The sequence below is a fragment of the Gossypium hirsutum genome, chromosome A13, assembly GCF_007990345.1.
Source record: "Gossypium hirsutum isolate 1008001.06 chromosome A13, Gossypium_hirsutum_v2.1, whole genome shotgun sequence".
NCBI classification, from domain to species: Eukaryota; Viridiplantae; Streptophyta; class Magnoliopsida; order Malvales; family Malvaceae; genus Gossypium; species Gossypium hirsutum.
Window position 1 is genome coordinate 35,849,443 of NC_053436.1, and position 72,089 is coordinate 35,921,531.

Below are 72,089 nucleotides of genomic sequence, written 5' to 3' on the forward strand. Positions count from 1 at the left end.
TTATAGTACTAGAAAACCTAGTCTATTCCTAATTAAATTCTAAAAGATAAATACAAATAAATAAAGATAATTAAAGATAAATGAAAATAAATCCTAAAATTAAATTTAAATAAAAATCCTTAATAATTATCCTAATATAATTGAAATTAAAATAGAGTCTTGTGCTATAAAATCTATTCTTTTGCATATTTGTCCTTGGGTCTTCCATGTTTACATTTTCGGCACCACCTTTTCTCCTACTTCGCATATTGGCCCAATTCATCTTTAATTTCACGCTTTTCTCCCTTAAATTTACTTTTGCTTTTACTTTAGTCCCTAAAAGAGAAAAGACCATAAACAGCCCAAATTAGTAGGATCATACTCAAAATAAACATGCAATTAGCACATAAAAAGTGACGTTCTAGAGTATTATCAAATTACCGATCAGATTCCTAGCATTTAGCAAAAATGTTTCCTATGCATACTCCAGGACTCAAATACAGGACCAGACAGAATACAGAAACTTAATCAGTGAACCAACGAGCTCATTCTTAACACATGTTTGCACTGAATTAAAATTAAGTCGATGGCTGAGGAATAAAGGTTAGTTTAACTTAAAATAATGATACTTTCAAAAACGAAAACATGACTCAAACTCCTGACATGGAACACATACGTAGGAATCATAGTCATAGAAATAGAGACTTAATTATGACGGAATTCAACGGTTAGAAATTCAAATTTTTGATGCGTTACAGCTGTAGCTTAATCTAGCTATCTTAGGGAGTAATTCATAAAATTGTTAAATGTTTTGATTTATGCCATCGATGAATTTATGATATTTTTGAAGTTTGATGATTAATTTATAAGCTTGATAGTTAAATAGGATTATTCTGTAAAGTATTTTTAGTTGGTATTATAGTTACATGAAATTCTTGTAAAAAATGATAAATATGGGCTATATAGAGATTATATAAAAGTCAGGTAACATTGATTTGGTTAAATTGTAATAGATTTGAAAGTTTTAGGTTTGTAGACTAAATTGATTAAAAGATAAAAGTTTGGGGTAAAAGTGTAAAATGTTGATTAAGAGTCAAATATGCGAATTTAAGTGCTTTAAGATATTGGATTTGGTTAATTGAATTAAATTATTATATTTAGATTAATAAACAGATTAGCCGTTTGATAATCCCAGGAAAGGAAAAGTCGTTGGATAGTCTTCGTCGAAGTATTGGTAACTATTGCGTTTTGGTAAATTCATATTAGATGTTATTATGCTTATTAATGTTGAAAGCATAGATGTATATATATATGTGTGTATATATATATATTTGTATTTGTATTTGTATATGTGTATAATAAATATGGTTGATTAAGGTAAGTTGCAAATGTGATCAAAGACTTGAATGGAAAAATATGGCTTTTGTATTTGTTTGAATTGAAACATGCTATGCTATGGAGAGTTGGTATACAATTAATCTTGGTATATGGTTAATGTCATGCAAAGTTTACCTTATACATGTTAAAGATCGTTTGAACTTAGTGAATAGCTAGGATACAAATGACATGTCATTAAGGCATTCCAGGCACTAGTTGCCGATGATTATAGTTCCAGGTTCTATGTCCCAATGTTACAGTTCCAGGCACTCTGTGCCAGTGTTTATAGTTTTAGGTACTAATGTACTGGTGGTGGATGCCAACCCATAGCTTGAAATCCTACATGTGTTACGGATTCTTTGAAGCTTGTGTAAGCAGCATCGTGTATTGGTTAATGTCTCATTTGTCAGATTGTGTGAGTATTACTCTTTGGCATATCTAAAGTCAATTTACTATAGTCCTCCAGGAAAATAGTTAATTATTGAAATGGAAATGAAATAAGACGAATTGTGTATAACTTGGTATGTGTATCTTGGAATGTTATGTTTTGATGATTTGATTTATCCAGGCCTAACCATTTGACATGGTAGAAATTATGGAACAAGACAACAGAATGTAATTTTTATGTTATATATGAATTGTAAACATAAATTGACAGGTATGTAATGTTTTGTTTTAAAAACTTACTAAGCTTTACGTAAGCTTACTTTATTCAATTTTCTTCTTTGTAGATTGTCGAACTCTTGCTGTCGATTGAAACATCATTGGAGATCGCACTATCTAGCAACTTTATCGGTAGCTTTTGTTTATTTTGTCCCGTTTATAAATGGCATGTAAATAAGGTTTTGGTATGTTTATGTTAATAGGTATCTTGGTGATGATTTGTGCTATTTGAGATGTAAATATGTATATGGTGCTCTGGTGACTTGAATTGGCAGCATATCATTTGATAGCTAACTTGGATAATTGTTGTTGATATGGCCATTTTGTTTTGGTATTTATCAAAATTTGGTTGGATTATGTTAGCCTTTGGAAACTTGGTAAGAATGGATGAATTTTAGCATTTGATGTTTGTGGTTTAGTTAATGTATAAACAATCTTGATAAGTTAGTTATGTTTTAGTTTGGATGGTTAATGGTTATACTTGAATTGTGGTGCCAATGAGGGAATATTGGTTAAACATTTAGGTTGGATTTGATGTGTATATATATGTTACATGTTTGTCTATATGCATCCTTAAGCTAGGTTTTGAGATATGTATGAAGTGATCTTCCCAACTTGATATTTTTTTAGTGAAAGTATTGATATAATGGACTGAAGTATCTATAACAAACCATATGAATAGTTTCAAAATTGACATAATACAAATTTAGTATCGATAATTTTCTAATTTGTAATGATATTGTGGATATAATATCGATACTTTGATTTGGCAGAATGCTAAAATGATATCGATAAATATTTTCGCATCGATACTTGTTACTAAATATTGATACTTATTTACTTAGTATCAATACTAGTCCAAAGTTTTAAAAGTTTTATAATTTAATTCATTTATTCGAACTCGGATCAAATTTTATAGTAGTTTGAAGCTTGATGTTGTTTTATTTTCATTGTTAATGATTAATGTTTGTATAATTATGTATAGTTGATGGTTAAGTTGAACAAGTTTATCCTGATTTGTTTGTAGCATCTCGTAACTCGGGTCTGGTGACCAAACCAGGTATGAGATGTTACACAAGGTTTTTAATTTCCGGTTTCAATCATGTATGATCAATATATGCATCACAAGTACATGTGACATTCTTTCCTAAACTATATGGCATGCTGATCTCATGTATGCATGACATGCTATGGCAATTTTATAATGTTCACATTCAATTATTCACAATAGTCAATCAAACAATTTTGATTCTCCACAGTTTTTCTTTTAAGGGAAAAACCAAAAAAGTGAATGCAAATCGTGCACCAGGGAGGACTGAATATCAAATTGTAAGCTGGATAAATTTTAGGACGAACTTTATTAAGAAGTAACTATTTCCTTATAATTAAATCCTTAAAATCTCAAAATAAAAGTTTATTTTCTGCAAACTCAAACTCTAAGGATCTTCATAACTACAATATGTTCCACCTTGAGGCGAAGCCTCTAAAAGTACCCCTACCTATATGCATGACTCCCTACTAACGTTGATTCTTGTTCTACCAATATCTAGATTGATCCCACCTCGAGTTCCTTATCCAACGAGTTCTACAATCATAAGCTAAAACATTTGTAAGTTCAAATGAACTTAATGAGTTTCTTCGCTACTACCATGCATAGCTCACCCCTTTTTAGCTGGGGTATTAAATTAAAAGAAATTAAAATAATTTAACTCCCTGATTTACTCAGGCTTTCGGGTCGTGCGTGAATTGGCAGGCTCTCAAATGTTTTCAGCCTTTCCTTATTAGTGGTTCGATTGCTAGTACCATAAGAACTTGGTAGAGCTTATATCTTGTCCATAGGGTTTTAATGGTTTCTACATATTATGTTATCTTGACGGATTCTCACTTTACCAACATACTTTTGGGAATGAATCATTGTTTCCTATTACCCCAATACTAAGTTCTTAAATCTTGAATCTTATTGGGATGTACCCTTATCGTCCTCATTGGGATGGAGTTCATCTAAACACTCTATTCTCAATAGAGCTCTCAATACACTACTCTCCTCTTTTCTGAATTTCTTATATTACCCTTCTTTATCCTAACCTACACTCGAGTTACACTGTTGTTTGGATTACTCATTGGTAACTCGCATTTTTCGCTATACCTTTCCTTTAAGGTGAAACACATCCATCTATAGAGGATCCTTATGGACGTCGGCTTCTATCAAATGGTTATCTCAACAACTATACAAGTTTGTGGTTTCTCTTGTGTAAGGGTTTCCTTTTTGGAACTAGCTTCGTGGTACGATAGAACTTCCTTTTAGATTAATAGTCTTGACAAACATATATGTCACTTGGTATCCCTTATTAGTACCATACTCTCGCATACCAAATTTATTGAATGCCTTCTGGCGGACCTTAATGGTGGATCCTCATTGGCGATCCTTGGATACATCTATTGCTTGTCATTACCCCAATCTTTACTGGCACGTCATTTCCCTTGTCTAAATCTTGCTCAGTTGCCACCCATATGCCCTTTCAGCTTTTCTGATTGTTGTTTTGGCCAATTGTTTCCTTTTATACTTCATTTTCCTTATTCGATAGATTTCCCAATAATCTGCTGGCTTATTATTTTTTTGTCATTAGTTAATTTTTTTTCTTCCAACCCTTTTTCCTGGATTGTGTGTCTTCCTACGATTTCTATCATAGAGATCTATTATGTGTTCTTTGTTCCAACAAACTACCTTGTATCCATAGTTTTAATGGACTATCCTGTGTTTATTGTCCCAACAGACTACCTCGTGCTTACTGTCTTGGTGGACTACCCCGTGTTTACTGTCCCGATGGACTTTATTGGTCGTCATTGTTAAACAATGGTTTTACACCTTAAACCTCTTGGAGGCGTCACCTTGAAGGACTTACCGTCGTAGCAGTGTCGCCCCATAGAGCTTGCTGATCGCCGTCATGGTGTTGCTCTATGGAACCTTATAACTATCGACATTGATTTATTGCATATCTACCTTGATGCTCGAACACCGAAGTGTCTCTCCCAGCATAAGGCCTGAAGCTTCGCACATCATGATTTGCTCCCAGCAATCTTGGATGGTAGAATATTAACGAAATTCCAATTTCTCTATTCCTTCACCTATTCCTCTATTTCTCCACTCCTCACCTTGATGCTCGAACATTACAGTGTCCCTCCAAAAGGCCTAGAGCTTCGCATATCACGGGTGCACTCAACATCACCATACGGCGGTCTCTAATGGAATCACCCTTTTCTCATTCCTAACTTCGTCTAACCTATCAATAGTTCCTTTTCACATTCTACTATTATAAACAAGCAACACATGCATTTCATAGATGAAATTCCAAGAAATCATAGTTAATTCATACCTACTTAACTAAAGTGGTGGATATGCATGTACCTATACAATCTGAAACATACTTAACATTTCAAGAATGGAGTGTAGAAACTAACCTGATGACTCTTGATGTGTGCTCGTAATCATGAATTTGATTACAAGACGTTGAGTTGCCCGATCGTCTAATGTTGTATCGTTTCGAAATAGACTTTAAGGTGAAAATGGGATTAATGATTATTGATTTGATGGAAAGGACGGAAATGGTATTGGATAAATAACAAACAAGTCTTTGAAGAAGAAGAAGACTGTGACCCACTATTTAGCAAAATAGGAACCATCAGTATGTTAGAATGCCACACTTCAGAACAAAAAAAGAAAGAAAGAAAGAAAGTGATAAGTTTAAAAGTAAAAGGTTTGACGCCACAAGGAGAACCTTGATAAGTCCAAGTAAGTTTTTTCAAGAACAATGAGATAGAATTCTCGTAATAACTCAAAAATATTCATTCATCATAGTCTCCTAAACATTATCCTCTTACAAACTATTTATAGGAAGTATTGTGACTATTCCAATGCCTATGTAAGACCTTTCATCTTCAACAATTAAGTAAGGTTATTTCAAGCATTAATTTTGTTTTAAACTTATGTAGGGAAGCCAATGAGTCATGTCTCTTCATTGAAATCTGATGTAGTTGAAAAGGCATGCCAATTCTCAATGTAGACTTAATGTATCCTTAATGTGTTTAATTGATGTCTTTTCAGCTCCTTTGAAACCAAATTATAAAAGCTTGTGTAACATCCTCTTAAATGGCATTATGATGAAGGTTTAAGATTCCAAAAACGTTCAGACTTGAAGAGGCTCCTTTAGTCCATTAAACTACCTCCATAATGTTCTTTAAAAAGCTATAAACCGTCCAACTTAAAGAGTCTTTAGTCATATGAAAAGTCACCTGCAAAAATAGATAATTAAGCATTAAAAAATAATTTAAAACACTCATAAAAATAATATATTTAATAATACTCGTGCACACAAATTAATTGAACATGCAATTTAAATCACCTTATTTAAAATAAAAATAAGACACTCTAATTTATGCATTAAAAAATAACGGCCAAATTAAATAACATACTTATATAAACAAACTCAAACATATTTAGCAACTAAGATGCTTAAATGCATGGTTTAAAATGCAAATTAAATGAACAAATGAGTTACTCAATGCATGAATTAATTTAATGATGCAAATTTTAACTAACATGAGAGTTACATAATTCATGTCATAATTTATGATGCAAACTTAACTAACACAAGAGTTACATAATGCATGATTTTATTAAATGCAGAACACATAGTGCATGTCACAATTAAAAGATGTAGATTAATAATGGAAGACATTATTGCATATAATAAACAAGACATAATTAAAAGCTGTAGAATTAATTAAACTAAACTAACAACCACATGCAAAACATTGCTTGTACTTGGGACGTTATTTTTGGTCCAATAAGAGTTGGACATCTGATGTTCAGCCTAAACTTGCTGAATCAGGCCCATAATCGCCTCTTTAAACCTGATGATAATTTCAATTGGATCCTCTTTTGAAACGGGTAACTTGGGAGTTTGTTCCACTTAATGAACTCAAATGCACTTCAATCGTTCCCGTGCATGTATCAACTCTTACCTCCCAAGCTTAACTTTTTTAAATGTTAGAGCTTCAATTCTCTTGGCAGCTAAGCATTATAGCCAAAATCATGAGTTAAGTTCAGAATTTTTCTGTTTAAAACATGGTTTTCCATAAACATGCAGAACCCTTTAAAGGTTTTGTAAATTCTTAGCTTACGATCACTAAAGGACTTAAAGCCTTACTAGTTCATTAGATTTCCTCCTTTTCAGACTTAAATCTCTAAATCATCGCCCCATGCAGAGCTTTCATATCTCTCATTTTCCCAATTATTTATAACTCTTTTCGCTCAACTATAAACCCGGTGGTAATCATTTTGTCTCCCACTAAAGAATCTGCTGGTTCTAATGAAACCAAACCAGACTTAGATCTCAACCCTGTCCAAGTTCAGTTAATGGTTTATATGCATGAATTATTCGTATTTGAGTGTTCAGTGATTTTAATTTGAATATTATTGATAGTAGTTGTTCCGGCAACAAATATAGCATCCTGTAGCTTAGACTCGACGATCAGGTCGGGTACCAAGATATTACATGTCATTTTTCAGCTCCCAGAATTTAGCCTATATGCCACTTAAGTATCTATAATACATTCAATTCCGATACTTTCTCTGTATCATAATAAATAATACTAGTGTTGTTTAAACCAAACTGATCCGTTGAATTGAGAACCAATACAAATTGGTTAAACCAACTAAAAATCGATTGAACCGACTAAAAAAACAATTGAATTGGATTTTTGAATTTTTAATAATTCTAATCAAATTAATTAGACTTGTACTCGTAAATTTAGTTCGCGTGATTACTATAACCACGTGAATTATGACTTCAACCATTTTGAGACGTTACAACTTTAGATCCAAATATCAAACACAAACCTTGATTTCATGATCCAACTAAGGATTAGTTCTCCAATGCTATTGCAGTTGAAAAATAATTTCAAACGTGCTTTTTGTTAAGTAACCCTGAAAAATGTAGTAAAAAAATACGGTGAAAATGAATAATTTGTTAATTTTTAATACTTTCTATTGGTGCCAAAAATTATTATTGAAGGTCAAAATATCCTTTTTAGTGATACCTTAAATATTTTAAAATTTTAAAATATAATAATAAATGATATTTAAATAATTTAATATAATAATATCTAAAATATAAATTAATCTAATTTTTATATTTTTTTAAATAGTTACTATAAATATTGATATTTTAATAATTTTTACTTCCAAATGTGAGGCAAAAATACTCAAATCTCAGTTTTTGCCTTTAAACAATTTTTTAACAATAGTTTTGACTCCACAAGTGTTCTTTGCTGCTTTTGCAGTGAAAAAACACTTTTGGCTTCGCCACCAAAACGAAGAATACACCTTAAATTTCAAGTTTCCACAGCAATGCAGTGCAAATAATCATCCCTGCAACCAACAAAAATCCTGCCTCCAATAATCACAGGTGATGAAAACACATCCCCTTCCAGCTTAAGCGTTGCAAATTTCTGCACCAAATATTTTTTTCGATGATCTCCGGTCCCTTCGTCCAAGTTGATTCGAAACAAAAATATGCCTCCAGAGCTAGTACAAACACAAACCAATCTGCAAGATAAATCATACGAATTTGTTTAAGAAGAACTGTTTGCATTATAGCATTCAAGCAGTTTGTTTACCTGTCAACTGAAATGGAGGGATCATTTGAAACCAACTGTAAGTTCTCATCAACATATGCAGATGCGGTGATTGGATCTCCAACATTCACTTCCCAGAGCAGTTCACCTTTCTCCTGAAGAGAACAAAAGATATAGTCTCAACAGAAGTAAAAGAGAATGGTATACTTCAACTCAGAACGGCTTTTGGATGAAACTTCAGACTTTTAGGGTTTTGCATGGTTCACTTAAATGTTAAGATTAATGGCTTTGTGGAAAAACAAAGTACTAGAATATGTGAATCAATTCAATTGGGATGGAGCACTAATTATCATTTGATTGGCACGACCAAGTAATTTTCAGGCACTTTAGCTGGCAGTCTGGCATGAACTTGAATTTTCAAGTCATAGCAGAAAAGCATAAAAGAATGACCACTAAATCGTGGTGAAAACATATTTCTTCTATATACACTTATACCAATTCAAGTCTCCTCCTTACCATTTCAAAGGAATACACACTTCCATTTCGGGAACAGATTAGCACCTGTAGGACAAGTAGACAGAATCTCAGTCAACCATAAATATCCCATAGGATCACAAAATAAGATAAAATATAGAGAAAGTTTGAGCGTTAAAACAAAGTGAATTAAAATCTCAACACTCAATTACCGTCAAGCCAAAGAAATTGTGGCGATAATTCACCATCTAGACTCTTAATAAGTAATAAATTTTTACCAGGTTTAATCTTAAAACTGAAAGAGATGCATTACTTGAGAAGGAAGCGCAGAAGATATGCAAGCTCCAGCAAATATTGGACCACCAGTTTTCCACTGTACGAGAAAATAGGATAATCAGCATGAAGATGACAAAAACAGAAAAGAAAAATCACTGTGCAAGAGAAAAGTCCATATTACAGATATATATTGGGAACAGGCCTTGGAATATTTTCTTAAGGGAGCAAAAATAATGGGCAAACTAATTAGTCCAAACATTTTATTTTAAATTCTTAACAAATATGATGAATTTTAAGCACATACCTTCCAAACAATGCATCCGCTAGAATCCAATGCAACAACATGACCATCCACCAAGCAACAAATGACTACAAAAAGACAAATAATAGATTATTTAGGAGCAGCATACAGAAATAAAGATACAATAGGGGGATCCGGATACTGATGGGAAAGATAGAGAAAAATGTACCATATCCATGTGGTGAACTGACAGAAAGTGACCCAAATACTGGCACCTCAAGTTCATGTAACCACAAAGTACAAAAGGGCATTTCCTGTAATTAGAGCATAGAACATCCAAAAAGGGAAGAGTTTCACCTTGCTGGGTTTGAACATGAAGGAAATAACCACTGATAAATTCCACTAAGAAAGACCTTCAGACATACCATGTCCAGGAACATAGTTATTTAGACAAAAGTTGAAGCTAATATCTATGTTACTCAAACTCAGGTATGAGTATTGGATATAGGTACGTGTCAGACAAGGGTATGTCTAAGATTTCTAAGGTAGTTTTTAGGAATTTGGATTTTAGAATTTGGTTTGGATTTCAAAAATAGTGTAAATTGATAGTAAACTATTTAGAAATGTATCATTCATGATAATTTCTCAAATCATGTATTGTCAGAGGCTTATTTAGTAATGAAATAGAATTTCTAAAGAGATCTTTTCTTTGACAAATCATGTTTTTATACCTTCCAAATATATATTATATTAAATTCCAACTAATTTGTCCATAATATATACATTTCATTCTTATCATTTACATAATAATGAAATCCAAATTCAAATTTGAAAAATTCATGTTCCCAAATGGAGCATAAGGTTTTTTTTTTTTTCCATGTATTCAGACAGTCCCATACCCATATTCAAAAATATTCCAGATACGGATGCCGGACATAGGAACTTCAAGAAAAATGAAGACTCGTAGAAATATAGGCAAATACACATTGTAAGAATGTAACGTTTTATTCCAAATAACAATGTCAAAAATAGTTGTACCTTAATTGATATAGCTGTCACACGGCCACTAGTAGATGCTGCATAAAGTGCACCATGTGTCTATTGAAACATAAACCACAAAGTACATCAAGTGATGATAAACAACTCGGCTAGAGTGATTTACTTGAAAGCTATTCATAACATGTACAACCATAGGTAAGGAGAAGAAAATGCAATCTATCATACTTCAGATTCTATTAGTCACACATAACAGTTAGACTAGTAATCCAAATTCTATTTGATTTTGGTACAAGCTCTGTACATGATGATTATCCATTTGAAAACAGCCAACAAGCTACTTAGACCAGCACACTGCTAACACCTCCCAGCCATGTTAGTTTTACCTTCAAAGAACCTCTCTAGATGGCTGAATACGGGATAATTCCAACAATAAGCTTTATGCCCTTAGTGCTCTGTGTTTTCCATGAGACAACACATGAATGTTTTAATGCCTAAGATCATAGACAACTAGAATCTTGCACAACCCTTTATTAAATAACCATAGCCCAATTATTCAGTCCTAGCCTAGGAGCTTTTAGCTGATTTACTTTGAAGTTAGAATCAGAGCTGAATTTGAATATAGCCTGGCATCTTACTTGGAATCAAACATGTCCTGTATTGGTTGTTTAGTTTGTTTCAGGGCTCTATGCTGTCCATCGTCACTCCAAGCCAATAATAAATTCCCAAAAGAAACCTATAATCTAAGATCAAATCCCCAATATTCATTAGAAAACTTATGATACAATCTATTTTCTACTCAGTAAAATTACTCAGAGATTAAACAGACATGTCAGAAACCAACAGGATGATATACAAAGAAATAAAACAAGGATGCAATGCAAGGCACAAAGATCGAGAAATAAGAAAAGAAATTAAAAAAAAAAAGTGTTTGAGCACAGAAAGTACATTGAGCTGTTAGAAAGAATTCAATATATACTTGAAAACAGTTCCATCAGACAAATTAGATTAAAGGTTCAGTACATACTTGAAAGAAAAATCTCACCTCATCAATTGCAGGTGACCCAAAAATGCTACCACCACAAGGAAGCGTATATACACAGCACTTATTTCTATAATCAAGAGCATATAAGTTATGGTCATGTGATCCACACCTGCATATAATTCTTCCAGAGATTAGATCATGTAAATAGGTCATCAAAACTTGAAGAGGGAAGGAGGGGGTATTGACTTAATTTGGAAATGTAAAATGATAAAGAATTTCCAATAATTGACATGTTGATGGTAATGACAAAAAAGATATGTTCGTAGTGTCGGCTATAATAGTTATCAATACAATAATGCATAACGCAATGCATCAGAAATCAGAATAACTGATAATCATGTGCCAGTAGTGATAACTTTGTAGCCATTACCGAACATAGAGGGCCAGCAATCCAATAAAATGATTCATTGAACCGGGTTTCATGAAGTTCTACCACTGGAAGTAGCAAGCAACATGCATTCCATCTAACTACAGAATGGAACATGGATTATTGACTTTTAAACTGATTTTAGAATACATATGATAAACATGGCATCTTACTATAAAAGCAAACCTGTCACTCAACCCTATACAAGCAACAACCTATAACAATCTCTCTTTTATGTTTAAAGCTGAAGAGAAAGGAACTTCTTACAACTACCTTCCAATTATTTACATATGGCAAGAACCCAAGTCCCAGCTATATATTTTGTCTACGACCCCAACCATGATAATCATCCTAGAAAAATGGTACTTTTTCCTAACAAATCACTATATTATTAATCTAAGTAGATGCTGACATCCAAAATTTTCAGAAACATAGCTTCTTCACATCATCTAGAATTATTAGGAAAAATACATGCGCATCATATGCAAAATAACAAGGACATCCAAGTTTTAGATCATCACAAAATCCATATTGATCACGAAGATCAATTCTTAAACAAATCAGGGCTCCTTACTAACCGTCACCGCCAACAACAACAAATGGATATAGTACTAGCAACAAGCCCTTTAAATACTTGCAACCAAATCAAAATATGACCAAGTTGTCACCCATTAGCAAAGAGAACATTATAAAATCCAAGTATCAAAACCACAAAAAAATTAAATAAATATTTCATGCTTCCCAGAAGTTGGTTGACAATCTGAATGCAGACACTGATGTCGGTAAATACTGTTACCAATCCAGCTCAATTTCATGATCAAAAAAACATGGTACAGATCCATGCTCATCTGATGCAAAGGAGAACCACAATCTTGAAAATGAGCTTAAGAAACATTGAGCAATTATAAGAAATAGAACAAAAACAGCAGCATGAAGATAAAAACATTCATGAACGGAGAAACTCTTACCAGATCAATCCCCTATGTGCATGCACAATTGGCTGGCATTTCACCTACAAACATTCACAACAGAAAAGTTCAACATGAATAATAGCATCAAGCAAGGAAATAAAATGTTCACTGCAAAGTAGAAAGATTACCAGGAAATGTTTTACAAGGGACCCTATAAAGACAGTATTGATTCTTAGGGATGAAATGTGAGATTAACATTTCAATAAGAAGGCAGGCAGGTGAGAGAGGGAAAAACAGAGAAGCAAAAATACTGCAGCTGTAATTAAATGTTTATGTTATTTTTAATCAAATCCTATGGAGAAATGATGGAAGTTAAAACACTCCATATTGCTAAAAAGTACTTATCACCACCATATATATATGCTCATTAATGCAAAAGGCATTTCAAATCAACAAGACTTAACATCAAAGCCTCACTTAATAGTGAATCTTCACTTCTGGAGATTATTAAGGATGATAATCATCTAAGCCTCACTTCTCGAATTTTTGACATCCAAACAAACGGGATTATTAAGGAATAAACCATCAAGTCTCATTTAACTTACCTAATCAGCACAATCTGAGTTATGGCCTTGGTTTGTGTTATGAATGGAAAGAATCAATAGAATCAAGGCAAGAATCAAGGATGCAATCAAGATCTCACAAATTAAGGCAACAATATAAAATAATAAAGGGATTAGAATCCCTATTACCTAAATTAGTAAGCCTAGCTTTGTTATTTGAACAGCAAAATGAAATGAAAGTGTAAGAAAAAAATTATTAAAGTTTGAGATAGGCAGCTCTCTCTATTTAGCTCCAGCCTCCAAGGTTGGTAGCCCACTTTGAATAGCAGTCTCTCTTTACAATTCTCTCACCATAGGTTCTCATAGAAAACCCAAGCCAAATCGTCCTGTGACTAGATCCCTATCTAAGGCTTATAACAATTTGGCCTCAGAGCCAGGTTCCAGGGAAGACCCAAGCAACCAAATGAATCAAATTATGAAGATGATAAAGCTCATGTTGGGAAGCGTTGCCTTGACCGATAACAGGCTGCACTTGCTTTGTTGACCGTTCAAATTGATAGTCTATCCCAAAGTCAGGAAGTGCTGTCAGGCCAAAGGCTTGAACAAGAAACAGTAACAGCAAGGTGCCAATGGTTGCACAACCAGAATATTAGGGGGACAATCAAACAGCAGCTTTGTTCCTAGCGTTGTTATTCAAACAGCAAAATGGAATGGAAAGAGTAAGTAGAAAACTATTCAAGTTTGAGAGAGGAAGCTCTCGCTCTTTGAGATCCAAGGTTGGTATCCCCTTTTGAAGTGCTCCAGTAAAGTCCATCCAACCCTGAATACTCCACAGAAGTCTTCCCATTTTGAGCTTGAAAATCAAAAGAATACACCAACAAGGTCTTGCATAATTGCATCTAATATTTCAAGAGCCAACAAGATAGCATTGACATATTCCTTTACCATCTATTGAATCCCGGTGTCGTTAAAAAATTAAATTGGCTAAAGTTTGAAGCCAATGAATAAGAAACCTTAGAAAATTTCCACGAATGTAAAAAACAGTACAGTAAAAGAACATATTATAAAGTCATATCTACAATATAACCAAATGCATTTCATTCTTCTTTTCAGAACAATATATTCTTGGATAAGTAAAAATAAACAAAAATTTAAATGAAAACTGAAAACATTAAATGTCTCAAACAGGATACCAAATAGACCTAAAAGCTAACAGATTAATCTGCTCAACACTCTAAAATGCTTAGAAAACTTATTTCCTGATCAATGCACACCTATCTCTAACACAAGAAAACTTTGTACAACATGGTAAAGCTTTTTAAACCACATACCTCGCCAGATGTATGGAAAGTCCAACAGATGTTGCCGTTTAAAAGCTCAAGAAAATATATGTTCCCATCATAGCAACCTACAACCACCTATTGACATAAAGTATCCAGGAAATAGAAACAATAGTTACTTGCTTGGCTGCAAAAGGAATCTATATAGTGAAGGCAACAGAGAAGAAATGATGAACACCTGAGAGAAGTCCGCTACAATTGCTGCAGAACCTTCAACTCGTCCTTGCAGTCTGGTTTCCCACTGGATAAAACCACTAAACCAGATTAAGTAGTAATAAACTGGTCGAGATAGAACACGAAAAGAGCATAAGGAAAAATGTATATTTCATGCATAATCAAATTCCTCTAGACTTTAACTGCATCACCCTAATGATTAAATTTCTTCCCCATCTCTTAGTCATCAGGCAAATTTTACTGCAAAGATATCAGATAGGTTGCCAATAAAGAAGATGGGACATGAGATAAATCAACCAGTGCTAGATGATGAATAATATTGTTGTTAGCCTCAATTCAGAATTAGATAGTCTGCTTTATCATCGCTAAAAAATTGGCAATATAAGATATATGTAATTTTGTATATGGTTAGACAAAACATATATAAAAATTAGGAAATAACAATAGCCTATGTTACTGGGACCGGCATATGAGAGTTGGAAATGGGCATGTGTCCAACATGAAAATGTTTAATTTTTCCTAACCTTTTGCCATATATTTGGAGGGTCCTTGAAAGGTCATATTCCATACCTCTGGTTGAATATGCTGTACATGGCTACTTAATTTAAGTAGTCAGAGCAACATGGTGTAACAGGCCAAAGTTTGAATTATGGAACATTGGGGCTTGTAGCCATTGGAGCTTGCGAGAATTGGCTGGAAAGTTGTTAAGTCAGGCTTGTTGGAATTCCTAAGATTAAGGACAGAAAACTTACCTTATTACTAGGAGTTCCCTTGTAAATAGAAACTAATCTCAGTCACTGATTCTTAGGAAGTTACTGTTTTTTAGGGATTGTTTTCCTTGTTTGTGTGAATTCCTCTCTTTATAGGTGTAAACTAATTAGCAGAATCAATAATAATCTTTTTCTAAGTTTCTTCATGGTATCAAGAGCTTTAGGATTCATTCGATTCCTGCTCATTCGTCTCTAATCTCCCTTCCTAAAAATCCCTCTGGTTTAGTCCTCCTCCCATGGGTGACTTCAATGAAACTCTGTCTGAAACTAAAACTTCACAAATAACTCAGAATGTCAATTAGGGAATCACTCAAGGTGAACTTAATTCCTCCCTTATAATCACCAATCATCGGCTAGATGAGAAGAACTTCTTGCAATGGTCTCAATTGGTCCTTATGGTGACTCGTGGTCGTGGCAAATTAGGCTACATCAATGGAGAAATTCCACGACCAACCATAGCTGACCCGACTTATGCCACTTGGGAACTCAACAACTCGATTGTAATGGCTTGGCTAGTTAATTCGATGGAAGGCCATATAAGCTGCACCTACCTCTTTTTCAAAACTGCAAAAGACATGTGGGATGCAGTCAAAGAAAACTACTCGGATCTTGAAAACGCTTGAGATCAAGCGTAAGTTAAAGGATATCCGACAAGGGACACTCGAAGTAACTCACTACTACAACAATTTGAAAATTTTGTGGCAGGAACTGGATATGTACTATGAGGCAGATTGGGGTGAAGGCTTGGAACACACCAAGTTTATGACTCACCTCAACAATGAACGTCTTTATGAGTTTCTAGCAGGGCTGAACCGTGAGTTAGATGAGGTCCGTGGCCAAATTCTGGGCAGATCACCTCTACCAACCATCGGTGAAGCATTTGCAGAAGTTAGAAGAGAACAAAAGCGCCGTCTTGTCATGATGGGAGACTCAAAGGAACCTAAACATGTGACAACTCTTGGCAATCGGTCTACTGAGACCTCTGCCCTCATCTCCAGAGGTCCATAGCCACAAAAACCACGTGCTAGAAATGATTCTGGATCAACCAGGCCATGGTGTAACCACTGCAACCGTGTTGGTCATACAAAGGAAAAGTGCTTCAAACTCCATGGCTATCTTGAAAAAAAACAGAAGGATAATAAGACTGCCCTGTTATCCTCCACTGCTGCAGATGATGTTCTCGATGTTCGCCTAACCAAAACCCAACTTGAGACTCTCCATAAGATACTTGGTACTTCCACTGCTCATGGATCTCTAGCCACCCAAGGTATTGCCCTCAATATTGCCTTTGAATCAAATAATCAATCATCTTGGATACTCGATTCGGGTGCCTCCGATCACATGACAGGTAACTCCACTTTGTTTCACACCTACACCCCTTTTCATGACAAGTCCCGAATCAGCATAACTGATGGTTCTTACTCACTTGTGGCTGGAGTAGGAGAAGTACAAATAACAGAGAATTTTTCTCTCGATAAAGTCCTACATGTCCCAAACTTGTCCTGCAATTTACTTTCAATCAGTAAACTTACTAAGGATGAAAAACTTCTTGCTGAATTTTCTGCAATTGGTTGTGTGATACAGGAAAATTAATCGGGGAGGATGATTGGCATTGCTAAAGTTGATGATGGACTATATGTTTGGAATAAAGACAGCACACAAGGAGGATTGGCTCTATCCACTTCAAAAGAGGACACGATTATGTTATGGCACCGTAGGTTAGGGCATCCAAACTTTTTGTATTTGAAGAAACATCTTCCGCTGTCATTTCGAAATAAAAGTATTAATTCCTTGAAGTGTGAAATTTGCCAATTATCCAAACATACCCGTGTGCCATACCCATTAAAACCTATCCAGTCCCAACCATTTTCATTAATCCACAGTGACCTATGGGGAGCCAGCCGAGTGAAGAATATTATAGGGGCTAGGTGGTTTATAACATTCATTGATGATCACACTAGGGTATGTTGGGTCTATCTCCTCAAAGAAAAATCTGAAACACCCAAAGTATTCCAAAATTTTCACTCAATGGTTCAAACCCAGTTCAACTCTACCATACATACTCTCCACACTGACAATGGGAGAGAATACTTTAAATCTGTCCTAAGCCCATACCTTTCTGACCAAGGCATCATACACCAAAAAGCTCTTGTCCTGACACTCCTCAACAAAACGGGATCTCCGAGAGAAAAAATCGACATCTCCTTGCTGTAGCTCGAGCCATAATGTTCACCATGAATGTTCCAAAATACTTGTGGGGAGAGGCTGTCCTCACTGCCTGCTATCTCATAAATCGAATGCCATCAAAGGTCATCAATTTCCAAACACCTCTAAATACCCTTCTAAAGTCTTTTCCTTTATTTCGTGTTCCTAATCTTCCAGCCAAAATATTCGGTTGCAAAGTTTTTGTCCATAACCATCAACCAAATCAATCCAAACTTGATCCTCGAGCCCACACCTGCATCTTCATTGGATATTCCCCCACACAAAAAGGCTATAAGTGTTACTCACCAACCTTACGCCGAATGTTTGTCTCTCGGGATGTTACCTTCTTTGAAAATAAACCATACTTTGCAGCATCTCATCTTCAGGGGGAGACTTTCAATGAAGATGAGACCCTTAATACTCTCCTCATTATACCTCATGATCCTACTACTACTATCACAAACAAGCCTAACAACCAAGGTGCTATGGGAATCCCAGATTTAGAGACTGTTTCCCCTGTGCAGCAAGAAATTAGCCCGATCCTTCCCAATAACAATCCCACCACCGAAGTACAACAGCCCCCTGATCAAGGAAAACAACAAAAACAGGTTCCCGAAATACAGGTTTACACTCGACGGAATCGTTCTCCTGAAACTGATACAGCAGTGCCAATTGCATCCCCAACCGAGGACTATTCTGAAACAGAAGTCTCACCTCTGTCACCATCCATCTATCTTCCAATTGCAGTTCGAAAGGGCACAAGAAGCTGCACTCATCACCCTATTTCTCGGTTTGTATCCTATGGAAATTTATCTAAGTCTTACAAAGTTTTTGTGACTGATGTTGATTTTGTAAAAACTCCAAAAAATATAGAAGAGGCTCTTGAATCAGCAGAGTGGAGACAAGCTGTGATGGAAGAAATGAAGGCCCTCAAAAACAATGAAACATGGAAAGTCTCGGATCTACCTAAGGGAAAAAAACAGTAGGATGCAAATGGATCTTCACTATGAAATTTAAACCCGATGGCCGTATTGACCGATACAAGGCTCGACTTGTGGCTAAGGGCTTCACTCAAACTTATGGTCTTGACTACGACGAGACGTTTGCACCGGTTGCCAAGCTAAACACCATTTGAGTCCTCCTATCTCTTGCTGCCAACCTTGATTGGCACTTGACTCAATTGGATGTAAAAACTGCTTTCCTCAACAGAGAATTAAGTGAGGAAGTGTACATGGATTTCCCACCCGAGTTTGAAGAAAGCAAGGGTCAAGTGTGTAAGTTGAAGAAGTCCTTGTATGGGCTGAAACAATCTCCACGGGCATGGTTCAGCCGATTTGCAAAAGCTATGACCAGCAGAAATTACATTCAAGGGCAGGCAGACCATACCATGTTCTACAAGCACTCAAAAAAGGGAAAATGCTGCATCCTCATCGTTTATGTGGACGATATAATATTAACAGGAGATGACTCAAGCGAAATTGTGAGGTTGAAAGAATTCCTTGGTATAGAGTTCGAGCTTAAAGACTTGGGGAATCTTAAATGCTTTCTTGGTATGGAGGTAGCAAGGTCCCAAACAGGTATTTCCATCTCCCAAAGGAAATATGTTCTTGATCTACTGTCAGAAGTTGGTTTGATGGGCTGCAAACCAGCCGAAACTCCTATGGAATTTAACCTTAAATTGGGAACTGATGAGGATGGAGAAGAAATCGACAGGGGGAGATATCAACGACTAGTAGGAAGACTCATCTACCTATCTCACATCCGTCCAGACATAGCCTTTAGTGTAAGTGTTATCAGTCAGTACATGCATGCCCCGAGGGAGAAGCACCTGGAAGCTGCATATATTGACTGATAACACTTACACTGAAGGCTATGTCTGGACGGGTGTGAGATAGGTAGATGAGTCTTCCTACTAGTCGTCGATATCTCCCCCTGACGATTTCTTCTCCATCCTCATCAGTTCCCAATTTAAGGTTAAATTCCATAGGAGTTTCCTTGTAAATAGAAACTAATCTCAGTCACTGATTCTTAGGAAGTTACTGCATGTTAGGGATTGTTTTCCTTGTTTGTGTGAATTCCTCTCTTTATAAGTGTAAACTAATTAGCAGAATGAATAATAATCTTTTTCTAAGTTTCTTCAAGGTTGAGTCTAGAGCGGTCAATATGGAGTGTCATTTTGTTAATTTGGTAGTTTTACTTTATTCTTTTTGATATAATTAGTTGCTATAATTACTTGTTTCTGGATTCCAAGGGACTAGGAAGGGAGGTCACTTTTATGTCTAAGAGCTGACCTCAGAATAATTATGAATGAATTAACATTGGATTCCTTGTCTCTCTCTTCTTCCATTATACATGTGATGCAAAAATCGAAACTTCAGGCCACGAACTATATTTAGTCCATAAAAAAATGATTCGTTATCCTTTAACTTTCAAGAGCATTTTGATGATGAATAAAACCAGCAGCAGCAGAAGTCAAGCATGAAGCTCTTGGTACTAAGGAAACCAAATATCCAATAAGAGAGAGACAACAATTTTAGCCAAATAAATCTCAATAATTGTTTACAGTAATGAGCTTCCAATGAGAGAGAGAGAGAACAATTTTTAGCCAAATAAAACCAGCTAACTGTTAGTGAACTGAAGCACCAAGTTGATGAAATAAAACACAGAGACATACAAAAAGAATGTTGAAGTTGAGCATGTACATTCATATTTCATATATCCAATTTACATATATAGTCCATTCATCACTTCCACGTTTCTAATTTTCAGTTTTAACAAGACGTTCATATGGTTAAATGGCCACATGTAAACTTAAACAATTATTTTCATTAACCAGAATGACCACAGCAAAATCATATACATTAATTTTTCTGAAAAAGAAATATGCTAATTGCATATATCTACATCTAGAGCTGAAATGAAATACTGTAACAGCAAAAATAAATTCAACTTGGTCTTAATTAGTTGATGCTAATAACAAAGAATCAACTATGAAATGAAGTCAAAAAGATGTTCAACTGAGTGAATAAAGCTTAATTCATTAGTTTTCTCTAAGGGATTAAGGTGAGATCCATACCTTTTGGCATTAATGCAGAGGAACTTGTATGAGTGCGATCCAACAAATAAATAAATATCAGAATCATTGAACACAACAAGTGGTGAGGCATCAACACAGGCCTCCATATTAACTTTCCACAGTTCTTGCATATATCCTGTTCTAGTTCTTGAAACTTCCACTAACTGAGCTTGCCAGGAACCATTGACCACCTGTCCACCTTCATGCATAACCTTGTTGCAGCGACTAAATGAAAATGAGTTGCGCATTGGTGCAGAGTTCCATGGATATCCACAGAACAAATCAATGGGCTCCAGAACATAATATTTATTTAAATCCACCTTCAAACGTTTAGACTGACCAGCTTGATCATCATTCCTTTCATGAGGCATCAATGACAAATGTCCTTGTAGCTTTGAGCCAAGTGGATCAGGAGTTTCAGATTCAGGAAAAGAATATTGATTCACCTTGTCTGGTTCCATTGTTGATTCTGGGATATCATTGACTCCAAATTTTGTATTATTTAATACATTTTTCTCTAGGAGGGAAATTACGAGCTTAGCTGGAGTTGAAAAGGTATACAGCAATCTCATATCAATCCCAAGATTATGAGAAACATGTGCTGCAGTGATGGAGTTACCACCTATCATAAAGAAATCATCATCATCTGAAACATCTTCCACCATTAAAGCGTCACAAATAGCCTGCAGTATATTCATAAATATAAGCTTAATTCTTCTCAACACATCACATTGAATAAAAGCCAAAAGTATTTCCAAGCATTCTATATTACTTTCTTAATCCATGCATCATAACTAGTAAGACTTCAAGTTTCATCATATTTTTCTTTTGAAATCATTAACTCCTTCACCCAATATTAGTTCTTTACCTCCCCCCCCCTTAAAAAAAAAAAAGAAGAAACAAGGTGTATGCTTAGTCTAAATCATTAAATTAATCTCCATATGAAAATTTGCAATTGAATCTCTCCATTGGATTGCCGCTATAGTTTCAATACCGCCATGGTGCAACCTTCCAATAATTCCTCCAGATATGGTAACTAAAAGAAGAAACTAAGGACATCATGGTGTCACACAAAAAAAGGAAAAAAAAAAAAAAAGACGGAGAATAAAAACAGAGGAAACCTTTTTTATAATTTGCATGAGATTGCTAGCCCCAATGTCACCTATCTCATCTTTAACATGACTGATGGAGAATATTGAGTCTGTCAACTGTGCATAGTCTACTTTTCCACTGGCAGACACTGGCAATGATTCCAAAAAAACAAACCTACTAGGAACCATCACTGAAGGAAATTTATTGATCATCGAGTTTCTGATGGATGTTTTAACTATTTCAGCAGACTTTACCTTCTCTCCTAATGATATGAATGCTACAATGAATTCATTGTCTCCCTGGTCCTTTTGAGAAATAACAGAAGCATCAACAACATCATTATGCCCCCTTAATGTATCTTCTAACTCTTCTAAAGCAATGCGTTGGCCATTAACTTTTATGGTACGGTCCTTTCTCCCCAGGAAAACCAAGTCACCACTTGATAACAGGTGAGCAAAATCACCAGTCCTAAAATATATCTGACCTCCACACTCCACCGTAGAACACTTGCAAATTGAATTCTGGTGCAACTTTGCATTGTTCAAAGGTATAATAGCATTTTCAAAAAGGTAACCAGTAGAAACACATACACCTCTAATGCATATTTCTCCAACATTAGAATTACCGGTTTCACCAATAAGTACAGTACTGCATTTAGAAATAGGCAAACCAATTGGAACACTTGTTAATTTCTCCATCTCCAAAATCGAAGGCAACCCCTTGCAGTCAAAATATAAACAATCTCCAGATACCTTAAATCACAAGTTCAGATGTTAGCAAACGAATAAAAATGCTGCAGAAGTAGTTACTATGATGATAATAATGAATAGGGGACAATAAACATAGTTCCTTAAGGATTGACCTTAATTACAAACGACACTAGTATGATAAATCTACCATAACATCTATGCTAGCTTTTTGTCTGAATGCATTCAAAGCAATTTTCTTTCTAGATGATCCTTCTAGAAGAGTGGGATTAGAATAGAAATTCTTTTCTGGTTACTGCCTTCTCTATTTCTATTTGAGAATCCTTTGGAAAAGCATTATGTCAAACCAAAGTTATAGTTTAATAGCTATTTTGCTTCAATCTATCTTATTATGAAAAAAATGAAGATTTAATCATGTTTAGAAATACCATTTTCTACCTTTACCAATGGATCTTTTCCTCATTCAATTGGAAAAGCAGAGATGAGCATATCTATAGTTGTTTATCTAATAAAATTATTTGTAAAAGTGATAATAGCACTAATAAAGATTACATACGAGTGCATGAAAAGTGAAAACCCAAAGGTCCCGTGAAACTTATTCAAGAGCCTATAAACTCAGGGGATACTGGTATATCTAATATTAACACTAAAAAATTATGAAAAACAAGATGGTATAAGGGGGAGCCTGGGTGGAAATCTTTAGAGATCCATGAAACTCAAAAGTAATTTCATCTAAATTGTAAAATAAAAAATTTAAACTCATAGAAATAAAATTCAGCACCAAAGAACAAGAAAAATAAAATACAAGTCAACATTCTTTGAAGGCTACAAGCATGGCAAGCAAGACTAGTACTCAAAGTCTTTCTTCTCACTATGGTCTGCTTCATCCATGTTTCTCTTTCTTATAAATGCCACATAACAAAATTTGAAGCGAATAGACAAATAAGAAGAGAAGTAAATTCATAAAATAACTTCTTTGCTTGATGAGTTGGTGTCCGAAAAAGAAAAGACAAAAAAAAAACACTCTCTTCAGCGGTTTGTCTTGGTTGAGAAGAGAGCACGTAGAGAAGAAAACATTGATGAAGACTGGTTTTAGCAATATGATAATTTCCTAATTTCCATAAACAATGTTTACATTTTTAGGCTAGGGTGTAGTTTCCTATAGCTAATGTCCTCTATAATTTTATAGCTAAATATTGAGGATCTCTATGTAATTATAGTGACAGGACCAGTTCATTCTTATAATTTGTTATTATTAGCACGTCAATTTAGGTGGAAAAATAAGTGATAAAGGGAAAAGATAAAAAGAATACCCAAGGGGTCTTTGGCAACCTACAAAAGAGGAAATAGAACGATCTTCTCCCTCAATAATTAAAGTACAATTAAATGTAACAAATTCATAGAGACAGAGATTGAAAGACCATGAAGATGCATGCAGGATTTAAGTAGAAGATTAAAATTATCAATTCCTCAAAAACTTCTAGAGACAGACATCAAGAATTAATCCGTTATAGTAGAAATAACCTAAAATGAAAAAAGTACCTCTGTGCTCCCATACAAATTCAGAATAGAGGTTTTGGGTAACAAATTGGAAAGCACGTTCCATAAGGATAAGGGTAGGACTTCACCACTTAGAACTAACAACTTCAGAGAACTTGAAATACGAATATCATGTTGACTTTGCATGGCAGGAAGGATCATCCTCATAAGTGATGGAACAGCTGTGAGTCTACTAATGCTGTATGCCTACAACAGCAGTGCAAAATACTATTAGCAAATAAGCTGAAAAATCACTAACATTTTGATTGGCTAACAAGGAGGTAAATGGAAACATTTACATATCACATCCAGAGCCGAGTAGAGCAGTCATTCAGTAAAGGACATCTTACATGAAAAAGTTTCTTAAAGCAGAAACTCCTCAAGATTCACATCCAAACCCTGTGAATATTATTCCAGGTTTCTCTGTTCTAACAAAATTTGATTCAAAATATTCACTGGGGACCCAGAAGAAGCTGTCCATTTTCTTCTTGACATGATTTTCTAGATCACATTCTCAGGGTAATTTTTTTTCTGGATTATGTCTCTAGTTACTCCATACATTCCATATTCTCTCAATTTTCTATCAATCTCATTCTTCACTTTCATGCACATATTTCATGTAGTAAATCTTTTAATGAGTTTATATTTATAAGAAAATATATACAAGAATTCAAGCATAACTTAAGATCATTCAATTTCACCAAATCATAAATGCCTGTAACAAGCTATTGACAGCTGACAGCTCAAATAAATAGATTTCAACCACCCTGCCTATTCGTTTCAAGCTATAGGCAGCTGAATGCATTACAAGTCCTAAGTTGTGAAAACGATAACAAATTTGCAGCCAAGACCAGAATTAAATTGCCATGTTAGACTTCTAAATAATCATTGACCATAACAAAAACAAACAGCAAAAGTTTTAATCATTCAATTCTGACTTAATAACTTTTTGCTGTATTTCAAGAAGTGCAGCCTAAACAATGTGAATTCAACTATTAACTTGAGAAAACAAGGAGGACAATAAGTAATGTATGAAAAGATTACCTGGAGAAAATCAATGATAGAAAAAACATTTTGTTTTAACTCAGTGAAAGGAGGTATGACCAGCGTACAAGCAGTAAGAGCAGCAATAAGAAATTCTTGCAGATGATCAACAAAGCTTATTGATGTCTTGAATAACAAAAGTTCCTCTCCTTGCATGGGATACAATTCTTGCATCCACAGAAAGCGATTTAAAAGACCTTAAAATGGTAAAGGAGGTTGCATTATCAAAATGAACTTCGCATGCAAAAGCAATAATAAGACAATTGGCCTAAAAAAAAAAAAAACTAACTCAGGATGTCAAACAGGCATTGATCAGGAGAGAAAGTAATTTACAGCTAAATACAAACCTTTTATAACCTGACTTTGTTGTTTGATCTCTCTTAAACAAACCCGACGCAGGAGCTTTATTTCTATTATAATATTTTATTATTTCAGTTTTATTTTATAATATGTATTTTAAGTGTTATAGATGGTTAGGGTTATTAGTTAACTTTGGGAGTTAAATCCAACACTAGGAATAAAACATTATTTGCAAGAAAGCCTAGAACTTTACATGCAAAAAAGAAAGCCTATATAAATAAGTTGTAGCCTATAAAGAAACTAGAGGTTTTTTTAAAACCTTAAGTTTTTTTGGAGTTCCAACTTTCTAACTAGTTGTACCATCATAATTCTCTTGTTTGCTACTGTTTTCTCTCTTAAACCACATCAATTTTGGCATCATAACCTAATTAGATCCTAGTGTCACGGGTCAGAGTTCAAAACCCGTGACCATTGTACTAAATGCATCCGATGGAGGTTTATTGTTTAGATGGGAATCATTTGACTCACGAGAACTGGCCCGATTCAAGGAACTGTTAGAGAAGCCTGTCAGATTGAAGTCTGGTAGGCCCGATAGCAAAGATATGGTAACTTAGGCTGATTTGGTAACTAATCTTAGAAGATAGAGAGAATCATATCTTGTAAAGATTAGATAGGATTTGATATGGCATATCCTGTAAATCCTTAAATCATGGGATATGGTTAATCTCGTCTGTCAATGTAAATGTATCTTAACCACCGGTTTTGGGGGAGTTCAACTATAAATAGGCAGCCTCCCCCTCATTTGTAATCACTCGATTACATTGTTTCATTATTTTTTGTGAATAAGAGAATAGAGAGCATTTACTCAAACACTTTGTGTGCGTCCCTTTCTGTTGTTCTTTTGGTTGCTTCTTTTAGCATAAATCGCTTCCGCTCTACAATTGGTGCCTTGGAAGAGTTCTTAAGAAACCCTTACTCGAAAAAAGGCTGACTTAGGCGAGTTTAGACGAACGGATCGCCTAAGACTGCACGGATTGCGAGACGAAAGGTCTAGCCCTGTGACAAGTGGTATCCGAGCTATTGGTTCGAAGGCACTGTTGGGATGTCGAAAGAATAGTTCAAACAAAGGTGGGCGAGAAAGTCTTTGAGGAAGATGCTATCGGCTATTGAAGAACGCGTGGGTAAATTTGAGGAGTCAATGGAAGACGCAAAAGAGTCAGATAATGCGCTTGGAGAAAGCGTTGAGGACTTAAGGGAGCAGGCTAGGGACTTTGTGACCATGTGTCTCACTTCCCAAAGGGATAGCGTGCAAGAGTTGCTAGATTCCCAAACGAAGAAGCTGACGAAAAAGAATGATGCTCTTGAAGCCATGGTGAAGGCTTTGAAGGAGGAAAAAATAGCCACAACGATGGCTTTGAGCACAAGAATAGAGAAGCTCGAGGGAGAGCTGGCCTTGTGCCGAGCAACCGCGGGGAAATGAGTGGCAAGTGCAGCACTCAGTAATGAGTATGTCCCAAAGCCAAAAGAGTTTGTGTGGACAAGGCCTGCATGCAAGGTGGATAATTTCTTGTGGAGGATGGAAAACTACTTCCGTGCCAAAGGCATCGTGGATGATGCGGGTAAGGTAAATACTGCTTCATTATTTCTTACTGATATTGTGCTTTTATGGTGTGGCGAGGTAGGACCACAAATAAAAGGGAAGGTGAAACTGGAACGTGGCAAGAGTTCTAATGTGAGTTAAAGGGACAGTTTTACCTAGAGTTTGCCGAGGAAAAAGTTCGGGCAAAGTTGCAAGGGATAACGCAACGGGGCACAGTAGGGGAGTATGTTCGAAAGTTCAAGGAACTCATGCTCCAAGTTTCAGATGTGACCGAGAAAGAAGCATTGCTTGCTTTTTAAGAGGGATTGAAGCCGTGAGTCAAACAGGAGGTGGAACAAAGAGGTGTCTAAAAGCTGTCGAAAGCCATGACGGTAACGGAATCCGTGATTAAGCTTGGTCTAGGGAAAGACAAGTTTGGGTCTTCCAAGTCCAAGAAAAGGGAAGGAATCACAAGGAAGACAAGGATGATGGCAATGGCAACGGCGACAATGGCAGTAATGGAAAACCACGAGTTGGGAAGAAGAAACTCAAGACGAAAAGAGAAAAGCTGAAATGCTTTCTCTGTGATGGCATGTGTTGAAGAAATGTCCAAAGAAATTCACGCTTAAGAAGAAACTGGTGGGTAAGGCCTTGGTACTTGGTTTGAGCACAAAGGGTGTCGAAGCTAAGGAGGCCGAAAGTGAGAAGAAGCCAGTGGAGTGCTTCTTGTGTCATGGTCCGCATAGGTTGCAAAAGTGTTCAAGTAAGCTTTTATTGAAGAGAACGATAGAGCAAACAAGAGGCCTAAGAAGCTTGATTCGAGTAAGGGAAAAGCCGAAACCAAGAGAGCAAAGAGGAACAAGTCTGTCATCGAAGGGAACGATGGAACAGACAATGAGCCCAAGAAGCTTAGTTCGAGCAAGGGAAAAGCCGAAACCAATAGAGCAAAAAGGAGCAAAAATAAGCGAGTAAAATGCTTCTTGTGCCGTGGTTCGCATGAGTTGCGGAACTGTCCAAAACAAACTGTAGTCAAAAGAAAGGCAACATTTGAGCATGGTGAATCGTCGGAGGGGCTTCCACCCAAGAAAGAGGTGAGTTTGTTATCAAACTTAGAGGAATAAGTTGCAATGAAAACAGTGAAGCTGGGACCAATAAGGCTCAAGTCGAGTGAAGCATCGGAGTTGACCGAGTCATCGACAAGGCTTCCACCTGTGGGAGAGATGGGTGGTGCATCGGACTTTAAGGAAAAAGAAATAATGCATGTAGGACAATTGACTAAAGTAAATGCAACAGGAAGACATCTCGAATTAAGAAACGACGGAAGCCGAGGCAAAAGTCCCGAAGGAAGGGAAAAACTAAAGCATCAAGATGAGATCGAGGCGAATCAAGTCAGTGCCATTCAGAAGTAGCAACAAGGACTTTGCGAAAATGGGTGGGGGAAAATGTCACGGGTCAGAGTTTAAAGCCCGTGACCATCGCACCAAATGCATCCGATGGAAGTCTATTATTTAGATGGGGATCATTTGGCCCACAAAAACTAGCCCGATTCAAGGAACTATTGGAAAAACCTGTCAGATTGGAGCCTGATTGACTTTATAGTGAAGATATGGTAACTTAGGCTGATTTGCTAACTAATCTTAGAAAATAGAAAGAATCATATCTTATAAAGATTAGATAGGATTTGATATGACATATCTTGTAAATCCCTTAAATCATGAGATACGGTTAATCTCGTTTGCTCAACTATAAATAGACAACCTCCCCCTCATTTGTAATCACTCGATTACATTGTTTCATTATTCTTTATGAATAAGAGAATAAAGAGCATTTACTTGTGTACGTCCCTTTCTGTTGTTCTTTTGATTGCTTCTTTTGGCATAAATCACTTTCGCTCTACAATTGATGCCTTGGAAAAGTTCTTAAGGAACCCTCACTCAAGAAAAAACTGACTTAGGCGAGTTTGGACGAACGGATCGTCTAAAGCCGCGCGGATTACGAGACGAAAAGTCTAGCCCCGTGACACTAAAGTTTAAAGTAGAGTTTGCTTTAAGACATGGTCGGAGAATCTAGAGGTGAAGGAAGAGGAAGTCAAAATTAAGAAACAGAATTGGCTACAATACAAGGTGGGATTGAAGAAATGTAGGTGCAGTTTATGCTTGGCTGCAACAAGAACAAGAAGGAACCTTGATGGAGTTTCCAAAAGGTGCCTACAACCAAATTGACATATCGGAAGGTAGCGTAGCTAATAAATCTGATTTTGGTAAGAAAGAAAACCCCTTTCATGATGCTGAACACTAAACCTTACTGTACAAGCTGGACTGAAGGAGTAGTTAGCGCATGTTGTCGAATTAAATGAGGATCAAATTAAAGTTGAGGTTGTTGATTTTCTTGGAAAGATAGATTCATGCATAAGAGCCAAACTATGATTTGTTAAATCCTATTTATGATGAGTATCCAAAAAAAATTTGAGGTAGAATCCTTCATTGTTTTTGATGTGTTGGCAACAAAACCAAAAGTGGGAGAGAAGTCTAGCGTTGTGGTAGATGCACTTAGCTAACAATCTTCACAAGGCATTGAGTGCTCAAGTGAAGGGTTTTTGTCTTTTTAAATAAGTTAGGGATCAGTTTGAAACTTACCCATATTTCAGCCCAAACATATTTGAGTCCCAATATGTTCAGCATGAACCATGAGATCTCTGAAGGTGAATTAATGAGGAAGCTCGAAAATGATGATGATAAGACCCAATCAGATATAGAAATAGATGTTCTCTTAAGCGGTAATTAAGATCATGTCAAGCATTTTAAGAACCATTACCATCGCCATACCCAACATAAAATCCAATAGATGGAAGCATTCTTTCAAGAGTGGCCTCACCTGGATGATCCTTCCTTCCATGATGTTACTATGGATGTGGATCATACTACTGTAGGGATACCTTTCTTGATTAATTGGCTGGTTTTATGGTGTGTTCAAAGTTCAATTCAAAAAGCAAATATCATTAAATCAAGTTGAGAAGTATTGATGAATGGAAGACAATTTTTAAAGATAAAAGATGACTTTTGTGATTTGTTATACATTTATGTAGATCATGAGTCAGGTAGGTAACCACTTGACATTGCAAAACAACATGTTGTTGCTCAAGTAGCTACTTTAAACGCAAAAAGTGCTTGTGCCAAATGGCCAACTTTGTTTGATGTTACTAAATTTGGCATCATTCATGGATTTGGTTTCCTATTTATTGTTGACATTCTTATTAACCTAGCTCAAAAAGGTCTTACTAAAGGAAAAAGATAAGCATTCTCACATAAAGGCCAACGGCCATAGTAGAATTCAAGCATTATCTACTATTGGTGATGAAACTTAGGAACAGGGCAATAATAAAATTAAAGACATTCAAGCTTGTCAAAATGTTGCGAGACATTTGTAGGCAGTAGTAAAGAAAAAGTTTAAAATTTTTTCTAGTCATCAAAGTATAAGTTGTGTCAGCAAGTGAAGATTGTTACTGTCCTAGTCTTAACATGGTTGGATTTCCCCAATTGTTGCAAGAGATAATCTTGAAAATTCTTGAATATGTTGTGACTGTAGTGAATTGTGTTCTCAGATGGGAATTGTTGTTTCGATGTTGCTTATCATAGCAACCAAATACATTAGAGGTATAGCTCAACATTATTCTTTTTTTCGTAAGGATCCTTTGATTGACAACCCAATAAAGTCCAAAGAGAAAGTAGCTGTGATAGAAGTCTTGCTAGGTGATTTGAAGCAACTTAAGTTTATTTGATGGTAATGTTAAACAATTGGAGAGGAAATCGAATTGTAACAACTTCAAACAATACTTTGAAAGTGAGGGTGTTACCCAAGTTCATGGTACTAGTTCAAGTTTCCTATTTTTGAAGCTGAGGATTGGAATTGATTCTATATATAAGAATCACAATGTTTCGATTAGACATTCACTTGAAGCTTGGTCAGGTTCACAAGGTCATTAGGGTTTGGTGGAGTTCAAAATAAAACATATCTATTGTGATGATGGTAATAGACCTGTTCTCATATTCCTCACTATTTGGGATGACACTTCTAAGCTCATTGAAAAAATTAAAGTAAACAACTTTCATGGGAATCTTAGCAAGTTTATGATTTTTCCTCTACATACTTTTATGTTAACCATTAATCAACAAGAAATTGACATTGTTGCACCTAAAAAGCGAAAAATTATTCTGGCAACAAATATAGGTGAAAGTAACATCATTTGATGTTTATGTTGAATCTGATACCCTAAGTATAATATATTTATTTACATATTTGTAATTTTTTAAAACATATTGGTTAATAAAATAATTCATAAATTATATTAATATACTTTGTATAATTGTTCTAATGTGGTATAGGAGTAAATATAAGTTCACTGATTGCCTAACTTTTAAACTAATACTAAACGGTATTACGTGGTCGGATCATAATATAAAAAGACAACTAATATTAATAGACAAACCTAAATATGTCATTAGTCAAATTAAAAATGATAAAACCGATCAAAAGACTAATATGTCATCTATCAAGTCCAATTGTTGAGATGTCTTATCTTGGACATCGAAATAGATGACTCCCAAAAGATATAAACATAAATGTGATTGACTGAGCTAACAGTAAATCAGATTGGACCCAAAAAGAATAGATTCTAAATTTGTTTATTAATTTATTCACCTGTTACATTCAAAGTGTGGCATACCTTAATCCTGAATAAATGACGAATTATATATACGTGACTCGTATACTTTAATATAAGTAAAAATCTGAGTTCAAATAGATAAGTAACTAAAAGCTGGTGCATTGGGTATACAACTTTTATAGCATGTAGCGTCATTCACAGCAGTAGAATTCGTAACTCGAGATATTGGTAAATGGTATCCACTTATTGGCATTACATTTTTTATTAAAAATAAATGTGTCCACAAATCGTTCGTGTTTGTGATAGATGATTTGATTACTATTTGATAGTAATTGACTTTTTATGAAAGAAATAATGATTCCATGAAATAAAATAATATTGGGAGAACGGATTTATCTCAAAGAGATTAAAAATATCCTACAAGTATAACAAACTTATGAAAATGTCATTGGACGAGCACTAATCAAGTTACTTTCATAAAGATATATATTTAGGAAAAGATCAATTACGATACTATAGTGGAATTATTTCATGACTAAATTAGTTTATAATTAATAGACGAAAATTTGAAACTTAATTATAAATTATATGAGCCCTAATTGCATGCCCAATCGATCGTTTCGCTAGCTAGTTGAAATAAGAAATGAATTACATTTTTAATCAAATGAAAAGAAATAAATAGAAATGGAAAGTTAGAGAAATAAAAAACATTTGAAAATAAATGTGGTATTCTCTAAATAGAAATGACTTGAAAAATGATTTTATGGCTTTTCGAATTAATAATTAATTAATTAGTTGATGTTCGAAAATGAAAATAAATTAATTAGTCATGGTGATTTTATTGAATGTAGAAATAATAAATATATATTTTTATAAATTCTTTTACAGTAAAATTGTCATAATTTTAACGAATTAGAATTAGGTTTAGAAAATTATTTAATTATAAAATTAATTAATAATTAATTAATTAGTTGATGTTCGAAAATGAAAATAAATTAATTAGTCATGGTGAGTTTATTGAATGTAGAAATATTAAATATATATTTTTATAAATTCTTTTACAGTAAAATTGTCATAATTTTAACGAATTAGAATTAGGTTTAGAAAATTATTTAATTATAAAATTAATTAATTAATTTTAATAATTTAAATATTTATTTCAGGAAATAAAAAAATAAGTATCGAGTTGGATTGAATTATAAAGTACTGGGTTAAAACTTGAAAAAGTATTTGTAATTAGACTTGATACAAGAGAGGCTGAAAAACCCCTCATTTAATGTTAGAGACGGTAAACATTAGTTTATTTAACTAGGGTTGCTGCCCCAACTAATTATAGTTAAACTAGGAGTTTGTTTTCTTATTGAAATAGACTTCTACAATTTAAAAAAAGTTTCATCTCTTCTCTCTATAAATAAATAACAATGATAGAGCTAAACATACAACTTTGAGATATTGTTATCATTATTATTATTCTCATTATTATTCTTTTAATTAATATAAACAAAGGCTTTTTTAAAACCTACGTTTTCAAGAGTTCCAACTTTGTTCTAACTAATTTTAAAACCCTAACTTTCTTGTTTGTTGTTGTTTTCTCGTTTAAACCACATCAAGATTAAAGGTCACAAAGTTTAACAGAATGCATAAGTAAAGATATTTGGTTGACTGGGTATGGATCAAAACTTGCTTGTTGATGTTATGTTGTAGCACAAGATGAAAAGGCCCCGGGAACAATACATTTTGGCATTTTATTGCACTATGCACATGTTATCTGGCAATAATGAAGGAATTAATTAGTGAACTATACAATGATCAACCAATAACATGATAAGAAACTACAACATCTATTGTATTGACATTTATATGGGAACACAATCATGGAGCAACTTGTATTTAAATCCGAATATACAACCTCCAATTATCCTACGGTGGTTACAACCAAAATTTCTTTATTTATTTTTCTCCTTAATTCAAAAATACACAAGCCCTCCTCATACAATCTCAAGTGGATGGTTTAAGAATTTAAGATAAAGAAAGGTAGCAATCTAGCATTATGAACCACAAAAGATCACTCAAATCTCTCAAGACTTAGGAAGTCTCTATTAGGTTATGAGCTCTTTATAATGCTGTCTCCCAATTAGTTGCAGAAATCAAGTTTGGTTTTTCCTTAAGAGACTATTACTAGGATATGAAAGAACAAGTTTTTTTTTTTTTGCTAAGCTATGAAAGAACAACTATATTTTCACATGAATTCAGGTCTGTCTAGTTCAACTAGGAGCCTAGTTCCTGACCGGATTTTCTATGAAATAAGTTATTAACAATGATAAGATGAAAGAGATAACATAGATCCATATTGTGAAACATAAACTATTTCCAGCAGCATGGTTGTACATAAACACTACGGTAGTATTCAAATCATGACAAAAAACATACCTTCTTCTGTGCCACATACACCTTTAGGCTTTCCAGTAGATCCTGAAGTGTACATTAGATAACAAAACAATCTTTTTCTTTCATTTTCACAAGGCCATGCTGGACTTGATTGACTTTTATGCGATTCAATACTTGCCTCCATAGAAAAGCGCATGATAGGACAACTGCAGCATTCTAAGAGCCAATCTAATTGATCAACCAGCTCACTACCACTTTTCACAAGTGAAGATCCACAAGTGACAACAAGAGCAGCATCTAAAGAATCCAAAACAGACAATATTCTATCTCTCGGCCATGCAGGATCAACAGGCAAGAAAGCCTCTCCACACTTCAAAACAGAAAGAACAGAAACTACGTATTCCACTGAAGGTGGCATAAAAAGTGCAACAATCTTTGGTACATACATATTCTCAAGGTCAGTATGTTGACAAACTCCTCGAATGAAATCCAATGAAGCTTCCGACATTTGAACAGACTGAGGATGCTTCCCATTGGAGTTATCACCTTCATTGATACAGAAAATGACCAATAAGGATACTTAACACACACACACACACACACACACACAATTCCTTCTAAAACAACAAAATACTTGTACAGAACTCTTAACATTTCTAATTAATTCATGCCTTTTTTTCCTCTTGCAGTCATCATCAACATGAAATATTCAAACCCATTTCATCAATCATATAAGAAATTAAGAATTAAGAAACAAAATTAAAATTCCTTTAAAAAGCACTTGGTTTTTATTTCTCCTACTTTCTCTTTGATATATCAAAAGTTACCGTGAACAAGAACCAACAAATGAAATAAAGATATAAATATATTAAAATTCACAGAATACCAACAAATGATTGAGGAGGTTCCTCCTCTTCTTATGGACAGTATTCAAGCTGAATTATATTTGAAATCCTTTTCATTAATCAAAAAGACAAACCTTTGTAATTTATACAAGTTGCGCTCATTTTTCTAGTAACAAACAAACAGATAAACAAATTCATAGCTGAAGGGGAAAAAAGAACAAAGTACCTGAGGTTTGGGGTTTAATCAAGTAACGATCATCAGCACCATCAAGAACGGAACATATACGAAAACTGAGATATTCAACGGACGCTAAAAGGTTAGCGAAAGTGAAACACTGGTCGCCTTTATACACCGGAGGATTCCCACTGTTGATCAACTCTCTGTCAATCCGGACCTCATTAGCTGACGGGTTAGATGGAGACGCGTGGATGATGGCTATTTTGTCAGGGCTTTTGCTTGCTGCTCTGTAAAATTCATGGATTAAGCAGCAGTGCTTACGCTGCAGCGTCTCCTGCTCGCCACTCGGAAAAGCCATTTACTTTTTCCGAAGGTTTCGGATTTGAATATATAATGCCGAAATGTTAATTGGACCAGGTTAACAAAAGTTGGATTGAGGAATGTAATGTGGGCTTTACTTAATTGGAAATTCGTTCGCATGGACCCAATAGAAACCCAAAAATACCTGTCTATTTATGAAATTGCCATGAGTTGGGTCAAATTCGAACAGAAAAAACTAAAAATGTTTGGATCCGGTTTAACTTTGAAATATTGTTTTGGTATTTAAAATTATTCCATAACCATATTTATGTATTTTATGATTTTCAATTAAATAAAAATTAATCTTATTGGTCAAATAGCAATTTAGGTAGTTAACAAAAATATAAATTAAAATAAGGGTGCATTTGTTTTACTTGTGTTTATTTTATAGTTAACAGCTTAGTCAACGGAAAATAGCTTACATGTCAACTGAAAATAAATCTCTTTTTTTATTGACTTATCCTTTTGAAAAAAATAAATTAATTTTTTTAAAAAATATAATTTATGAATAATTTTATTTTTATATAAAAATAACTTGAATCAAATCTAAATTATAATATTAATAAGAATTTTTTATTTTAATTTTTAAAAAATTAAAATAAAATATTATAATCTTCAATATTATATTGTGACAAAAAATACTATTAAACATACATATTTAATTTTTTATATTTAATAATATAAAAAAGTATTAATATAATTTATCATTTTAATAAATTATTTACTATTACAATTTTATTTTAACAATAATAATTTTAAATTTTAAATAATTTTCTTAGTACATTATTGAAAAATATTTATATTAATATTTTAATAATAAATATATATTATAATTTATAAAAATTTAATAAGAAATGTTTTATGATATAAAATGTGAATATTTTAATTATATAAATATGAGTATTTGTTTAAATTATGCTTAGCTTCAATAATATATGTAGTTTAAATAAAGTTTTTATTAGACTTTGTTTATAATCAAGTTTATATACGATATTAATTATTATAAAATAAATCTCAATTGTCAAATGAAAATTTGCTATAATATTTTGTAACAAATATATTTTTGTTATGTTTGTTTCGCTAAAAACAACTTTTAGAAAATGATTTCAGAAAAATTGTCAAACAATGAAAAATATGTTATGTAAAATCATCCCAACATCAAAAAATATCTTTTCTTCCAAAAATAATTAATTCATTTTTCAAAAATCATTTTTCATAAACTATTTTCAATTAAACAAACACTACTTAACATTATTTAATTTTTCATTTAGGGTTTTAAAAGTAATGGGTAACATATATTTTACCCTTTAAATTTAATTATGGTTTTATATAATTTTCGCCCCATGCCACAATTAATGGCATATTTGTATTTTTTATATTAATTTAATTTACATAAAAGTTTGGGTGGCATCACCTATTAATGCTTATGTTATTTTGTGCATGTTCAAAGTACTATAAATGTATATAAATTTTTATATGTTAATAATATATTTCATAAGAATTTTGATGTGTACATATATTTACGTTTTGTTGTAACATGTTATAATTATTTTCTCATGTTGTATCTAGATTTGTTCTATATTTCACAATATTTTATTTAAATTCATTTATTTAAAGTTTATATATGTTATATTTTACGCCGTGGTACCCTATTCTACAACACTTCCAAGAAATCATGCCACAGTAATACAGATAGTTTGATGGCTGATATCAAAACATTATGTAACGCCTCAAACCGATCGAAAAGGAAAGAATCGAGTCTAGCAAACTACATTAATCACCAGAGTGACTTTCCGTTAACTCCCAACCTAACCTCTAACATTTCACTTACTAATAGCAAAAGTTGTGCTAAAACAAAAAAAATAGTAGCGGAAACAGAATGTAAAACAAGCGAGCTTCACAAAGTAACTTAAGCAGGTTCAAATGCTTGATAATAAACTTAAGAGTTCGCAGCACAACTTAGGTTTGCATACAACAACACAAATTGTACAACAAAGAAATCTTAAGAGTTCGCAAAATAGTATGAGGTACGAATTCACATACTTTCCACCCTTTACTTAAAAACACTTAACTCATAGGTTCACATAACTCCTAAAGTATGGGTTTCACACAAAATCATAGGTTCGCATAGTACCTAAAATTCTTAATATACATCATGGTTTCGTTAATAAACAAACTTTACAAACAAAGGAAACACACATGCAAGGGTTATCATATTGGAAACATGAAATATACACACTTTTTCATACCCTTTTTAACTCAAATTCATGCAGTCTCGGTAAAATTCTTGTCGAGAAATTTATAATAATTATAAAATAATGCACTTAAATTTTTAACATGTTGAATTTTAATTAATTTTATATTAAATTTTGATTAATTTTGATCATTTTCGACAGAATCGCACAAATGGCGAAAATTGGCTCGGCAGACACTACTGGAAGCGCAAAATCGATAATCGATTTTGAAGCATCAAGGCGAATTAATTTTTCAGCCTAAGACGGTCCAAATTATGAATATTAATTCATAATGTAATTAATTTTAATTTTAATCCAAATTATTTTAGGTTAAATAAATTATTATTAAATAATTATGAAAAGAGGCCTAGTTGAGCTGAACCGAGAAAACCGATTCGACCGAGCACTTGGTAGCCCAAAACCGTCACACATTCTGACCCAATCAGCTTGTTTGACTGATTTTTTTACTTGCAAAATAGCCCTTGAAGACTCCTTGAATTTGCATTCAAACCCTTCCACTATTCATGCCTTTCTAGATTTGTCCCTACCTTAAAATAACAAGTTTGAAACCTTCAAACTTGCCACATGTGTGGCCGGCCATGGGGGGACTCTATGGCTGCTGATATTTGTTATTTTTAGTAGCCTAATCAACCTATAAAACCCCCCTTGGCTGCTCATTTGAAACACATCTAAAACCCTCTCATCCCTTCACTTCTTTCTCACATTCTCTCTTCAAACCCCTTCCATTGTTCTTCGTTTTCTTCCCCATTCCTTTGCCGATTTCACCTCTTGAAAAATATTCCTTCAACCACCATTTGAAGCAGCATTCAAGTGTTCGTGGAAGCATCGGATCAACAAGAACAAGCGGAGAAGGAAGAGAGGCTCGAAGAAACACCAGATTTGATTTTTGTTCCTTATCCTTTTAATTTTATTGTTGTTGTTATGAATATGTCTATGAATATTTGTGATGTTGATATGTTTAATTTAATTAATATGACTTAAATTTAATTCGTGTTAGGTTGATTGCATTTTGTCCACTTAATTTATTAAAATTGTGTTTGTGTTGTTATAGGCCTTGGTAAGATGTTTGATTAAGTAAAACCATCACTAAGTTATTCTTGCATTACAATTGTAAGGTAAATAATGAATTAATTATTTAAATGGATTGAAATTGTAATTAATTGACACAATACTTAATCAGTGCATATTTAATCATTTAAGGTAGCTGAGGGTTAAATTAGCAACGGTATCTAACGATACATTAGCCTTGCATTACTTGCAAGATTATTGTGATTAAACTGTTTCAAGGTAGGAATACATTGTTACTTCACGTAATCTTTTATGTGCTTATGAGATTAAATTAATTGTTTGAATTGTTATAGAAATATGTACAAGAGATTATGTAACACCCCTTATCCCGTAACCGTTGTCGGAATAGGAAAGGGGTATTACCAGACTTGTAACTCATGTCGGAACAGTAAAATTTTTAACTTTTTCTTGAAATAAAGATCATTCATCTAGATAAATGCTAAATACAGTCAGGGATAAAATTTAACTTCTATAAGTACACATTCAAAAGATGCCATTTTTGCATGGCTTATATACATTAACCAGAATATTATTCCGCTACTAGTTTATTCTATACATGCCATAAAATAATCCAAAACATAGCAGTACCAAACAGTGGATAGTGATAGTGTGACGAGTTGTTGACGATCCCCGAGCAAAGGCCAAATTTGATAATCTATAAAACAGAGAAACGTAACAACAGATTAAGCTTTCAAGGCTTAGTAAGTCTTAAGTAAAACAATTAACTTTGCTGGATTAAATTCATTTATAACTTACAAAAAATCCAAGTGAAGTCTCGATGGGCTTAATAAGCCTACACAAGTACATAATACATACCTGGCCAACTTAATGTGCTGATCATTCGTAATTGTTGATTTATTACTAAGTCGCTTAAGATTAGGCCTTACACAAATCACGTTTTGAAATGTCAAGATATATCACCATTCGGTCAAATAGATTAAACCCTATGTATGCACATGTAATTCATCTATTTCATCCAAATTTAAGAGTATATACCCTTTCTCATTTAAAAACATCCATGCTACTTTTAGTTTAATCAGTCGAACTAAAACATAACACTATAATCACATTCGGTTTCCATATTTGGAAGCACATATTCATGTTTTCATCTTACATAAACAATTTGATAGAGTCAATACTCGTTGAATATAACTTATAACCATCTCATAAGTGATTCCCCAAGTACATTTGTAATACAAACGAAATCGAGTTCACATAGCAAGTAAGTATTACTTACCATATACTTAACCTTTGTACACTTACCGTTTCCATAGTTACCAATTACCAATTCAATCTTTCAATACCTCTAACCACTTAATCATATGCACTCATTTCGTGCACATACATAATTGTATATATGTATTTAGGAGCTTAGTTCTTTAGTTCATATTCACATTAATATTTCAAATAATCAAATCATGACAAGTATTAAAGTTTCGTATACGTATATAAAGGACCAAAGATATTCCTTATCACATATACATAAATGACCAAACGCAATCCATACCTTGTATTTGCACATCCTGCCGAATACAACTCAAATTAGTAAATTTTTATGAAACTAATTAAATCCTTATCTTAAAGATATACAAATGGTCTTCGGTTTGAAATAATTCAAGGCACTTAGCCATAGCCTGCTAGGTTTTAAAAAAAATCTGAATCCAGTTACCAGTACTAAGCCTGCGGGACTTTAAGCCCGGATATATCATCATAGTTAATTCACAAAGTTGTATACACATCAATTCACATACCTTCGATTTTTCCAACACGGAAACACATTAATAAGGTATCACTTCATTCGAACTTATTTGTATCTCAATATAGCTAGTCTCATTTCACAAGAGCCATTAGGCCACATCACGTAGTCAGCAAGTCTTAACCGGATACTTTCCAAATTCCATGTATATTTAATCACATGTTACCACATTTCACACAAACTATCACCATTGTAATTCATTAACCTCATTCAAATATAAGCATATAGCATGAACCTTATCTTCATGTCATAATATCATTCGACTTTAACACATAGTTATATATATATATCCCTTTTAATAAACTTCCAACTAAATAAGAAAATACACACATGACTTACATTCTTCTCATGACAACCATTCGGCTAAACAACATATAAGTCACCACACCTTCAATTTATAAAACTATCAACACATATTACATATACATTGCTTACGTTTATAAAATAGCCATTCGGATAACTTGCACACATTTAAATTTTAGCCATTTTGGCCTCACCACCTATATATTTATCTTGTACATCAATTCAGCAATAGCTTATAAGCACCTCAATTAGTTTCATCAATGTTTACAACAAAATCATAGATTCACTACAAGCTGTTTTCTTGAGCAACAATCATTAAATTATTTGTAACTGGAGCTACGAAACTCCAAATGAAGTGCCGTAAATTTTCCCCGAAAATAGACTCATATATCTTCTATCCATAAAATTTTAAAGATTTTTGGTTTGGCCAATCAAAACCAGAATTTTCTTAAAGTTTCCCCTATTTCACTGTTTGACTATACTGACCACTCTTCACTACGAATCAATTTTCTCATTGTACAGATTTCAAAATATGTTCTTGTTTATTTCATTTGAAACTAGACTCGTTAAGGAGTCTAAGAATATAAATTTTATCTTATAAAAATTTTTGTACTATTTATAATGATTTTCTAAAAACAGAATAGCGGATTTCAGATTTATTCTGACACTGTCACACACAACTTCAAATATCTCTCTATAGGAAATTCCTTTGCTTGCACTGTTTATTTTATAAGAAACTAGACTCGTTGATCTTTGATTACATATTTTATTCAGTCTCTAATTCCACTCCAACAATTTATGGTGATTTTCAAAAATCACGCTACTGCTGCTGTCCTAAGCAGATTATTACAATTTGCTCTTAAATTTCCAAGTCCAAACACTTAAGAACTTACCATTTGAGTTTAAAACATATCATCATATATAAGTACTTCTTATTATCACATACAAATCATAATTTAAATATCACTTTTCTAATAACCAATCGGCTAAGGCTCATAGAAGTAACTTATTCCTTATCATTTTGCTATAGGTAATTACACCAATTCATAGTCCCATCCTTACCCGTATTCCATATCATTCTTCATTATAACTAAACTTATATGCTAGAAACTTATTTATTTCAATATGTAATTCAAGTAGAACCATTAGGTCACATTTTATTTATTATGTTCATATAAATATATATCATCGTTTATCAAATCTTAAGCTAAGTTCCATTACTCAAAGACTTACCTTAAGTCGGATGAAATGGTTCCAAACGGCTACTCAATACACTTTGTTTTGCCCTTGCTTGATTCTCCTCCTTTGGGTTCTTGAGCTTAAATAAATAAATTAACTAGTTTAATTACCTTGCTAGTTATTTATATCCCATAACATTAATAGTTTCATATCAAAAGAATCATACGGCAACATTTGATTTTTATTCACCTTATGCTTTTACTAACTTTAAGCCATTCGGCTATTGATCACCTAAGACCCAATTACTATAATTAACCCAATAAATATTTCAATAAAACACACATAAATATTATATACACGGCAACCACCCTTGTTAATTACTCATATATATTTTAATAATTTTTGTTTCATCTTACAACCATTCTTGTTCAAAACATTAGAACCTTAACTAAAACTTATAGATTGTCTCAAGGCCGAATGCATTCTTACTTCCAAAGTAACATAGTCTATGATATATTTTATTTCAAGGTACATATTCATAAATCAAATTTAACCATATAAACCAATATCACCCACTTGATCAATTATAGAGAATTAAAGTTAATATCACAATGTGTACCCTATATGGCCCATTATACATAACCAAATTTAACATCATCTATATATTTACTCATATGGCCGAATATACATACCCCCATATAATATCATTTTCATTTCATTTAACACTTAATTTCCACCACATAAACACTTGGCCGAATAATCCTAAACTAGCAAAGCTTCACATTTGTTCATACCATCTTTTAAATTCACATATATCTATCTAGGTAGCTCATATTTTCCCCTTTCTAATATTTCTATCCAAAACATCAAAACACTATCCTTTTAGCATTTATCCAATAATACCGTATGCACAATTTGTCACCAAAACTAAAGAAAAATCAACATATGGGTTACAATAAGAGCTTGACTACTAACTAGTTTCTCATAAAAATCAATAGAAATAACATGAACTCCTACCTTATTTAACCTCCAAGATAGCCGAATGCCCTAGACAAATTCCTTCCTCTTTCCCTTTTGTTTCGGCTTTGCAAGAAGGTAAGGAAGATGAACACACTCTTACCTTTATTTCTTTTTTTATTCATCTTTTTCTTATAAATTTATTACATCATTTGCCAATTAAAATTGTTTTTTAATTTGACTTAGTGGAATAGCATCTTTTCATGGCCGGCCACTACATGCTTTAAGGGTAAATTGACATGCAAACCCAAGCTTTCTCACCTCATTGTTTTTGGATCCTTACAAATTACCTACCATCTTTTCTAAATTTTTCAACTAAGTCCTTTCAAGAAAAATTTACATTCCTAAGACTAAATTGAAACTTTTAATTTTTCCTACATACACTATCACACATAAATATATGCAACAAAAATTAAAATGAATTTTTGTGACTCGGTTTTGTGGTCCCGAAACCACATTCCGACTAGGGTCTAATTAGGGATGTCACAGATTATTTTAATTTCATAAGTATGTATGTGCATTAATACATTTGCTTATTAAATTTGTTTAATCGGTTGAATTGGCATAGAGATATAGTTAAGAGATAAATGGATTTGGTAGGTGAGTATGTTCATAAGTTAGCAAATTAGCAAGTTGCTGTGGATTTATTCGTAACAACATGAACATGAGTTTAGTAATTCTAAGTTAAGAAATGTAATTAATCTAGCACAATTATGTCATCTTGATTAAAATCATCCTTTGAAATTGTGCATTGGAAATTTTATTTTCTCTTTATTTATTTTACTTAGTTAAAAATATTACTCTTAAATCACCTCCTCAAATCAAAATATTTTTCTTCACCAAAGTGTTTTTAATTGCATTCATAAATAATTCTTTTCATAGCCCTTATAGGTACGATAACTTGACATTTACTTGTCACTTTATTACTTGTTGCGATTATGTACACTTGCACATTTTCGTCGTTCCACATACTTTAGTAGGGCTCGCATAAAAACATGGGTTTACAGACATATATGGGTTCGCAACATCAAGATTACTCATGTAATTAAGACACATAGCATACATAAGTTCGCTAAGTTAAGGGTACACATGTAAATATGGCACACAACATACAGGATTCATAGAAAAGCATATTCATAAGTCTATCTCGTATATAAATAATACATAACATTCTTGTAAATGGATAAAATCAATTTCTATTCATGAAATAATCATATATTTTAAGACATGTTTAGCAAAACGATACTAAAAATTTAAACAAAGAAAAATATTTTAACCTCAAATAACATTGTCTCAATCACTAAATTAGGAATAATATAATAACTCTAAAACCCATAAAATACAGTAAATCCCATCATCTTTATCCCAGGTTTACCAATATCCACTCAGGAGTGATCCATGCCAATAATCGACCTCGCCAATGCTATCCGCGACCTATTTACCTGAGAAGTAAGAGAGGATTGGGTGAGTTTATTGATAACTTAATGAATAATCAAAAACCAATAGGTTATGCTTAAAACAGATTTTTAAAAAAAAACATAAAAAACTTAATCTTTGAAATATGTTTTGCGTGCTGGGTTCGCGGGTGACGTTTCGAGACCCAGTTCACGCATTCTATCAAAAACATAACTTTTGGGAAAATAGTTTGAAAACTCATTAAGCTTTTCAAAACTTGCTTAGCAAGGCTAGCCTTAAATCGTAAGGCTTGTTTCGTTGTTAAAAAACATTTAAAACCCGAGTTTGGGTTTGCCTTAGGTCGTGATGCCAGCTCGCACAAATTTTTCAAAAAACCTTTGAATAGGGTCTGCCTTAGGTCATAAGACCAATTCACACATATGAACAAAGTTTGCCTTAGGTCGCAAGACTGGTTTGTTACATAGAAACCATAGACAAGGTCTACCTTAGGTCATAAGGTCGGTTCAGTTAAATAGAAGACACTAATAGAGTCTACCTTAGGTCACAAGACCAGTTCGGTCAAATAAGAGTGTGACAGCCCAAAATTGACCCTAGTCGGGAAGTGGTTTCGGGATCGCTAAACCGAGTCACCGAAATGTTTGAATGTGATATTTATTGTCTAGAATATGTAATTATGAATGTGTGAAAATTTCAAGCTTCGATTTAGTCGATTGCATGTGACTTTAGTCAATAGGACTTATGTGCGACATTTTTGAAATGTGATAGGTCGAAGCATAAGGACCCATTAGTGCATGAAATAAAAAGGGGGGACTTGCATGTCAAATTCCCCCCTAATTAGTAGTGGCCGGCCATGACAAGCATGGTAGACCAAGTGTGATGGGCAAGACATGTCATAGACATGTTGTGTTGGTGCATCATGGGTGGAAAAAAAATAAAATAAGGAGCATGGGCATAAAATAATGAAAGGGAATATGATGAAAAAAAATGTGTGGTTGTTCCCCCCCCCGTTGCCGTGAGTTAAAGAAAAGAAAAGAGAAAATTTTGTTCATCCTTTTTCATCTTCATTTGGCCGAAAATTCTAAGGAAGGAGGAAAGAGTTCTTGCTTCATGTTTGGTTTGGAAGAGGATTAGGAGGAGGTTTGGCCATACTTGTATCTAGATCAAGGTATGTTTGAGGTTGTGCCATGAGATTCATGCATGTTTTTAGTTGCTAGCTTGAGTTCTAATTAGCCCATGGTTCAAATCTTTGCTATGTCATGGGGATGATATTCGGCCTAGGTAGATTTTGTGTTAATGCCATTGCATGCTAAATATGAAGCTTGTTAATGATGCATGTGATGGTGGATTGATGATTCTTGAATCTTCTTTTTAGCATTTTTGAGTGAGCACATATGTGCATTGGTTGCTAGATGGAGAAGAATCGGCTAGCAAGTTGTGTGCTAAGGCCGAATATAATTTTTGTATATTAATGAGTAATGCATGTGTTAAATTGATGGAAAGGGAGAGGATGCTTTACTAGTGTATATATGTGTGTATTAGCCAAGTTTTGAACTTGAAACAAAAGGGTGTTTAGTCAATACAAGTGACCATACTTGTAGAATGTATTAAGTGTTGAAATCGGCCCCAACATAAACATGCATATTCGGCCATAGGAAGGAGATTGGTGTTGCATGTATTCGGTTAGAGGCAAGCATATTGATGCTTTTGTCTTGGCTTAGAAAATTCGGCCAAGGGGGAAAAATTAGCTAAAATGTTGAGTTTGATTCATGATTCCGTACATATGTGACTTTAATGTCTAATGTATAAATATGGGCTAAGTGCCTTGTGTTCCTCTTTTCGATGCTCAAATGATTAAATCAATTTATTTGTTTAATTAAGCTCAAGAGCAAAGGGGAACTAAATCCGATAAAGGGAAGGAAAAAGTGGTCGAATAGCTATCGGAATCGTTCGACAACACCCGAGGTAAGTTCTTGAGTAAAAGAGCTTAAATTATGATTTGATTAGATCATGTTTTAAGCAAATTAAAATCATGCTCTTTGTGTGGCTATTGAGCCGAAATTACAAGAATGATAAGTGTCTTGTGTTCGAGTTTTGCTAACGAAAGTGAAATACGAATGTGCCATGATTTATTGTTAAATGTGCACGGTTATTTGAATGATGTCCGGGCTAAGTCCCGAAGGCTTTGTGCTAAGTGACCATATCCGGACTAAGATCCGAAGGCATTTGTACGAGTTACTAAATTCGGACTAAGATCCGAAGGCATTTGTGCGAGTTACTAAATCCGGGTTAAGTCCCGAAGGCATTTGTGCGAGTTACTAAATCCGGGTTAAGTCCCGAAGGCATTTGTGCGAGTTACTATAACCGGGCTATGTCTCGAAGGCATTTGAACGAGTAGCTATATCCGGTTAAATTCCGAAGGTACGTGATTTGGGAATGAATGATCTTGCTGTAAAAATTTCAGTTAATACGCTTGAAACATCCCAACATTAAGGTATGTTTCATATGTGCTTTGAATTAGTTGAGCCCTTACAAATAAGTATTCGCTCAGTTGATAAACGAGCTACCGGCCTTTGGCTAAGTTGATCTTTTGTGTATGTACATAAGGGTTGGTAATGTGAAGCAAGTATGATATTGAAAATTGTGCATATGAAATTATCCGTTTAGCTACATGAATGCTATACTTTTGTTGTGCTGGAATTCCTTGCTCAAAACTTACTAAGAATAAATTGCTTACTCCGTTTCTTTGATCCTCTGTTTTATAGATTTTGGTTCTCCAGCTATCGGACTCGGGATTTTGAAGTCGAAGTCGCCCACACTATCAAAGCTCCCCCCTTTTGGTACAATTTTGGTTGAACTTCGAAATGGCATGTATAGGACTACCCGTTTGTTGTGGGTCATGGACCCTTTGGACTTGTATAATTTTGGATAGCCATGCGAAAATGGCTTATATATGTTTGAGTATAATGTTATAATCATTTGGTGTGGATATGCTTGACAAGGATTGGCCATGGGAATGGTTAATCACTATCATAAATTGTGCTATTTATGCAAAAAGGGCTAGTTGAATCATGGAAACTATGAAATAGGTAAAGTCTACCTTAAAGGCAGATGCTGACAGCAGCAGTTATGTAGATTTGGAAAATCACTAAAAATAGTAGGAATGGAATTAAATAGTGAATAAATTATGTAAACGAACCTTGATGAATCTATTTTCATAGGAAAGTAACGAAACAATCATACGGACAGTATGTTAAGAGATATTCAGGTTCTCGTGAGACAGGGCCAGAACGGTTTCTGGATTTCCTGTTCCGACTTTGGAAAATTATTATGAACTAACCAGAGACAATTAGGAGTCAAGCCATATATGTATAGATTCCTCTCTTAGTCTAGTTTCTATAGAAACAAACAGCATCAGTATTGAAGCCCTGTACAGGGAGATATCCAAGTCGTAATGCGCAAAGGTTAGTGTAGTCGGTCCCTGTAACATGGGCGACTTTGACTAATAAATTGTACTAATTGGCCCAACCAAAAATTCTAGAAAAGAATATGTAGATGGGCATATGAGTTTAGTTTCAGGGAAAATTTACGGAACTGGATTCCGAGTTTCTGAACTCAAGATATGATTTTTAAAGCGACTAGTACGCAGATTGGCAGTGTCTGGGAAATTTTTTTTAAAAGTCTGTTAACACCTCGTGTTCGACTCCGGTGATGGTCTCGGGTTCAGGGTGTTACATTTGATTTGTATCAGAGCTACGGTTTAGTCGATTCTAGGACTACCGTAATGCGTTGGGTCTAGCTATACATGCCATTTTATGTGATTATTTGATAGTGTGGTGATTTCTGACATTTGCAAATGTGTTTATTTATAGTAATGGATCCCGATCCCGACCGAGCGATAACTGATGATCTTGAGAGTGTAGCGCCTGCTCCCGCACAAGGGACAGCGCCAGTGAACTCTCAACCTAATGCTAGTAACCCGAATGATGAAGCTAGACAAGCTTTCTATAGCGTGATGAATGATTGGTTCAACCAATACATTCGAACTAATACGGCTGTTCCACAACCTCCCTTCCCGACTAATACAACCCCCGCACCTACAATACCTCCGGTAACTGACCAAATAAGGTCAAATAAGCCCCCAGTTGACAGAATCCGAAAACATGGGGCTACTTAATTTAAAGCTACGGATAGCGACGATGCCGAGCAAGCTGAATTTTGGTTGGACAACACTATCCGGGTACTCGATGAGCTATCTTGTACACCCGATGAATGCCTAAAGTGTACTATCTCCTTGCTACGTGATTCTGCCTACTATTGGTGGAGTACTCTGACTTCTGTTGTGCCCCGAGAGCAAGTAACTTGGGAGTTTTTCCAAACTGAGTTTCGGAAAAAGTATATCAGTCAGAGATTTGTTGATCAAAAACGGAAGGAATTTCTTGAGCTTAAGCAAGGTTCCATGTCAGTTACTGATTACGAGCGAAAATTTGTTAGACTTAGTAGATACGTTCGGGAATGTGTTTCGTCTGAGGCTATCATGTGTAGACGCTTCGAGGATGGGCTGAATGAAGATATAAAAATGTTCGTTGGCATTCTTGAAATACGAGAGTTCGTAGTACTTGTCGAGCGAGCTTGTAAAGCCGAAGAGCTTAGAAAAGAAAAACAAAAAGTTGATGTGGGAACTGGAGAGTTTCGTAAAAGATCTTCGGGAAAGTCTCTTCAACAGGCATCGAAGAAACTTCGAGATGATGTGGGCTGGTCGAGAGGCACTTCGGGCCTTTTTAGGCGAGATCGTGATCGACCCCCTGTGGGTACACGGGGCACTTCGGTTGCCAGTGTTGGGAATGAACGTCGAGACAGAATGAAATGTCGATATTGCGGTAAATGGCATTCGGGGAGTTGTAGATTCCCTGACCGCTCCTGTTACAAGTGCGGATCAGTTGACCACTTCATTAAAGATTGCCCGAGGTTGTCTGAACAGAATGTAAATCAGAGTGGGAAACCGGGTGCTACCACTGCTCGAGGTAGACCATCTGGAAATACGGGCAATGCTAGTGGTGGTCAGAGAGGATCTAGAGATGCTACGACTAGATCCGAGGCTCGTGCGCCTGCTAGAGCTTATGCTATACGTGCCCGCGAGGATGTTTCTTCGCCTGATGTTATTACCGGTACTTTTACTCTCTTTGATACTAATGTAATTGCTTTGATTGGCCCCGGTTCTACTCATTCTTACATATGTGAAACCTTAGCATCCAGTAAGACTTTACCTATTGAGTCTACTGAGTTCGTAATTCGGGTGTCAAATCCCTTGGGTCGTTACGTGCTTGTCGACAAAGTGTGTAAGAAATGTCCCCTAGTAATTCGAGGTTCCTGTTTTCCGGTGGACTTGATGCTTTTGCCATTTGATGAATTTGATGTTATTCTTGGTTTGGATTGGCTGACCGCACATGATGCAGTTGTGAACTGCAAAAGTAAGACTATTGATTTGAGGTGCGCAAATAACGAGATAATCCGAGTTGAGTCTACGGACTTAAAGGGGTTGCCAGCTGTAATATCCTCAATGTTGGTCCAAAAATATGTAAGAAAAGGGTGCGAAGCATACATACCTTGCGTATGTACTTGATGACAAAGAATTAGAAAAGAAACTCGAATCTGTGCCGGTGGTTTGTGAATACTCGGATGTTTTTCCTGAAGAATTACCGGGTTTACCACCTGTTCGGGAGATAGGGTTTGGTATTGAGCTTGTACCTGGGACTACGCCGATTTCGATGGCTCCGTATCGTATGGCACCAACCGAGTTAAAAGAGTTGAAAGCTCAGTTGCAAGAATTGACGGATAGAGGTTTTGCTCGACCAAGTTTCTCACCTTGGGGTGCACCAGTATTGTTCGTGAAAAAGGACGGAACCATGAGGTTGTGCATTGACTATCGTCAACTGAATAAAGTGACGATAAAGAACAAATATCCGTTACCGCGTATCGATGATTTGTTCGACCAACTGAAGGGAGCCTCAGTGTTCTCAAAAATAGATTTGAGATCGGGCTATTATCAGTTGCGAATTCGAGATTCGGACATACCCAAAACTGCCTTCAGAACGAGATATGGTCACTACGAATTCTTAGTGATGCCGTTTGGGCTCACTAATGCCCCTGCGGTATTTATGGATTTGATGAATCGGATCTTCAGACCATATTTGGATCGGTTCGTAGTTGTGTTCATTGATGACATCTTGGTCTATTCAAGAGATGAGACCGAACATGCTGAGCACCTGAGACTAGTGTTGCAAATTTTGCGGGATAAGCAGTTATATGCTAAGTTCAGTAAGTGTGAGTTCTGGTTAAGAGAGGTTAGCTTCTTGGGTCACGTGGTATCCGCATCGGGTATTCGAGTTGACCCGAACAAAATTTCAGCCATACTTAACTGGAAACCTCCAAGAAATATTACCGAAGTTCGGAGCTTCCTGGGGCTCGCCGGTTATTACCGACGATTTGTAAAAGGTTTCTCGATGATAGCCACACCAATGACGAAGCTACTTCAAAAGGATGTTAAGTTCGAATGGACGGAGAAATGTCAGAAAGGTTTCGATCAACTGAAAACTTATTTGACTGAAGCTCCAATTTTAGTGCAACCCGAATCTGGCAAAGAGTTTGTCATTTATAGTGACGCATCCCTACTTGGGTTGGGTTGCGTATTGATGCAAGAAGGTCGAGTGGTGGCCTATGCGTCGAGACAATTAAAGCCACATGAGAAAAATTATCTGACCCATGATCTTGAACTAGCTGCCATCGTATTTGCTTTAAAAATATGGCGACATTACTTATTTGGTGAAAAGTGCCATGTATTTTCGGATCACAAAAGTCTCAAATATTTGATGACTCAAAGAGACTTAAATCTGCGACAAAGACGTTGGCTTGAGTTGTTGAAAGATTACGAGCTTGTCATTGATTACCACCCGGGAAAGGCTAATGTGGTTGCGGATGCCTTAAGCCGGAAATCATTGTTTGCTTTACGAGCGATGAATGTGCACTTGTCTGTTCTACCCGACAATGTGTTAGTAGCTGAATTAAAAGCCAAACCATTATTGATTCATCAAATTCGTGAAGCCCAGAAAGTTGATGATGAATTGGTTGCAAAACGGGCTGAGTGTGTTCCGAACAAGGAATCGGAGTTTCAAATTGATAATGATGATTGTTTGAGGTTCAGAAGTCGTTTGTGTGTTCCAAGGAATTCAGAACTCATTTTGATGATTCTGAACGAAGCCCATTGTAGCTGAATGTCAATTCACCCGGGGAGTACGAAAATGTACAACGATTTGAAACGTCGGTTTTGGTGGCATGGTATGAAACGAGACATCTCCGACTTTGTTTCGAGATGTTTAATATGTCAACAAGTGAAAGCAGAACATCAAGTGCCTTCAGGATTACTTCAGCCGATCATGATACCTGAGTGGAAATGGGATCGAGTCACAATGGGCTTTGTGTCCGGACTGCCATTGTCAGCAAGTAAGAAAGATGCGATTTGGGTTGTTGTCGATAGACTGACTAAGTCGGCTCACTTTATCCCCGTGCGTACGGATTTTTCATTGGATAAACTAGCCGAATTGTATGTTTCTCAGATTGTGAGATTACACGGGGTACCTATTTCTATCGTGTCGGATAGAGATCTGAGATTCACCTCGCGATTTTGGAGGAAATTGCAAGAAGCTTTGGGTACCAAGCTGCATTTTAGCACTGCTTTTCATCCCCAAACCGATGGTCAATCTGAGCGGATAATTCAGATACTTGAGGATATGTTGAGATGTTGCATCCTCGAGTTCAGTAGTTCATGGGAACGGTATTTACCTTTGATTGAATTCGCTTACAACAATAGTTTTCAATCAAGTATTAAGATGGCACCTTACGAGGCTTTGTACGGTCGTAAATGCCGTACACCATTGTTTTGGACCGAGCTCGGTGAAAGTAAAATTTTCGGAGTTGATTTGATTAAAGATGCCGAACAGAAAGTAAAGGTAATCCGTGAAAGTCTGAAAGCAGCCACAGATCGTCAAAAATCGTATGCGGATTTGAAACGAAAAGACATTGAATATCAGGTGGGAGATAAAGTGTTTCTTAAAGTTTCGCCTTGGAAAAAGGTACTCAGATTTGGCCGTAAGGGCAAGTTGAGCTCGAGATTCATTTGGCCGTACGAAATCTCCGAACGAGTTGGTCCGGTTGCGTATAGATTGATTTTGCCCCTTGAACTTGAAAAGATTCACGATGTCTTTCATGTTTCGATGCTTCGATGTTATAGATCCGATCCGTCACATGTGATTAATCCCTCAGAAGTTGAAATTCAATCTGACTTGAGTTATGAAGAAGAACCGATTCGTATCCTAGCTCGTGAAGTGAAAGAGTTGCGAAACAAAAGGGTTCCGTTAGTTAAGGTGTTATGGCTCAAACACGGGATCGAGGAAGCTACTTGGGAAACCGAGAGCTCCATGAAAGAACGATACCCAAACCTATTTACCGGTAAGATTTTCGGGGACGAAAATTTCTTAAGTGGGGGAGAGTTGTGACAGCCCAAAATTGACCCTAGTTGGGAAGTGGTTTCGGGACCGCTAAACCGAGTCACCGAAATGTTTGAATGTGATATTTATTGTCTAGAATATGTAATTATGAATGTGTGAAAATTTCAAGCTTCGATTTAGTCGATTGCATGTGAATTTAGTCAATAGGACTTTTGTGCGACATTTTTGAAATGTGATAGGTCGAAGCATAAGGACCCATTAGTGCATGAAATAAAAAGGGGGGACTTGCATGTCGAATTCCCCCCCTAATTAGTAGTGGCCGGCCATGACAAGCATGGTAGACCAAGTGTGATGGGCAAGACATGTCATAGACATGTTGTGTTGGTGCATCATGGGTGGAAAAAAAATAAAATAAGGAGCATGGTCATAAAATAATGAAAGGGAATATGATGAAAAAAAATGTGTGGTTGTTTCCCCCCGGTTGCCGTGAGTTAAAGAAAAGAAAAGAGAAAATTTTGTTCATCCTTTTTCATCTTCATTTGGCCGAAAATTCTAAGGAAGGAGGAAGGAGTTCTTGCTTCATGTTTGGTTTGGAAGAGGATTAGGAGGAGGTTTGGCCATACTTGTATCTAGATCAAGGTATGTTTGAGGTTGTGCCATGAGATTCATGCATGTTTTTAGTTGCTAGCTTGAGTTCTAATTAGCCCATGGTTCAAATCTTTGCTATGTCATGGGGATGATATTCGGCCTAGGTAGATTTTGTGTTAATGCCATTGCATGCTAAATATGAAGCTTGTTAATGATGCATGTGATGGTGGATTGATGATTCTTGAATCTTCTTTTTAGCATTTTTGAGTGAGCACATATGTGCATTGGTTGCTAGATGGAGAAGAATCGGCTAGCAAGTTGTGTGCTAAGGCCGAATATAATTTTTGTATATTAATGAGTAATGCATGTGTTAAATTGATGGAAAGGGAGAGGATGCTTTACTAGTGTATATATGTGTGTATTAGCCAAGTTTTGAACTTGAAACAAAAGGGTGTTTAGTCAATACAAGTGACCATACTTGTAGAATGTATTAAGTGTTGAAATCGGCCCCAACATAAACATGCATATTCGGCCATAGGAAGGAGATTGGTGTTGCATGTATTCGGTTAGAGGCAAGCATATTGATGCTTTTGTCTTGGCTTAGAAAATTCGGCCAAGGGGGAAAAATTAGCTAAAATGTTGAGTTTGATTCATGATTCCGTACATATGTGACTTTAATGTCTAATGTATAAATATGGGCTAAGTGCCTTGTGTTCCTCTTTTCGATGCTCAAATGATTAAATCAATTTATTTGTTTAATTAAGCTCAAGAGCAAAGGGGAACTAAATCCGATAAAGGGAAGGAAAAAGTGGTCGAATAGCTATCGGAATCGTTCGACAACACCCGAGGTAAGTTCTTGAGTAAAAGAGCTTAAATTATGATTTGATTAGATCATGTTTTAAGCAAATTAAAATCATGCTCTTTGTGTGGCTATTGAGCCGAAATTGCAAGAATGATAAGTGTCTTGTGTTTGAGTTTTGCTAACGAAAATGAAATACGAATGTGCCATGATTTATTGTTAAATGTGCACGGTTATTTGAATGATGTCCGGGCTAAGTCCCGAAGGCTTTGTGCTAAGTGACCATATCCGGACTAAGATCCGAAGGCATTTGTACAAGTTACTAAATCCGGACTAAGATCCGAAGGCATTTGTGCGAGTTACTAAATCCGGGTTAAGTCCCGAAGGCATTTGTGCGAGTTACTAAATCCGGGTTAAGTCCCGAAGGCATTTGTGCGAGTTACTATAACCGGGCTATGTCCTGAAGGCATTTGAACGAGTAGCTATATCCGGTTAAATTCCGAAGGTACGTGATTTGGGAATGAATGATCTTGCTGTAAAAATTTCAGTTAATACGCTTGAAACATCCCAACATTAAGGTATGTTTCGTATGTGCTTTGAATTAGTTGAGCCCTTACAAATAAGTATTCGCTCAGTTGATAAACGAGCTACCGGCCTTTGGCTAAGTTGATCTTTTGTGTATGTACATAAGGGTTGGTAATGTGAAGCAAGTATGATATTGAAAAATTGTGCATATGAAATTATCCGTTTAGCTACATGAATGCTATACTTTTGTTGTGCTGGAATTCCTTGCTCAAAACTTACTAAGAATAAATTGCTTACTCCGTTTCTTTGATCCTCTGTTTTATAGATTTTGGTTCTCCAGCTATCGGACTCGGGATTTTGAAGTCGAAGTCGCCCACACTATCAAAGCCCCCCTTTTTTGGTACAATTTTGGTTGAACTTCGAAATGGCATGTATAGGACTACCCGTTTGTTGTGGGTCATGGACCCTTTGGACTTGTATAATTTTGGATAGCCATGCGAAAATGGCTTATATATGTTTGAGTATAATGTTATAATCATTTGGTGTGGATATGCTTGACAAGGATTGGCCATGGGAATGGTTAATCACTATCATAAATTGTGCTATTTATGCAAAAAGGGCTAGTTGAATCATGGAAACTATGAAATAGGTAAAGTCTACCTTAAAGGCAGATGCTGACAGCAGCAGTGATGTTGATTTGGAAAATCACTAAAAATAGTAGGAATGGAATTAAATAGTGAATAAATTATGTAAACGAACCTTGATGAATCTGTTTTCATAGGAAAGTAACGAAACAATCATACGGACAGTATGTTAAGAGATATTCAGGTTCTCGTGAGACAGGGCTAGAACGGTTTCTGGATTTCCTGTTCCGGCTTTGGAAATTCATTATGAATTAACCAGAGACAATTAGGAGTCAAGCCATATATGTATAGATTCCTCTCTGAGTCTAGTTTCTATAGAAACAAACGGCATCAGTATTGAAGCCCTGTACAGGGAGATATCCAAGTCGTAATGCGCAAAGGTCAGTGTAGTCGATCCCTGTAACATGGGAGACTTTGACTAATAAACTGTACTAATTGGCCCAACCAAAAATTCTAGAAAAGAATATGTAGATGGGCATATGAGTCTAGTTTCAGGGAAAATTTACAGAACTAGATTCTGAGTTTCTGAACTCAAGATATGATTTTTAAAGCGACTAGTACGCAGATTGGCAGTGTCTGGGAAATTTTTTTTTAAAAGTCTGTTAACACCTCGTGTTCGACTCCGGTGACGGTCTCGGGTTCGGGGTGTTACAAAGAGTCTCATTAGGTATAATACATCTGGCCTAGCTCGCAAAGGAGCACATAGAGTGAGACAAACAGAAAGCTCATAGAGCTAGGCTCGCTAAGGAATAAAATCTTATCACAGAGAGTTCACATAGGGAGCTTGGTTGATACACAACTTCTTATCATAGAGAGCTCGCGTAGGGAGCTTGGCTGATACACAACTTGTAAAACTATTTCTTAAAACATTCTTAAAAACATTGGCTTGCTTAGTAGCTCGCACAAAACTGTTGCTTAAAATCATATTTGAAAACAGAGTCCTATAGCTTAAAATAATAACTTACTTTTGAAACTTGTTTCGAAACATAGTTCTTAGAAAACATATCAGTTAAACTGAAAATCATGGCAGTTAACATACTCCTAATAATTCAGACTACCACACTTTTCAAAACTTAAAAAGAGCATACTCATGTCGAATCTTAATCACTCATCAAAAAATGGAGAAACTTAAATAAGTTTGTCTTTTCCTTTATCCTTGCTGGTAGACAGTTCGGCTGGTTCGCAACAAACACATAGATTACTTAAACATAACAAAACATACAGAATTCATGTAAGTGAACTTGGGAAATTACATCTAACAAGACAAAGGCTTACCTAGATGCTATGAATTGAACTTAGAATAGAGATTTTGATTGCAGAATATTCAAAGAAGAATTTCACATAATTAAGGGTCCTATTTATAAACCTAGGAGTCTTGGAAATCTTAGGACACCCTACTTAACTTAGGAAAGATGTTATGTAACGGCCTGATTTCGGGCTTAGTCAAAATAGTGATTTTAGGACCACAAATCTAAGGTTGAGAAATTATTTTTGTTATTATTTTGGTGTCATAGTACGATTATGTAAGTGTATGAAAAATTTGGTGGATTAATTTTAGAGTTTACGAGCTTAATTGCGAAAGAAGACTAAATCGCATAAAGGCCAAAAGTTTTGTTTTACTAGCCAAAGGTGTTAAATAGCTAGAGAACCAAAATTGAGGGTCTTTAAAGTGCAATTAGGCCCTTTAGAAGCTGATGGCCGACCATAGGGGACAAGAAAATCAAATGGTCAAAGGGAAGGTGACTTAATGTATAATAAAATATTACCTTAATGACTAGCCATCGTCTTTTTCATTTTTCCTTTCTCCTCCACTGAAATTTTCAGCAAGAATGTGGTTTTTGGAAGCTTGAAACTTTCAGCCACTTATACCTCTCTCAAGTAAGTGATTTAGATGGTTATTTTTGATGATTTTGGTACTTTTGGAACCCTTGTAGCATGAGCTATCTATTGAGGGGGACTATTTTGCAAAATGGTTGATAGTCTAGGATTTTCCATGAAAGAATTTATGATGTTTACTGAGTTTTTATGGAAGAAAATGAACCTTGGTTGTTAAATAACCAACTTTTGTGAAAGGACTTCTTATGAAAACCCTAATAAGACCATTTTGTAAAGTTTGTAAAATAGATGGTACTTTTGTGAAATAATGGAAATTTGGGGTTGCTATACGAGTAAAAAGGTAAGAAATTCGATAAAAATTGATTTTCAAGCCTAGGGGTAAAATGGTCATTTTGTGAAAGTCTAGGGGCAAAATGCTCATTTTGCCAAAAATGTGAATTTTTTATTGTCTAAATTTATTTAGTGATTAAATGAGTGAATTTTTATTATGTTAAATCAAGAAATATAAAAACCGGACTTGGACCGAGGAAAGGCCAAGCTTGTGGATTAGGCCGATTAGTTGCTCACATTTTATAAGCCAAGGTAAGTTGTACGTAAATAATGCTAATTCAATATCATCATGTATTATACGATTAGTATGGTATGAATTGTTGATTTGCGTTGTGAATGAGAATTTGTATAATGAAGACTTCCGGTTGAATATTAGGAATAGATTTGGATATTCATGCCATGACATTGGGTGATATGTGTACTAGTGTAAGACATGTCTGGGACATACATCGGCCACATATTGAGAGCCAATGTAAGACATGTCTGGGACATTCATCGGCCTCGAGCTATACTAGCTAGTGTAAGACATGTCTGGGACATGTATCAGCATTGAGACAAGAGCTAGTGTAAGACATGTCTGGGACATGCATGGCCTCCAGATAAACAAGCTAGTGTAAGACCTGTCTGGGACATAGCGTCAGCTTGTTGTGTGTCAGTGTAAGACCTATCTGGGACATGGCATCCACACCGATAGATGAGAGCCAGTGTAAGACCTGTCTGAGACACGGCATCGGCCTCCATATATGAAAGTCGGTGTAAGACTTGTCTGGGACATGGCATTGACTTTGATGTGCTAGCCAGTGTAAGACCATGCCTGAGACATGGCGTCAACATCTTATCCCATGTTTGGGGCCAATGAATATCCTATAGTATTCCAAATGGTTCAATGAAAGATTTATGATTTATATCAAAATGAGAGAACTTATGACCATGTGGTGAGTGGTACAGGTACCTAAATGAGAATTTTGAAATATGAGCTTCATTTACGTTGTATGTTTTGTAAGGAAGGAAAATGAGTAAGTTATGCTTACGACCATTTGTGTATTTTACATGAAGTATGAAATGTGAATTCAATCAACGTTGTATGCTTGGTGAGAGATGAATATGAACAATTAATATTTATGAATCCTCATTTTTGTGGGCAAATTGAGTTATGTTAGGAGTATGATCCCTTATGGTAACTTGTAGCCATTTCATTATTTACATGTGACTTACTAAGCTTTATGCTTACCTCTTTTCCTTTTTATTTTCTTATAGTGCCGCCAAAGTAGCTCGTGGATCATCGCCTCATGTCGGAGAAGCCAGTCACACTATCCCTGAACCATTTGGTATAGCTAGTTTTATCATTTTGATTATGGCATGTATAAGAACTATTTTTTTTTTGTAATGGCCACCTTGTTTGGGCCAAACGAGTGGCTTGTCATAGCTATTGAGTCATTTTGTATAATGCTATAGATGGTGGCTAATATTGATTATTAATAAATGCAAATGATGATCTTCTTTTAGGAATGAGTAAATTGAATGATTTTGCATGTTAGTGAGTTTGTTTGTGAATAAGTAGAGTGGCCTTAATGTGTGGAATGTTCGGTTGAGGGTTGATTTAACCATGTGGTTGTATATGAAATTGGTTTGTCTTGGTATAGTTTTGCTTGGTGTAAGTAAAGATGACAAATAGGTCTGGTAAATAGCCTTATTTTGTCCACACAGGTAGACACAAGGGTGTGTGCCTAGGTCATGTGTGACACACGGTTTGCCTCATGGGCATGTGTGATGCGAGCATGCCCCATGCAATAGCTAGCTCGAGCAAGGACTCCATGGTGCTACCTCAAGGTCCTATCACTCGAGCTCAAGCCAAGGTGTTTAAAGAGTCTATTGCAGCTTTTGTGGCTCAACTTTGGGATGAAACACTATTAGGACGTTCCGAGAAAGCTTGTCCCAGCTCTTTGAATTTACCGTACAATTGCCTACAAGTCCAGTTCAGCTCACCGAGCTCACCACCAGCTCAAGTCAGCTCACATTTAGCTCAAAACTAGCTCACTAGCTTGGAATTTAGCTCACTTCTAGTTCCCCAGCTTGGGTCTAGCTCACTACTAACTCACGAGTCCAAGCCCAGCTCAGTTTCAGCTCATGAGATAAACTTCAGCTCATGAAGTCCAACTTTGACTTCATTTATTTACTATTGACTTAAATTTAATAAGTCTTCTAAAAGTTATTTAATATGCTATATAATAAATTGGGTTCATATTAGTAGTATTAATTATGTCTTAAAATGCTTAATTGATGTTAATTAAATTTAGTCACAACCGAATTTAATTCTTTTACTTGTGTTCACATTAGCCGAAATTTTCACATGGCTAAAATTAATTTTTTGTTCACATGTCTTGTGTAGGAACACCAATGGACATATGGGGTTTGAAGAGACATCACTTTTGGAGGGTGCATGGACGGCTAAGGTGCATGGACACTCAAGATGCATGAATCGGTTAAATGCATGAATGGCAAGGTACATTGATTCCAAGGGTTCATGAATGACCAAGAGCCATGAATGTTGTGCTACCTTTTCATCTAAACAAGTGACTATTCAGTCAAAGGGACATAATACATGCATGAGATGGTTGGCCGAATGACTTCCTCCATGAACCTCTACATTTCGTTCACATTGTGTTCACACAACAAGTCTTTTTGGTTCACCATGTTCACACCTATGGACTCTTCAGGTTGCGGCATTCACACCTATTTTAGCCCTTGGAGTAAACCATTTAATTCATGATTTTGGCTAAATGTTGTCAATTAATTGCTTCATTAAATAAGGGAGGCCGAACCTAGCAAGTGTCCATTGGAGCTTCATTCATTCACTTGTCATTTCTTAAGCATGAAGCATTCACAATTCATGTTCCATAGCTGAATTTAGTCATGCACATTAAGGATTAATTTTCTAGAATTTCTTTTACTTAATTTGTAAGTATGAAAGGCCATTCAGCTACCTAGACTATAGGCCTATAAATACTTGTTAATTTTCAATGTAAAGGAACTTTTGACTCTTTGTTAATGTTATGCTGCCAAAATTGTAAGGCAACTTTTTCTCTATTTCATTCAAAGATTCGATTGGCTTTCCTAGTGTTCTAGTTGTGTCAACCATTTTTCTTTGTCGAACCCGAACTTATCATTACCCGTAGTGTGGCGTTCAAACATACTGAGGTTTCTATCTTGTTAGATAGTGGGTCGAGGTTTCCTTTACCAATCCTTAATCGAACTGAAAAGGGCTTAAAAACAACGGGTCGGTACCATATCGGTATTGGTTCTTGTAAGCACCTTTATTAGTTCAAACCCGTTTCTTCTTACAAATTCGTACCTAAACCGACTAATTCGTTCATACCCCTTCGTTCATACCATTTCATTCATACCATTTCGTTCATACCACTCTTACCATTTCGAACATTCCTTCAACTCAACTAAACCTAACGAACTTCTTATCGACGATCGGGCAATCACTAATACGACTCGACTCACCCGAGGTGGATCGTATCAATGTGGTCCAGCCATGTGTCCCTTGCACCTTGAATTTGCTAGTCAGTATGCATGATAGTAAACACATGGGCAGAGACACAGCCGTGTGTCTCTACCGTATGGAGAACACAGCCTCTGGCCACTGGCGTGTGCTTTAGCCGTGTGCCCCTAATTGGTTGCTGACGTTAGAAACAGAATGTCAAGGGTTTTTACACACATGCGTGTCATGGTCGTGTGTAGGACACGGGATATAGACACGAGCGTGTGTCCTACTGTGTGAAAACCCCTGTAGGCTCGAATTAGAAAATAAATCCACATGGGTACGGGACACGGGTGTGTCCCTATTTTGCTTAGTCCCTGTGAGTCACACGGGCCTTCAGCACGGCCATGTCGAACTGACTACACAGGCGTGTGCCCCTGTTTCAAGTGGTATTTTTGAAAAGTTTTCAAAAATGTCAGACTATCCCCGTACTATTTTCAAAACGTGTTTTAGTCCTCGTAGGCCTATATCAAGGTCTTTTAGAAAATTATTAAAAAGTTTTAAATTTGATCGAGTTTTTGTGTGCTTGTGTTTAAGTTGAGTAATGCCTTGTACCCTGTCCTGGCTTCGAACTCGGGTAAGGGGTGTTACATGCCACTTGCACGTAAAGTATTCCTAAATACACTATATCTTTATTTCCTAAATTGAGTCTACCTATATCTTTGACTAGCGAACCTAGTTCACAACTTGACTAGCAAACCCCAGTTCACAACTTACATGGCAAACACCGGCTCACCAAACACACTAGTCAACATACCTTGCAGAGAACTGGAGAACCTTTTTTTTATACCCTTTTGGCGAACCCCTAGCTCACATCAATCTTGGTGAACCCTTAGTTCCCCGAAACACTAGTGAACCCTTACATGCGAAGCCAAAACTTCCAGGCTCAACTTAAGATGTTATAATTCTCTCCCTCTTAAGACATTTCATCCTCAAAATGTTTATCTTTGAATAGCTAAGGATACTATTTCTTCATTACTTCTTCTGTCTCTCAAGTAGCTTATCTAGTCTTATGGTTTCGCCACAAAACTTTAACTAAAGGGATCCGTTTGCTTCGCAAGACTTTCACCTTACGAGCCATAATCTTTATTGGTTTTGTTCTTCCTCATAAGTCAAATCTGGTCGTACTTTAATATCATCTACTACTACTACATGAAAATGGGTTTGTATGATACCTCCTTAGTATAAACACATGGAAAATATCATGGATCTTATCAAGTTTGCAGGGCAACTTGAGTTGGTACGCTATAGGACCAACTCGTTCTAACACTTCATAGGGACCAATAAACTTGGGCTTAACTTACCCTTATGCCCAAACCATAGGACTTTCTTCTATGGTGATACTTTAAGAAACAGATGCTCACCCACTTGGAACTCCACGTCTTACTATTTCAAATCAATGTACGACTTTTATCTGTCTGAAGTAGCCTTAAGCCTTTCACATATCATCTTCTCTTTGTTTTTAGTCTCGTGAACCAACTCAGGTCTAACAATTCTCTTTTCATCTAACTTAACCCAACACAAAGGTGTTCGACACCTCCTTCCATACATCGTTTCAAAGGGTGCCATGTGAATACTTGTAACACCCCTAACTTGTCTATGTTGTCGGATTAAGGTTACGGAGTATTACGAAAAATAAAGATTTTCAATAAATCATAAAAAAAAAATCAATTATTAACTATTCATAACCAATAATCAACCATGACATTCATACTAAAATGAGCTTTAAATCGAGTATGTGAAACATAAATTCAATTTGGAAACAATTTGGGACTAAACTAAAACAAAATAAAAAAATGTAGAAAAATCTGAAAATAGAGGTCACACAGCCATGTGGCTAGGCGTGTTACAGATCCCAGGTTGTGTGGCTCAGCCGTGTGGCCAAATTGTGTACAATTTGAAAATAGGGTCACACAGTTGCGTAACAACCTGTGGCTGTGTAGGAAAAACCAGCACCAAAATTAAACAGACCACATGGCCGTATGGAGTGACTGTATGTGGCATACGATTTTATGACAGATCGTGTCTTAGGCCATGTGCACCAAAAATGATTGCTAAAATAAAGTAAATCATCACCCATTTCTTAGGTACTAAGCCAAACCAATTTCAGCCAATTTCAACCATTTTCATACATTCAAAATACATTCAAACATGCTTAAAACATACCAAAACATTCAACCTAAGTGCCTAACCAATATGCTCTCATTGCCACCATAATTCAAAATCAATCTAAACTCACATTCAATATTCACAAGTTCTTATTAATAATCAAACCAAACATGCCATTTCATTCCTTTCATTCACATTCATTTTACCAAATCATCAACCACTTTTAATAAAAACATGAACCAATATTGAAAGAACTTATATGGACATATATGAGCTAAAACCCAAGATATAACATATCTACAAGTATACTTAAACCAAAGTTTAAACAACATTTATCATAACAAAAGAACTTAAAAGCTCCTAGTACATGCCATTCATAGCCTAACTTCAAAATGATTAAACTTCTACTGAGTTGAAGAACAGATAGTGTGAATGTTTCGACTTACTTCCAACCGACCGAGATTTTCGATGATCTACAAGGAAAGAAACCAACTAGCGTAACCAACCAGTGCTTAGTAAGCTCGTATAATGTAAATTTAACTTACCAAATATGTAGTTATTCAAACCATTCATGCATAGATTCATTCATTAGATCATGAGCATATATATTTCTTTCCTAGACAACACAAACCTCATAAGGTTAGTTAGTACAACAATGAAACATATAATCTCAACTTATCATGGAACATGTAATAGTAAACATGAAAAATATACATTTCATTGATCACATCTCCAATAAGCATTACTCTTTCATTTTAAAGCATTCATACCAACATTTTCCATTTCATCTATCAAGATCATATAATGTTTTATATAAATATGTTCATTTGTTTAAGCCTTTATAACCCGTTGAACCTAATGAAATAACATTGGATACTCGGGAAAATGCTCACACAAGCTATGGTTGTAACCGTATTTGCTCACACGAGTTGTAAAATGGGCCTGCTCACATGAGCTGTGGGTTGGGATATTAGGCTACACGATGCTGCTCACATGATTTGTGGAGAATCTACAACAAATGATGGACCTTAGCCATCGGTAGGACATCCAAGACTAGCACTCAAAATTGTAAATAGCCCTTAATGACATGTCATTTGTATCCTAAGCATTCATGAGGTTCATAGGAGTCACTTATCATTTCCAAGCCATTTAACTTCACACATTTTATACTTTCCCAATTCACACCCATATATGTAACACCCTGAATTTTGGGCCTAGAAGTAATGGGCCTTGAGTTTGGGATTGGTTAGAAAGTAGCTTACATAAATTAAATGTGTTTAAATATTTTATAATTTCACGTTTAGTTTAATTGTTAAGTGATTTAGGAAGGTTTGGTAGTGTGGAAAAAGTCTTGGGTTTGATTTAGGGCTTTAACAAAATTTTGCATTTTTTTAGTATATATACGTGTGTCGTATGGGCAAGTAAGGGCATTTGTTGTTTTTGTGTGCTTCAGTCGCATATTCTTGGGAGAAATTTCTTCCAACCTCTTGAGTCTTTTGTTTTGCTTTTGTTTTTGGTTTTTTTTTTGCAAATACCTAAGTAATCTCAAACCCTTCATCTCCTCTTTTCTTTAAGCCAAACTCTTGATCTTTTCTTCCCTATTTTAACCAAATCAACCTCTTCCCTCTTTAACTTAGCCAGTTGCTTCTTTTCATTTAAGAGCCGATTCATACACTTTGGGGGTTGATATCTTATTGGCAAGCGATCTCGCAATCGGTAAGTGAATTAGATCTTCTTCGGCTTTTGTTAAATATTTCTAAGTTCTTTCATTTCTACACTCTTAAAAGCCGATTTTTCTTTATCCTTTCCAATACCATTACTTTCATTAACCTATGGTTTCTCCATTTATTTCTCTTTCTCCCTCTCATTCAAGAGTGTGATCGTTGGCTAAGTAGTAGTTGATGGAAAAAAGGGGGTTCTAGCAGAAAGGTTAGGATAGAGGCTCCCAAGTTTAAGCGATGTAAGGTTTCAACCGTTAGGGACTTTCTGCCTGGATTTGGAAGGGGGAATACGCCAGATTTCGAGTTACGTAGGCAGATCGCAACCGATCAATCTAGTCAAGGCAAATATAGGTTGTTCTTAGGTAAGTAGTGGATTTATTTTGAATCAATGGGATGTGACTAATGAGTATAATGCTGAATATAGGTTCGGGCAATTATGAATGCTTAGTACTCCAGGTGATAAGGTGTGTACTTCTACCCTATGATAGCTTGATATAAAGCCGAAGGTGTGTACATACATTGCACACACGTTAGATTGGCAAATCCTGAAATGCCGAAAAGCCGAAAGTCTGGCTACAATAGTTTTGCGAGTGCGCGAACACTCATAAGGGGGAAACGATACGTTGACAGAGGCCCCATATGCGATCTCATGGATCTGGTCCGTACATAGGCCATTTGGGCCGGAATGGGCTAAATGGGCACGACGGGCTGTGGGCCCAAAATAAGCGAATTTGTTGATTTGATAATAAGTGATGAACTAGTCATGTTGGTTACATGGCTTGGAATTGATTCGGGCCGAATGGGCCATATGAATGTGATTTGGGCCTAATGGGCCATATGAATGAGATTGGGCCTAGTGGGCCATATACATGTATGTAGACTTGTTTGGGCTTTGTAAGCGGTTTTGGGCCTAGTATCTGATAACTGCTTATACAAATGTAAAACTTAATTAATTAATTAATCGTGACTGTGGACAAGTCATAGGGTTAAAGTGTGGCAATGGGTATATGCATGTCTAGGATTGGATCTAGGGAGAGCTTGGTACTTAAGCGGCCTTAATAACTCACCTCCTCTTCGTTGGAATCCTACCTGGCGCATAGTATCTATTCACTTTAGCCAACGGGGACTTGTTAACGGGACAAGATAGGTAATAAACCCATAGTAAAGAGAAATTATCGAAATGCCCTTAAGGGTAAAAAATGACTAAAATACCCTTATGTGTTGAATGTAAGATTTATGGATGTTACATGTATACTTGCTGCATTTCGATATTCTGTTTAAGTTGCATATGGGTTGGGAATTATGGAATGGAGGAAGTATATTAGGATCGCATGGTTGCTTGACGACCGTGGATCCATCGATGGCTATTAAGCCCAATATTTGATTAGCAGCTTGCTGCAATAAAAGTAGTACCGCAACCGGGCTACCATTGATGTGTATCGGATGGGGGGTCGATATTTATATCCTCACATGATGTGTACCGGGGGACAGAGTTGGTGTGTAGCGGTTGGATTATTGGGTTGGGTTGCACAGCATTGCATGTATGATATTATTGTGATATTATTGCGATGTGGGCTTCAGCCCAATTGAGGCTAATATGGGCTAAGGCCCAAGGCCACCGTTATTGAATTGGGCTCAGGCCTAAAACGACTGATGATTGCTTTATACTCATTGAGGGTTGTACACACTGAGTTTTCAAAACTCACCCCCTCCTTTTAAATTTTTCAAGTGATCCTTAGTAGGCGGTTCGACGGATGGAGGGACTCGAAGGTGGCCAACTAGCAAAAAGTTTAGACTTAGTCTTTTATGTAATTTTTAATATTTTGATTTTAAATTATTATTTTTTATTTGGGGTGTAATAAGGCTTTTCCTCTGGTTATTATTTCAAATTAGGATTATTATTATTTTTATGCTTTATATTTGTTAGAAGTAGAACATGGTTTTTCCTAAACCATAACTGTTTTTTTAAATACTATGTTTCTGCAACTCAATTTTTAAATGACAAGTTTTCATAGATCATCTGTTTTAAATAAAGCTTCTACAGTTGAAAAGAGATTTTACAAAGTAATTATTATCATACAAGAATGAATAGTTTTTTTAAAATACACCTCGCTATGAAAGTAACAAATACAAGCTGGGATTTTACTCAAGGTTTTTATTTTAAAGAAGGGTTTCCAATGAAAACAAGGTTTTTGAAAAACCCTTTAATGTGACATGCCAGATTCGGCCATAACGTCTTGGCTGAGTATGGGGTGTTACAATATAATTCTTATATTTTTCAGGCATATCCGCCAATTTAACCTTTAATGCAATTTGATCCAAATTACCAATTATCACATAACATTCATTTTAAAACTATACTTAACATTGATATTTATTAACATTTCATCCAAAACAACAACTTAATAAATTCAATCATTATACGAACTTACCAAAATAAAAACGGCTGCGAACATGATGCTGACGACTATTTCGCTAACTTTATTTTTCCATGATTTATGTCCGTTTGATTTGTTTCTTGATTGATTTCCTCCGAACGTACCAACGACCAGAGTAGAATTCCTGAACAAAAGATGTGAAAAAGTGGCATTTGCAAGTGTACGGGTCAGGTTATAATATAGTTAAAACAGAGTAGGTAAGTTCTTTTAGGATCATACCAAAGGGAGGCGAGAACTAAATTAATTCTTACTTAAACATAAATAGATCTTATTAATACTAATTTAATTATAGTACAAAAGTTTAAAAGAAGGGCTTTTAATGAACTATACTAATAATAAGCAATGACATAAAAGAAAATTAAATACACGTAAAGTAAGAATTCAAATAAGAAAATATGTATCAAATCTGGGCATGGGTGATTAGCTCACTTTAGTAATCTTAATCACCTATTGTCTAAAGTTTTCTTGTTCAATCAACTAGTCAATAGTCTAGTAGGATCTTTCGATACATCCACTGAAATACTGAGTGGGCAAGAACTACTTATCTTCCTATCTTATAGTCCAAATTGATTTAGGGTTAAGGTATGCACGGATAGACCATAAAAAATTTGGGTTAATTCCCACCTTAATGATTTCCTAGGGTTATCAGGCTTAGGGTTTAGGTTATTCCTTTCTTGAATAACTGATTTGTTGAGAAATCCCTACAAACAATTATTCATACCTCTACTCATAAATCCCCCACAGGAGGATTAGTTCCTCATGGATATAGTAAATAATATAAAATTGAAAGAAAGAATGATCATAAAGATGTCCCTGGCTCATATTAATTTCCCATATAGAGGCGATGTTGTGGTACACCTAGTCCTGTGTCCTGACATCGAGGGTAGTATGCTAAACTTCAGGGTGTCTTTAGGGGTATGTTGTGACATCCTTAGGCTATGTCATGGCATTGAAGGCAGTCTTGGAATTTTCTTATTTACTCCTTATGTTGTGACATGCCATGCTCCATGTTGCAACCTAGCGACCATTATTGAGTTAATGCGCCTTCTAATGGTCTCCTGTACACTCACAAAGTATATTAGCTCTCCCTTAGGCCTCATTTGACCCCTAAGGTCAATAAAAGACTCAAATTACACATTTTTAAACTTAACTAATACTTATTGAAATGTAATTAAAACTTAATTAAAATGCTTATATTCAACCTCCTAAAGTGAGAAAACTAGTTTAATCTGCTACACCGAATTACGACAGATCAAACTCCCCCACACTTAAGTTATTATTTGTCCTTAAGCAACACAAACAAAAAACAAAAAACAAAAAGATGACCCTTGAGCAAGTATGGTACAAATGTTAGGTTTGGAGCACATGAGTAGGCATTTCATACTTACACTAATCTTGGCATAAGATATAACTGACTTACCCACTTTTGATATAAAAAACCTATGTTCAGAACTTAACAAAGTATACAAGCAAGAAGGGTTTCAAATGTATGAATCCATCAATAAATTATATAAGGAATTTGATTATTCTAGCAGAATACAAAAAGTTATAAATGCAATTATTCCATATGATTTTGAATTTTGAATAAGCTTTCCTAGATCACATAGGGCTTTTCAGCTTGTAATGTTCTGAGGCTTAGGATAGGTATAGATTTCAAGAATAGTAAGCATCAAATAGTTTCAAGCATGAAAATAATTTGGCACATCATATTGTCTCCTATTCCCCCTTAGTAACCCTTTAACGCTCACCGCCTTATGTCTCATTCTCTTACCTTCCTTATTTCTCCACATAGGAAGTCAAAGCCTAATATAACAATCATGGTTAGCTCACGAGTTTTTGTGCACTGAATGAGGTTTTCTTTTGTGACTTTGTCACATTTTTTTCTTTTTCAATATATCTCACTCACAAATGCTTTTACTTTTCAAGTACTTTTTCTACTCATTTTGATTTTCTTTTTGAAATTTTCTTTTGTTGCACATATTGGCTAACCTATTATACTATATCACACTGATCCCTTCTATTTCACTCTATTTTTACAAAATCTTCCATAATGTATTTACTTAACCCTCAATACATATGGCCAGACGTCTATAGTTGTGCATCTTAGGACCAAAGAAAAAGGGTAAGTATAATTTGATATTTTGGCTTGGGTTTTGTATGAAGGTTTATCAAGAAGTGTTTTCTGGCTAAAAAATAGGTATTAAAGATAAATAAGAGGGTTAGTTTTTTGGCTCTAGGTGTATACCAAACAATGCCTTAGGTCATCCCTAAGTATCTTAATATTTAAAACTCTAATCAACCAAACAACCACAAATTCAACAATTTATCATTCATACCAACATGCTCATTTACTTGTATTCTTTATATCATTTGGTACATTCAATTGCTTAATACCTATTTGACAGTGTAATATATAGAACTTATTAGTCTAAAAATAAAAAATTTAAAGCCACCTATCTTCATGCCAAATTTATTATTCATACAAGCAACCTATGTGCATGCTCTTGACCAATCACTTCTATTTCTACAAGTTCAAGAAATTTTAAAAAAAATTTCTATGTTACTCCCCACACTTTAGATAACACATTGTCCTCAATGTGTAGCCCCTAAAGAGATAAGAAAAAAGGTTACCGGATTGATCGTGATTGTTCCATAGACTATTGGTAGGTGCTTCTTCCAAGTAGGGTTCCTACATAGAAAATTAAACAGGACACAAAACTACCAATAATCTACTATTAACCTTACTCCTAAAAGAAAAATCAAATTAAAATCATCCAAAAATTAATACAACATTTAAAAATAAAACTTAAAAAGTTCAGCCATCTTCCTCAAAATCCATCTCCTTGTCTCCTTCTTCATCGCTTTTGTTTTCTTCCCCTTCTTGGTGGGTTTGTGGTGGGCCAAGCATATTTGACAGATAATTTGGAACTCTTATGTTGTTTCGCTGTGCAAATTCTTGAAGAACTGGGCCTGTTTCCTGCATTCGTCTTATTATTCCATCTATTTTAACTTTGCTGCTCTCACCTGTTTTTCTTGCTCTTATATTTTCTTTTCTCTTGGGTAAGGGGGCACATCTATCTTTTCCTTTTTCTTCTGATTCCAACCCATGATTTTTTTTGATTAAGTTCTACACGTTGAATGTATATAGAATTGTAACACCCCAAATTGGGTCGAGAAGTTTTGAGGGTAAAATGGAAATTTTGTCATAGATTAGGTTCTAAAATTGTGAATTGTGGTAACCCGAAATTGTTTTCGTCAATGACTTTTTTGGAAATTAAATCAATTTTAAAAAATAATGCTAAAAAGACTTTAATGTTAAAATAATGACTATTTTGTAAAAGGGTTCAATTTAGGAGTAGTTAAAAAGTAAATTTACCAAAGTTTTAAAAATACCTTATTTTTCCCACCATCTTTATAAAACCCACGTTAGTCTCTTCTCTGTATTTTTATTTTGTCGACCATTGCATTTGAAAGCTCTTCCCATTCAAATTTTAATTCTCAAACTCCATTCCCTTGATTTTTTCATTCTCCCAACATTAAACATCTATAGTATTTCAAGAAGAACAGTCAAAACACCATATATTTCTCCATTATTGAGTTTTTGGGTTTTTCAGATTTTTGTTCAAACATTCAGTTTTTCATCAACTAAGGTAATGATTCGATCCCTAATTAGTTTTAAATTTTATCTAGTCTTTTAAAATAAATTATTATCGATTAAATCACATGTTTTGAATAAAAGCCGAAAATTGGGTTGTTAATGGTGGATTTCAGGATTTTGGATAAAAATGTGGTTTCAAAGTGTTTTTCAATTAGTTTTATGAGATTAAAAGGTTTTTAAACTTACTTTGAAGTTTTGTTAAAGATTTCTAAGGATTTAATGAATTTTCGTTAAAATTTCCATAAAAATGTAACAAATTTTGATACCATGAATTGAGTAGTTTTGCATGGTTTAAAGGTTAAGAATCTATTGTAGGTGAATAATTAGATAAGTGGAATTCATTTTAGGGAAAAGGTTAAGTATAGACTGAGATATTTGAATTTCAAGTTTACTTTGACGAAGGTTTCGATTACAAGAGGATTTAGCTTAGGCTTGTGTTTTGATTGTTTGAAGTGAGTCTTTGGCTGATTATTGATTGTGTTGTTGTGTGATTTACGTTGTTTAAGTTTTGAAATCTTTAGTTCCTTCAACGAGTAAAGATAAAGGCAAGGAAAAGCTAGTTTAAACTCTCGGTGATTAGGCGAAAATGTGAACGGTGAGTGTTTAGAATC

At 35.1% G+C, this 72,089-nt stretch overlaps 1 protein-coding gene across 5 annotated transcripts; it reads right to left on the reverse strand.

Annotated features, from left to right (window-relative positions):
* Nucleotides 1-8,192: 8,192 nt before the first annotated feature.
* LOC107962164 (putative acyl-activating enzyme 19) lies at nucleotides 8,193-35,791 on the reverse strand. 5 transcript variants are annotated; one of them, XM_016898432.2, is made up of 17 exons: nucleotides 35,477-35,791; nucleotides 34,448-34,951; nucleotides 25,476-25,642; nucleotides 24,435-24,638; nucleotides 22,215-22,937; nucleotides 21,094-21,776; nucleotides 15,047-15,122; nucleotides 14,860-14,946; nucleotides 13,023-13,066; nucleotides 11,688-11,796; nucleotides 10,685-10,744; nucleotides 9,876-9,960; nucleotides 9,710-9,774; nucleotides 9,443-9,502; nucleotides 9,172-9,216; nucleotides 8,698-8,810; nucleotides 8,193-8,626 (listed from the first exon to the last, which is right to left on the reverse strand). In XM_016898432.2, exons 1-17 carry the CDS (start codon nucleotides 35,784-35,786, stop codon nucleotides 8,413-8,415), a joined length of 3,549 nt encoding a protein of 1,182 aa, XP_016753921.2. In that variant the 5' UTR covers nucleotides 35,787-35,791; the 3' UTR covers nucleotides 8,193-8,412. The 5 variants fall into 5 exon arrangements, 3 of the variants coding, with proteins under 3 accessions (XP_016753921.2, XP_016753920.2, XP_016753919.2); XM_016898431.2 differs by having other exon boundaries at nucleotides 8,193-8,605; nucleotides 25,476-25,672; XM_016898430.2 differs by having other exon boundaries at nucleotides 25,476-25,672.
* Nucleotides 35,792-72,089: the final 36,298 nt, after the last annotated feature.

What these genes read in the sequence shown, in the direction of transcription:
- LOC107962164 (XM_016898430.2), bottom strand. Translation starts at nt 35,786, where the DNA reads ATGGCTTTTCCGAGTGGCGAGCAGGAGACGCTGCAGCGTAAGCACTGC. An exon ending in CTTCTGCGCTTCCTTCTCAA is followed by an intron (nt 9,217 to 9,442) that starts GTAATGCATCTC and finishes CTTGTCCTACAG; the next exon opens with GTGCTAATCTGTTCCCGAAA. An exon ending in CCCTCCATTTCAGTTGACAG is followed by an intron (nt 8,627 to 8,697) that starts GTAAACAAACTG and finishes TTTATCTTGCAG; the next exon opens with ATTGGTTTGTGTTTGTACTA.